We start from the raw sequence: 72,089 nt of genomic DNA, 5'->3' as shown, positions 1-72,089 counted from the left end.
CAGCCTAGAGATTGCCATTTTTTGCCACCATCAAGTTATACGCTAACATATATAGAACATCTCCACGGCACCTTCATATTGACCCATTTTATATGCCATGAGAGGCTTACAAATAGAGAATTCCAAGAAATGCCTGATTGTGATTGATATGATTGATACCTTCTAGAGGTCCCTCTATTTTCTTTGCAGATCCCTAGAATTATGAGGGGATCTCAACAAAGGGCCTTCTATCACAATGGCATCATATAGTAATATCATAGGCTATGCTATCTTCCCCTCATACATGTATACCACTTTTGAAGATATGATTGATACCAACTTCTTAATGTCCCTCTATTTTCTTTGCCTACAAAGAGTATCTACGCAACAGTAGGAGCCCTACAACAATAGATTTTAAGCCTCAGGATTAGGTAAGGGGAATGTTAACCCCATTTTGAGGTTAACCTGGCATCTCTCTGTTGTTACATAAGAGAGAGATTATAATAAGTGTCATGAAACACAACATTAATTATGATAATGGTTGGCAATGCCACAAAACTATGTATCTTGTAATCACATAGTTCATCTTCTTTTAAGTTTTAGGTGCCCAAGTGGAACAAGGGCCAGTTGTATAAATAACAACACTCTCATAATGCAAGACACAATCCCCCTTTGTGCTAATTGAGTCTAATCTTATCTCTTTACTCTCTTGTATCTATGGTGTAAGAGGGAGAGTGCTTCATTCTTAGTGCATGTTCCTCTTTATGCTTGTGTTTATTATGAGTGTGAGAGTAGAGAGGAGTGAGTGTCCTTGTGTGACAATAGAGGCAACCTCATAGGTGAAAATTGAGGTGGATGCAAAGAAGTGAGCATCCTTGTGTGAGAAGAGAGGGAACCTCATGGTGATAGTTGAGGAGAATGCAAAGGCATGGATCTAGCTACCACTAGCATAGCTTGGAGTCTTCAAAGATATGAGCTTAGCGGTGGGGACACGAGGAAGTTCTACATGACATGTTGAGGTAACCATTATCCATTACATTAGGAGAGGGATACTACAGTGTGTACTATGTGGCCTCATTCGACCTACTAGTAATTGTCCCTTTGGAGTCCTAGTACTTCTAGTCTAGAAAAGAACAAAACATATCGTATGTGCATCAACTATAGAGCGTTGAATAAGATATCTATTAAAAATTGGTATCTTATTCCTCGTGTTAATGATTTGTTAGATATGCTTCATGGTGCATGTGTGTGTAGTAAGATTTATTTAATTCTAGATATTGTCAATCTCATACATATACTTCTTATGTTTATGAGATTTCATATTTTGCACTCAAATAGGTCACAATGAAATTCTTGTTGTGCCTTTTTGTGTTACCAATGCACTTACTACATTTAGTAGAATGATGAATGAAGTTTTCTTGAAACAATAACATTTTGTTATTGTTTTTGGGAAGCCCTAGTGCCATAGAAAGAATTCAGGGAACAACCCAATGTCGTGGGCCTTTTCGCAACTGCACTTCAGAGCACAAACAACTCAACTAGGAAACCAATTTACCATAGCCTAGTATGCACTCGCACCCAAAGGCTCCACTCCACCACTGCCACCATTTGTCACACTCCAATGCAAGATCAATCCACCTCACAACTCAATCTCACATACTCACTCTCTCACACACATGAAAGAATAATACGGTGGCCATTTCCACCATAGAGGTCTTCGAAAAGGGTTGATATATCCTCCTTCTTAATGTAGATTCTATCCTCCTAATATGTCAATAAGATACAAGGTTTTATGTTGGATGCATGTTGGTGTTCGAAATGTCAGAGGTTGTGTATGATCTCCAAGGCAACATGGTATAACTAGTAAGGTGTTCAAGTGGAAAATAATTGAACATTAAGCACAATTCAAAAACCTAATTAAGAAGTGCGGAAATTTTTATTATGAGTGGCCATTTTTTTCTAGTTAATACAAGGGTAATATTAAGGTTGTTCCAAATTCTATCTAAACCAAAATTGAGCAAAGAATTTGCCTTGGTTTATGACCCTAGTCTCTAAATACTATCACTTTTATGAAACCATCTCTAGATATCATTTAGCCTTATAATTGAACTACTAAGTGATGTTCTTACAAGTTTTCATCTCTCAACCAGGGTGAAGGGAAAAACTTGGGCGAGGCTGTGGAAAAGTGGATCGAAGAAATGGAAGAATACTTTGATGTCACTAGATACAATGAGAAAAGTAAAGTGGCTCTTGCAAGGTTGAAGATAGTAGAAATAGCCAAAGTAGCATGGAGAAACCACTATGAGACAAATCATTTAGATTGGAACACCCAGACATGGAACGATCTCAAGACATACCTAAGGAAGAGATTCTGTCCTCCCAGCTTCTTGGAAACTACGATGAATGAATTCTTGGAGCTAACCCAGGGGAGCAGAACCATGAAGGAGAATCACCGTGTTCGCTCTCCTCCTCAAATACTCGCCACCTCTGGGATGAAAAACAGTTGATGGCTAGGTTCATTTAGGGAATGAAAGAACCTTTGGATACCCTGGTAAAGAATGCCAAGCCAGTTTCCATGGCTGAAGCAATACGGATGGTAAAGGACTTTGCCAAGGCCTTTGTTGTTAACGTCTCACCAAAGCCAGCTCCCTCGTCCTTCAAAATGTTCCTAACACCGGGAAGTACTTCCAACCTTCCACCTACTAAAAGACACTAAGCTTCTAATCATAACCACGAGATAGGAAGCTTCAGAATGGAAGGAGGGCTTTTCCTTGAAGCTCTTTTTTTGGAACTCCGACACTTTCCAAGATGCAGAAGGAAGATCTTTGAAGTGAAAACAAGTGTTTCGGTTATCAAGGTTCTGGGCAACAGCTCAAGGATTACCCAACTCCTTCTATGTCATTGGGACAGGGAAGCCAAGGTCCCAAAATTTAGAGACCGACTCCTTCGCAATCAATCCAATCAGGGTCCCCCTCGCCCAAAATCAAGGCAACCCCAGAAGAGTGCCAGTTGAGCCTGCATCCTCAATGCAAAGTAGTCTCAAAACTCCCTCCCAAAATTGGGGAAACCAAAGACAGAGAGTTCCACCTCAGATTGCAGTAGCTAGAGCTGCCACAATAGCTAAGGAAGTGGAGGAAGAAAAAGGATAGATTTATGCCGCCATTGAACATCAAGGACAGAATCATCAGTTCTCAGTTCTCTAGACTCCAGTAGAGTACAAGGGTAAGCATTTAAAGCTTTTGATTGATTCAGGCACACAAACTTTTATTTACCCAGGATATCTACGTAAGTTAGTCCTAAATCAAAAATCAGGGAAACCTATGCAAGTGGAATTGGCTAATGGAAAGATTCTCTTCACACACCTTGAGACAACCGTATTAAGTTTAATCTAGATAGGAACATAGCAGACTGCCAGTTCAAAGTCTTACACTTGGGAATCTACGATGGAATCCTTGGAATGGATTGGCTCCATAAGAATCAGGTTGACATTCACTGTCACACAAGGGAACAATCTCTTTCCTTGACCTTCAGGGAAATAAAGTTCAAGGAACTGGAATTTCCGGATCCCCAGTGCTACAATTAGTCAAAGCTTCTAAATTGCTAAAGGGACTCAGAAAGAGGCAAGATGTCTATGTCATTAAAATGAATCCAGTAGATAAAAAAATTAAGGCTAAGGAACCAGAGTGGTTAAGTGAGTATGTTGATGTGTTCCCAGAGAAGAGTTGACTGATATGCCTCCGACTCCTAAAGTAGGTCATGAGATAGAGCTAACCCCTTGCGAAGCTCAACCAATAGCCTAATGTTCATACAAAATGCTAGTTCCAAAAGCCATAGAACTTAAGGAGAAGTTAAGACAACTGCTAGAGAGAGCAAGGATTCATAAGACCCATTGTTTCACCTTGGGGTGCACTTGTTCTCTTTCAAAAAAGTAAAGATGGAACGTTAAGGCTCTGTATTGATTACAGAGGATTAAATCAATTAACAATAAAAAATAAGTATCCTATACTTAAGATTGATGAACTTTTGGATCGGTTAAGTGGAACCCAAATGTTCACAAAGATAGATCTCAAATCTATATATTACCAGATCAGAATCAAGGAACAAGATATCCCAAAGACAGCTTTTAATACTCATTATGGGAATTATGAATTCAGAGTCATGCCGTTCACATTAACTAATTCCCCAGCGACGTTTAATCACCTCATGTAGGATATTCTCAGAGAATACTTGGATAATTTTGTTCTTGTCTTCTTTGATGACATCATGGTATACTCTAAGAATGCAACAGATCATGAAGATCGTGTGTGTAAGGTCTTGGAGTTCCTAAGGAAGCACCACCTCTTTGCAAAAAAGAGTAAGTGTACTTTCTCTGTTGACCATGTAGAATACTTGGGATTTATAGTATCTAAAGATGGGATTTCTCCTGACCCCACAAAAGTCCAAGCAGTCATAGATTTGGCTAGAGCCCAAGATGGTAAAAGAAGTCAGAGGATTCTTAGGATAAACCGGGTGGTATCGAATCTTTATACCCATATATGCTCAGATAGCATCCCCTTTGACTAACCTTCTCAAGAAAAGTACCCTATTTCAATGGACTGCTATGTGTCAGAGTGCTTTTGATAAGCTGAAGATAGCCTTAGTGACCAACCCTGTCCGTAAGTTGCCAGATTTTTCCTTACCCTTTGAAGTAGTTATAGATGCCAGTGGTTTTGCCCTAGGAGGTGCTCGTATCCTGGAAGGTCATGCAATAGCCTATGAATCCAGAAAGCTCAAAATGCATGAGAAAAATCATACTGTCCATGACTTGGAGTTACTCTCAATAGTTTATGCTCTGAAGTTGTGGAGACATTATCTCTTGGGACAGAGATTCACCTGATGATAGATCATCAAAGTTTGAAGTGGATCTTCACCCAAAAGTATCTCAACATGCATCAAAGAAGATGGATGCAGACCCTGTAGGAATTCGATTTTGAGATTAAGTACCGGCTAGGGAAAGAAAATATGGTAGCATATATGCTCAGTAGGAAAGCCTCCTTGCTTGCAATAACATAGAGGATGATGATGTGCTTAGTGACACTGAGTCCAGCCCAATGTATGAGTTATGGATATTCCATGATGACATGTTGAATGATTTAAATATTTTTTTTTAGGGTTCACAAGAAGCAACAATGGACGTTCACAAGAAGCAACAATGGACGTTCTCAATAATACAAGTACAATTTTCCAAGATTGACTTCCTAACCATACAACTAACTAGGTGTATTCTAAACCCATCCTTAAATGTTGTTATTGTTGTCAATTTCAACCTTTTTAATACATTTTCCATTCAATGTTTATGTTTGTGCTTGCTTTCATCATCGGTGGTTGACTAGTCTATCTTTATTCTAGTTATTAAACCATTAAAGATTTTGTCCTAGTTCAATCTTTACTTGGATCGACATTAAAGTATACTAGGTACTCCACCTTCTTTAGTGTTCCCTCTTTAGTAAGATTAAATCCTTCTAAAAGAATTTTGAAAGTGGAAATAGTATTTTTTTTAAAAGAAGCAAAAACAACAAACAAACCCAAAAAAGGTGCAAGCCATGTGAGATCTTTGTAGGACTTTTGGCTCTTAGTTGAGATCTGTGAAGGGCTTTGCAAACATCAGGATCAAGCTCTTCCTCATCTATGAGAGGATCTGGCTGTCTGCCACGATTCGCACACGTCTCATGATTCTACCAAAATGATACATCGTTAAATTTCTATTTGACTTCGTCATTGAGATCCTAAGACTTAAGAAGTTCAAAAATGATTACTTTAAACAGGATAATTGATCTTATTAAAGATCTACGACATACTTTCGAGGAAACAGATCTTATTTCTTCAAACTCAATATCTGATAGTCAAATCACTTAGATAACTAGAAATTTTTCACAAAACATTCTTTATTTATATAAGGTTTGCAATATATACATAGATCAACATGGCTCCAGAAAATCAAAGCCTCAATGGTATACGCATGAGACGGCGATACTAGGCTATAGACATGCCACGATACAATTTTGTTCCTTTACCACTAAAGGTGCTACAATCTTACTTCTCTGGGATAAAATAGCTAAGAAGTCTGAAAAGTTGACAAGTAATCTCGAGGTGTGGGGGGGGTGATACTACAGGATAACACCGCGAACCACCATTAGCCTAAAATCTCGAGGTGTGGGGGGGTGATACTACAGGATAACACCGCGAACCACCATTAGCCTCAACAGGACCATGATGGTGGCTAAAGAGATGTTCTTCCTCAGCATCTGGCACTGGTTGAAAGAGGCATGGATATATTGCCTTGTATACCATTTATGGTGTCGTCTCTCAGCTGGGTCTGGAAAATATAACTCCTCGAAATGATTAGCGAGTCTTGCTCTGCTCGTTTGAGTTGTATAGCAGAGGAGAGGATATGCTCAAAAGCAAAAGCAGTCATATCCTGAGTTTGAGTAAGATCCAGGATACGAGATAAACATGAGACGTCCATCTATAAAATCCAATTCATTAATTAAAAGTATTCATTAATGAAGCTTAATCTGAATGAGAATGCAACATGAAAATGCATCTTTCTAAGTTTTTATTTTAGATTTATGATAAAATTCATTTTTCCTTCTTTAGCTTTCAACAAAGCTCTGATACTAGTTTGTGAGACCCCTGTATTAAAAGACTAAGGTCATCTAAAAGAGTAGGAGAAGGGTGTGTGTGTGAATGGACTTATGGTCCACTAGCTCACCTATTTAAGGGCAAAGCTAGAAGGCATTTTGTATGGTGCAAAGGCCAAGGTGTACGCATAAGCAACTTAATAAACAAGTTCATTTCTTGTATTTTTGGGTCTCTCTCCTCCACATGTTCTTGATCTACATAAGCACCATGAATTTCAACATGGTATCTAGAGCTAGGCAACTTGCAAGGTGTAGACTAGGTCAAAAAAGTGTTTTTTGAGGGCATCTCATCTACCCCTAGCCAGTGGAGGCCTTCTAGTTGCTTGTGGAGGCCGTATCTTGGTGTGATTTCAACTAGGAAGATGAAGATTACCTCTGAGCGCTCAATGTTGTACAGCCAATTATTGGATTACATCTCTCTCAGCCGTGCCATTGCGTTCTAAGTAGGCCGGTGCACGATTTCTGCAGTGCTAGATTTCGTACACTTGTGCGCCTTCTGTGGGTAAGATTAAGCCACATACAGGCTTTTGAAGCCCATAGCCTCAAGACTCTACAGTCAAGAGATGAGCCTCAATGGCTACTCGCGACGTGCGTGCAAGAAGCAGAAAACTAGGGCAGCCCTGTGAGGAATCCATGGAAGCTTCAATAAAAGCTTCAAAAGTGTTTTTTTACACTAATCTTTGCTTAATTGATCTTAATCACTTAAGTGCTTCTTGAAAGTGATTTTTATCTAGATCTTTCGAAGTTGTTGGCATACACCATGAGGTGTTCATAAGTCTCATTCATCAAACTTCTTCAAGCTTCATCAAGTGTTCAACATTCCCAAGTGTGCTTATTAGGACTAAAAGTGTTGCTAAACACTATTGATGGGTGTAGCCATCAACAAAGGGGAGCCTCTCGACATTACGGAGTGTTTCTAAACCCTAAGAGTGTTCTTAAACACTAATGGTGAATCTAATCACCAATGCAAGTGTCATTAGACACTAAAATTGTGCTCTTAAGCACTAACAGTGTTGCTAAACACTAATGGTGATCTTAATCACCAAAGAAAGTGTTCTTTGACACCATCAGAATTAGTAGTTGGGCACAAACCCTAAGTGCTAAACCATAATCTTCACCATCTTAATCTCCTTTTTTATGCAACATCCTTGGCTTGATTAAGAGTTGTTGCACTCTCATAAGCCTTTCTCTTTCTACTTAAGCCAAAACATCATAAATTTTCTGGTTTTCTTCTTCATAAATCAGCCCATTACTCTCTTGTAATCTTCCTTAAATACCCAATGTCAAAGGAAAACACCCAAATTAAGAAGTTCTCAGGAGAGGGCTTCCACACTTGGCAAGTTCTTGTCAAGTACAAGATGATGTCCAAAGGTTTTTGGCCATTCATCTCCGGCACACTAAGGTTATTGATCGAACTAAGGTTGAAGATATTGAAGATGATGAGAGGGAACAAGCCATCATCATGCTTCATCTTGATGAGGCTCTTATTCACCATGTGGACCGGATTCTGATTGCAAAGGAGAAATGGGATGAGCTTGACAAGCTCTATGGAGCTCGTGGTAAGAATTCCAAGATCTCACTTAAAATTGAATTTTTTTAGCTTGGAGATCAAAGAGGGAGATGGCATTGGAGCCTTTATCTCTCATTTGAAGGGCCTTATGGCTCAGCTTGCATCAGTGAATGCGAGAATGGATGAAGATGACGTAGTGGGGCTATTTTGCTAAAAGTAGTCAAGAAGATGTACCCCACCTTAGTCACCACCCTTAAGAACATACCTAATCCCACCCTTGAAGGAGTCATTCAATCTTGTCTTGATGAAGAAAAGAGGCCAAAGGGAGGAGCTGAATCTTCAAATGCATCAACTCCATTGAATATCAAACAAGCTTTATCACATCAACAAGTGAGCAAAGTAAGGTGTGTCCATTGCAAAAAGGTGGGTCATTTGGCAAATAATTGTTGGATCAAATATCCCAACAAGGTGAAATGTAACAAGTGTAAACAAACGGGGCATATCACTTGTAAATGTCCTAACAAAGAGTCAGAGGAAAACTTTGCATCAGCCTCTAACTCCACTGAGAAATTGATTTAAATCTCAATGTAACAACACCTATATTCCTAAACTTGTACGGCTAATGTTATAAAGGAAACCTATGTCCAATACCACCTATTCCAATTTATTCATAGTTGGTATTGAGGGGGGGTATTAAAAGACTAAGGTCATGTAAAAGAGTAGGAGAAGGGTGTGTGTGTGAATGGACTAATGGTCCACTAGCTCACCTATTTAAAGGCAAAGCTAGAAGGCATCTTGTATGGTGCAAAGGCCAAGTTTTATGCATAAGCAACTTAATAAACAAGTTAATTTCTTGTTATTTTGGGTCTCTCTCCTCCACATCTTCTTGATCTAGCATAAGCACCACGAATTTCAACACCCTGCCCTCTCCGCGCGGCCTTCTCTAGGGCGCCAGCAAAACAGAAGTACTAGCCTCTTGCATAGGGCAGGGCTTTGCACTCGGGGCCTCACCCACGAATGTCCGAACAAGAGACTAATCCGGCGGTTCCTACTAGGAACCCAAGACCGGAAAATCTTCCCTTGCTCAGAAAGCACGAGCGATTTCGCTAGGAAAATCTTCTAACAAAAAATTTATCTAAGGAGTCAAGGCCTTAACTGTTGAAATATACAAGTGAATAGGGTGTGTGCGGGAACAAGCTCTTAGCTAGAGGCTATAAAAGAAATTTTGTAAATGTGAGAGAACCTGTGAAAAGGTGAGAAGAATCTACTGGGAGAGAATAAAGGGTAGCATGAGGAGATTTAGCAGGTGTGGAGATATTCTGGGAGAGGTGGAGAGAATCAAGCAAAAGAGGTGGAGAGAATCAAGCAAAAGAGGTGGAGTGAATCAAGGAGAAATCAGTGGGATTAGATGCTTGGATGTAAACTCTATAAATTGAGGCATTGGCCTAATGAGAATTTGCTGGTTTTTGATTATCCATGCCTACATTAAGCTATTAGATTACTCACTAATCACTTTGTTAATTATTATCCATGCCTACATTAAGCTATTAGTTAATTACTCACTAATCACATCTTAATTATTATCTAATCACTTTGTTAATGATGTTGATCCTAGCTTTTGATCCACCATAGCTCATCACATTGCTGTAATTTTAACATGGTATTAGAGCCTAGCCTAGAATCCATCAATTTGTGAGCCCATTATCTTGCTAATCACTTAACTAATTAGGATTAGTAGAAAATTAATATTTTCACCTCTTTTTCAACTAGCCCTCTGTACCCCCAGCTGGTGGAGGAGCTCTATCTCCTTACATACATCAAATTATCCCAAATGCTTCTAGCCCAACATAGCTAACTCAGTTGTGCTCCAGCCCATTCAAGAAATACCTCAAACCGCCAGTGCAAGCTCCCGATTTTTGCAAATTTTACAACGTCATTTTTCTGAAGAAAAAGTGAGATTTTTTCTTCATCAGTTGCAATGGCTCTAATTCCTCTTGGCCCCAGGGGTTTTCAATCATGCTCTACAAGCTAGTGAAGTCAGAATTCGATTTGATCAAGTCTACAGTGAAATCCAAGCTCTTCATCAAATCTGCAAGGCAGGTGACTTTGGTAAAACAGAGATTAAGCATTCAATGTTTGGTCAAATCTTGTGTTTCTTGGCTTAATCCTCTACTAGACTAATTGCTATTGATGGCCTTGAAAGCATTTGAGCTCATTTGAACTCTAAGGCCTCAGATTAGGGCTCCCCGCATACTCTGTTTTTTTGGCACACAAAATAGAGGATTAATTTGCTAATCAGTATATTAATTAGTGCTAATCACTATATTTTGGTGCAATTGAGGGTTTAAATTAACCACCATTAGGTATCTGATATACACATCCCTATAACTTTAGATTACAATTCGGAGATGGTTTGATACTCCAACCATTCCGTACAAACAGGTTACCCTTGATTTAATGTAATTTTTGGTGATTTTTATGCTGATAAATCTATTCTTAAACACCAGATTGAGTTGTAAAAGAGTAGACACTGCCCTTGAATCTTGAAATTAGATTAAGAGGTAAGACCCCCTTCACATCATCATGAGTATAGCACAAGAGAGCCAAATTTAATGGGGAACAGTTTTACACATGGCGGGCAGACAAAAAGTATCTGCTCATGAGGAAAAATCTCTGGGGGCTAGTTGAGGGAAGAGATGAATGCCCAGAGGTGAGAGGGGAAAATGAGTGGAAGAGCAGGAATGAAAAAGCATTGGGACTTATCGCACTCAATTTAAATGATGAAATGATTCATCACATCACAGGGATACAATGGGAAAAAGATGCATGGGATGAACTCAATAAATTATTTGGCACACAAGCTAAAAATTCAAAGATAAATCTGTTAATGCAATTCTTCTACAACTTGGATATGAAGGAAAGTGAACCTTTAATCACAGACTTGAATAGATATAAAAGCATTAAGCAACAACTCAGCTATTAGCAAAAAGGTAGAAGAAAGATGATGAGGCACTAGCAATGCTTCTGAAGAGTGTGGACAAAGATGAATATGAAAACATTGTAGCAACACTAAAGAATGTACCTGAATTGAAGCTACATGAAATAGAAGGAGCTTTACTAGATAGAGCAAGAGAGCAGAGGCAAAGAGAAGAAATGGCTCGACTCAACAGTAGGAGAAGAAAAAGCATTCTTCACCCGAGGAGGATTCTCTCGAGGACGAGGACGAGTGTTGAAGGCATAGTTCTCTTAGGATGAATGTTGCTAAGTTGGATATGTAGTAAGTCGGATATGTAGTAAGTTGGATATGTGCTAAGTCGGATATGTGCTTAGTCAGATATTTAGTAAGTCGGATATATGTGCTAAGTCAGAATTATAAGGTGGTAGGAATGTGTGATGAATTTCTTGGAATCTTGGAAGTTACGATATGTAACGGTTATTCAAGAATAACGTTTTGGGAAAAGAGTAACATTTTTTGAGTAAGGTAGAAAAGAAGGGGAAGCAATGTAATGCAGAGAAGGGAAGAATGAAGCAGATTTCTGTGTGTTTTATCTCTTGTGTGACCTTGCTCTATCGAAGTTCTGTCTGTGCATTACGTTTTTGCTATGTCTGAATTTTTGTTTTCGCCTAATCAACATGCTTCTTGTGGAGAAAGTGTGTCTGTTTGTTGTATTCGTGTTTGTGTTGATGAACCCTAACACAATTGGCAATCCTGCTGTGTTCACGGTGGTTTCAACCACAATGGTTGATTAGGATGGAGCCTACAATAGGAGCATGCAAAGCAAGTGAGCAGATTCAGGTACTGCTGCTGCAGATTTAGGTGCTATTTCGAAATCAAATTCAGGAGGCAAAATCAGATTCAATTTAAGCCATTCCAAAAATCAGAGTTCCACCCTCTGAACGTGCTGCAGACTGCTTTGAACCTGTTGCAAACTTTTTGCTGTGTGTGAGGTTAATTTTTACAATTTTAATTTTGTGCATGTTCGTTTTATTTTCTGTTCTTAGCTTAGTTTAGTTTTCTGCATCTTTACTTTTGTGCATTTTAGTTCTCTGTTAAACCTGCACCTGTAGAGAAACCAAAATTTGTACACACACATGAAGACTGAACATTTCGAATTCGCTGCAAATCTCACAACTGCACACGCATTGAGTTCACTGCACATGCACTTCAAAAAAGGAAAAAAAATAATAATAATAAAAGAAGGTGGGTGTGTGTGAACAGCGCACTGTGCGGAGAGACCCACACACCGCACCATAAAGACCGCCACTGCACCGGATAAGGGGGTGCAAAAAAAAAAATCATTTTCTGCCTCGCCGCAAAAAATTGGGAGGTTATCTACTTTTCGAGAGGAGTTAGAAAACACCCATCGTCGAAATTTTGGTCCCGGAACCATTTTCCCATAGTGAGTCAATATGGGAAACTGATAAATTTTAGGCGATTTTCAATCTAAAAAATACGCTGTTTTTTTGGCCTAATGTGTTCGAGGGGGTTCAAAATGGGTTCTGGCAAAGTTTGAGCCAACTTGAAAATTTTTGGATTTTTTAAGGAAAAAAAACCTTAAAATTTGACCTTATGCACTTGCGGTCGGGACGTCATATAGACACTGCCATAGGGTCTAAGGCACCTACGTAGGAAAGTGGGACCCAATCGGTAAGAAATTTGGCAGATATTGCTGAAACCTTTTCCGAATCCCAATCTGATACCCTTTCCAGGACAACTAGCTCATTGTCTATGGACAATCTAGGGCCATCAAATAGTCATCCCTTAGCCCCAAATAGGACACCCACGAGATCTTTTAATCCATTTGAAGCCGACATCATGGGGTTACCACTCAATGTGAGACTTCAATATGTCTACACAAATGCTCAAGGAGCTGAGATCTTTAGGGATCCACAACAACGGTATCTCCTTAAGATTGCAGACTTTTTCTCAGAACTTGATAGAGCACCTCTAGCCAATGACCAGGGTAACATGTACATGGGTGGAGATGGTGGTCGCTACGAAGTCACCTATCATCCAGAGAATGTAGACAAATTAGGAGAGCTCTCTAAGAGTGAGTTCCTAGATTTATCAAAGCCTTCCGGAGCAAGGGAGTCTAGAGATGATTGGCTCATTGAGCCGGACATGCCTGGACCATCCAATGCCCAGTCCTCAAAGCCATCCATAGATGATTTACTTTTTGTAGATCTAAATTTGGAAAGGGACAGGAAAGGCAAGAGCAAAATGGATCAGATGGCTGAGAACCAATGGGAGTTTGTACGATAAATTCCAGTGACAAAGGTCTTTCAGGATGACCCACTTCAAGAGGTCTATAAGGACTCTTTAGAAGGATATTATGCCACAACTAGATTGCCAGAGCTAGAACTTCCTCTAGCACTTGTGGTGGTAGTCGAGAAGCTTGTAGGATACAAGAACCGAATCATTGATAAATGGGCCAATGAATATTGAACCTTAGATTGGAAGGAGATTCGTGAGCTCACGTGGAGAGGACAACCATTATTCATGGAAGTGTTCTCAACTAATACAGCTAAACCAGGAGAGACAGCTTTCTTGGAGAAATTATTGCTCCTCCCCTACGAGAGTTCACTAGAGAGGGATCCTCGACATCAAAGTGGACCACTGCAAGTAGCCCAACTCTAGCACCAAGATATTATCCTACACCAAAAGTGCGACCACAGATCACACCACAACAACATTTCTCTCACTATGACAATCGGAGGGTAGGGGAGCCAACTCGGCCTCCCATAAATGCACCTCCTGAAATGCGGGTGACAAGATCTTTGGAGAGGGTTGGTGAGGCAGGTAATAGGGGACCCACACCAATTTGGGATGCATATGGACCACCTTACCAAAGAGAGGAACCACTGAGAGTGAGAGGCCGTAGGCCCGATGATGAGTATTCAAGATGAGTAAGGCCATCAACTCTTCAGAAACTGGTAAAGAAGTACGAAGGGTCGGGAGATCCATATGACCATGTAGCAGCATTTAGGCAAGCAATTCAAGCTGAGCAAGTGACTGACAAGCATACACAAATTGAAGGATTTGGGCTCACTCTTGAGGGAAAGGCCCTTGCTTGGTTTCAGGCACTAGAGGCTTTAGACAAATCTTCTTTACGAGTTTTGGAAGAGAGATTCATTGCTGCTTTTTTCTTGATTGGGGATTCAGCATGACACAGTGGCAAACATCTACTCTTTCAAGCAAGGCGAGACTGAGAGTGTTAGAGACTGTGTAAATAGGATGAAGCAGTACATTAATCATTGCCCAGAAGATGAGAAGCCCACCCAGAAGAGTCGATTAATTTCTCTCTTCTTAAAAGGACTCAAAAATTCAACATTGCACACACATCTCTATGCAAAGAAGCATACAAATTTCAATGAGTGTTGCCATGATGCTATGGATTTCACAAATAACTTTAAATTCCAAGATGGTACTGGACCTGAGGTGCAACCTAGAGATCAGTGGGGTGATGACCAAAGTTCAGGGTCTAGCGCACTAGTAAATCCGGACCAGATAGCTAATCTAGTACTAAGGAGATTGGGACAAACCTATCGCCCACCCATGCAGCCACAACAACAGCAGAGCAGAGCGAATGAGGAGTGTACTACCTACAAGTCCTCATCTTTGTGGAGCATGTGGCGGTAACCATAAACCAAAGAATGTAATACCTTTTCTCCTCTAGTCACAAACCAACCCACAAAGAAGTGATGCCAGGCCTGTGCTTGGAATTATACCCACACCACACAAGAATGTACTCGCATTGCAAGAATGAGACAGAAGCGTGAGTAGCAAAGGGGTGCAGTGGCTCCACAAATGCATCAACAGTATACTAATTTTGAACGTAAGCCACCGATGGCACAAGAGCAAGCACGACCTGTACTTGGAGCTCAACCTCCTACTCCTGTGAGGTTTGTTGACTACGACAATTCAAATATGTGTAGAGACTTGGTAAACCCAAGCTATGTGGAGGAGGAATATGCTTCATATTCATCCAAAGGAAATCTCTTTGAAAGTCCCGCATATCCAAGCCAAGCACAACCGAGGGAACAAAATTCTTTGATGTTGCTAGGCGGCTACCAACCTAGGACTTCAGGCCCCTCAGGTCAATGGCAGCAAAGGAAAGTAGAAGCCAAACTAATGGGCCCCTATTATGAGTGTAGAGGACCCCATTGGGCTCGTGATTTTCCACATCACCGAAGGCAAGCAGCTCGATCCAATACAAAAGTACCATAGTTTCCACCAATTGAAAGATATTGTCTAGGGTGTTGTGTAGAACACTTTCCAAAGGATTGTTTGCTGAAACCACATGAGGAAGGCACCTCTCAACAAAAGGTCTCACTCAACTTTGTAGAGACAGTTCCATCGCCACCTTCATCAGAGAATGAGGATGTCCTGCCACCACTTAGAGTCATGACTAGATCACAGACACGAAATGCCGAAATGCAGACTGATGAGACACCTCGAACTAGGGATGCAAAGGCAAATCTAGTGGACAAGACCCTACATTCCAATAGAAAAAGGACCACTAGGAGGAAAAAGAACCGCAACAAGCAAACTAAGAGTGCATCCACTAGTTCTCAAGAAGTCTATAAACAAAACATGAAGGATCAAGCTTTTACATCCCAAGAAGTGCATGAGAAACATCAACCTCAACGTAGGCCTAGTGCTAAACAAGATGAGGCTAGTACAAGCGAGGATAGTTCTAGGGGTTTTGTTTTTGAAGGTAAGGTGAACGAGACTCCAGATGCCATCATTGATACTCATAGAAGTCACATTGCAGCTTTATCTGAGCTACCCAAGAAGCTTCAAGAATACCCAAACCCTTGTGAGTGAGGAGAAGATCAATCTAGCTGTACATCAGCAACTCATTAGGGAAGCTCAATCAATACTTGAGGGCCCACCTCCACCTATCCCTCGGGGCCCAACCTCTCTTAAGCCAACATTAGAAACCATACCAGAAGTGTCATCAAGTTGGGAAATGAAAAGTGAGCTGATCTCACAAGCTCATATAGCGAGAAGTCTACACCAATTGACACCCCATTGAAACAAGGCATTCTGCCACCACCTAGTCTTGCCTTCCCATGCAATGATGAAGTTATTGATGCTAACGAGGACATGGCAAATGAGATGTGGTAGCAGTTCATGAGAAAGTTAATGAGAATATGTCTTCTATTATTTCACCTCCATTCTGTGAAGTGGATTTTACTAGGGACATAGAAAACAACTTTAGATGCCCAAGCATGCAGGAGGAAGTTCAAACAATTGTTTCTCCTAGAAGTAAGCATACAATGAAAACCTTACCATCTTATTTGGGAGAATATGAGAACTGTTCTCAAACCTTGAGGATACCCTCCATGCATAGAAGGTTGACAAAGGAGATGGATATGGGTATCGTGCAAGCTATTTTGTCAGCACCACTAGTGGCTTGTACCTTACCTTTGCTTGATTTGATAAAGCTTCGACCAGAGTTGTGGAATGATATTGCCACATGTTTGTTAGAGCAGGTATTGCTACAAAAGGGTCACCATCAATGTACTATACACCCTGAGACAAAGCATGTTATGCCAGTTCCTATCAACAAAGTAGGAAAATTTTGTGAGGACCATCAGGGAAATGCTACCCTCCCATTAGAAGTGCAATACTTGATAGTGGTGCAGGAGTGGGCATTGTGACAAGGTCCATTTGGGAAAAGTGGGGCAAACCAGCTATTAGGAGTACAAGGATGCACTTGCAGCTGGAAGCTTAGAACATCCCATTGGGCTGCTAGAGAACATATTGGCTACCACATGTGGGATTGAATATGAGCACACATTTGCAGTAGTGGATTTTGGAAAGCATCCAAACTATGAAGTGATATTGGGTAGACCATTCATGCGACAATTTCAAATGATTCAAGATTGGGGATACAATTATTTGTACCTCTGACATGATTCTATCATCACAAGGGTCAACCTAAAGAATCACTCATATCGTGATGTAACGCGGTCTCCAATAGATGAGTTTGATTCTGCTTCATCTGAGGGCTCAAGAGTTACATTGTCAGATGGGCGAGAAGATCTATGGATATGTGGAGCCTCATGTAAGGATTTCAACACTGAAAGACTTAAGGGTAATCGAAGTGTATCAGATGAGGCATACATTCCACAACCCTTCCCTGAGCACTTAATTGATCCCCTAGAATGGAGTCATGTTGATAAGGAAGATGGATGGGACTCTGATTTTGATGATGATGTGATAATCCCCGAGGAAGAGTTAGGAAAGGCACCCCTACTCTTGAGAGGAAAGGGAGGTCCAAATAGAGATCCCTCGAAGCTGACCCAAACGTAAATGCTGTAAGAGCCATAAGAGAATCCGTAAACAAGATGAGAGGGAACGACGTGAGAGAATACAAAAAGAAAACGAGGAGTTTAAGAATGAACACTCTCGACCACCACCTCACTTCTCAGGAAAGAATGGATATCTATACTATGTCTAAGCACAAGATAGTATCAAAGACCAAGTAAAACGATCAGATGGGTTCCAACCAGGAGAAAAGCTAAAAACTGTTAGCAAAAACCGTAAAAAAATCAAAGAGACCAAAACAAAAACTCAAGTCTCAAATCGATTCAAAAGAGAGTGTCGGAAGTGCAAAGATAATGGTTGAACAAAAAACTCTGATGCAAGATTGCAAAAGAGAGCTCAAAACCGCATGGTCTTCAATTTAGTGATGACTCAAGTGGACAAGAACAAGGTCTCAATGTTTCCCCCAACTTCACACAGTACACTCTTCAAGATCGGAAGATTGTTCTTCAACAGCCCATGCGACAAAAGCCAAGCATGCGAGGGTCAGACTTGTCCTTAGATGAGGAGAAATTATTAATTCAAACAATAAAGAAGTATCGCGATGTTTTTGCTTGGAGTCATAAAGACCTCAAAGGAGTTGATCCAAGCATATGTCAGCATACAACTCCATTGCGAGAGGATGCAAAGCCTTCCAAGCAACGTCCTTATACTTACAAATGAGAATTTTGCACGAAAGATAAAAGAAGAAATAGACAAGCTCTTAGAGGCAAAATTTATCTATATGAGATTGAACACACTGAATGGGTCTCCCCTATTGTAGTGGTGCCCAAGAAAAATGGAAAACTTCGAGTATGTGTAAACCTCAAGAAGGTAAATGCAGCTACTGTACATGATCATTACCCACTTCCAATCACGGATCATGTTTTGGAACGAGTTACAGGAAAAAAGGCATATAGTTTCTTGGATGGATTCTCCGGTTACAATCAAGTGTCAATTGATCCGAAGGATCAACACAAGATAGCCTTTGCTACTGAAGATGGCGTCTTTACCTATCGTGTTATGCCATTTGGTCTAACAAATACACCTGCAACCTTTTAGCGATTAATGAGTCATGTATTCAAGGAGTACCTTAGGCTATTTCTTGAGATCTTCATGGATGATTTATGTGTTCACTCACAAGAGCGTGATGATCATATAGAACACCTCAGACTTGTGTTTTAAAAGTGTCAAGTTTATCGTATATGCTTGAATCCTGAGTGACAAGTGCAAATTCATGGTAAGAAGGGAAAATTTTGAGCCATATTGTTTCTCGCAATGGGATTTCAACAGATATGGATAAAATTGATGTCATTGTCTCATTACCTCGGCCTATCAATCCTAAAGGGGTACAAGAGTGTTGCGGCTTATACCTAACCCTGACCAATATGAGGAGATCTTGGAGTGGGCACATGAGGGTATTGGTGGAATCCATGCACATCAGCTACTACTTGTGTGCGACGTATAACTCAGGATGGCGCCCAAAATGATTTAGCATCTCCATCATCCAAGTGCCGTACGCAAATGGATCGGATGAAGAACTTGGATCCATGAAGAATCTGTAAAAATAAAAGTATATACATGATTGCATCAAAGCACAAATGCAAGCTAGCACAAATGCACAGTCGCATGTATACACCCATCCAAAAATGCATGTATATGCGTGTGAACGTCTGTGCAAACAGGATACACGCAGACATACACGCGTTCCTACACGCGGCCTGCGTAAAATTTTTTTGAAAGCGACCGACCTCCAACAAATCGTCCTTATATAAAACAAGCCCACTGTCACAATCGTTCACAAAAGTACTACCAGAGAAGGACGGAGACAATAAAGAGACAATAGCATAAACAAATGGAAGGAAAGAGACATGACAAAGGACAAACTGACTCACCCCTGAAAAAGTGAGTCTTCTTTTTGGCTGGTTTCCTTCACCCGTGTGTGTGCTCCTTGTCTGCTCCTTGCACTTAGGTTTAGTGCTCTGTTGGAAGAGGCGGGGACGAAGGAGAGGAAATCTTAGTTTGAAAATATTTATTTGGAGAAGGCGGGTTATTTTAGGTATAGACAGGTCATCTCGCATGTAATAGCGCGTGTATTTTCGTGTGTATAATAAATCAGCTGCGTTTATACATCCCACACATGTACTCCATTACCTCTTTCCCCCTCGCATCCATCACTACCCCGCCCCTATCCGTCACATCATAGCAAATCACTCCCTCCACCTCTCTCACCTCCTCCTCATCCTCACTGTCTCCTCTAACTCTTCTCCCTCTATCTCCTCTCTCACCGCGTGCCCTACTACCTCCCCCACCAAAGCACTCGCCGTATCCTCCACTCCCACTCTTCCTACTATGGCATTCGCTCTCCTCTGTACTGCGGGTGGAGTCACGACTGGGGGATTGTCTACGTGACTATGACTGTGAGGGAGTACGTGATGGTGGCTGTGAGCCCTGACATGACAGTGCCTGGGAGGGTGTGCGGCGTGAGTGTGTCTGGGACAGGGTATGTCTCCTCGGTGGGCATGGAAGAGGAGAAGCTGCATGCCGTCTCGTCGGACTTGTAGGCATAGACGGCAGTGGAGTGACATGGATACTCGGGGGCGGGGTATAGATACCATGCAATCCAGGAGGGGGATGGACATACATGTACTCTGTAAGCTCAACTGGACCAGGATGGCACCCAAAATGATTTAGCATCTCCATCATCCAAGTGCCGTACACAAATGGATCGGATGAAGAACCTGGATCCATGAAGAATCTACAAAAATAAAAGTATATACATGATTGCATCAAAGCACAAATGCAAGCTAGCACAAATGCACAGTCGCGTGTATACACCCGTCCAAAAATGCGTGTATATGCACGTGAACGTCTGTGCAAACAAGATACACACAGACATACACACGTTCCTACACGCGGCCTGCACAAAAAAAATTTGAAAGCGACCGACCTCCGACAAATCGTCCTTATAAAAAAACAAGCCCACTATCACAATCGTTCACAAAAGTACTACCAGAGAAGGACGGAGACAATCGCATAAAGAAAAGAGACAATAGCATAAACAAATGGAAGGAAAGAGACAAGACAAAGGACAAATTGACTCACCTCTAAAAAAGTGAGTCTTCTTTTTGGCTGGTTTCTTTCACCCGTGTGTGCTCCTTGTCTGCTCCTTGCACTTAGGTTTAGTGCTCTGTTGGAAGAGGCGGCGAAGAAGGAGAGGAAATCTTAGTTTGAAAATGTTTATTTGGAGAAGGCGGGATATTTTAGGTATAGACAGGTCGTCGTGTGTAACAGCGCGTGTATTTTTGCGTGTATGATAAATCAGTCGTGTTTATACATGCGATTTTAAGGATGTAGCCATGTTTATACACGTGATTTTCAGGATGTAGCCGTGTTTATACACGCAATTTTAAGGATGTAAATGCGCTGATACACGTAATTTTAAGGATATAGACGCGCTGTTACACGCGATTTATAGAAATTTTTATACTTTCATTAAAAACTGATTATGATTTTGTGTTTGCTCTTTTGTACATAGGATGTCATCAACCTCCTCAAGCAGTTCTGGTGAGGATGAGACAATGCGTCATCGTAATCGCGATGTGTGGTTGGGAAAAAGGATCAAAAGTGTATGTGTAATCGATGTCAAGGATGCATTGTACGAGCGCGTCGAATTCGAGAATCTTTTCTTGATATTCGAGAATCTTTTCAGGTTTTTGAGTATGCCAATCTTCTCTTAAATTTTAATCACACTCAAACTTTTAAGTATCGTCAAATATCTCAAAACCTTCAAGCACAATACTTTGGAGAAAGATCGGAACCTTTCCCCCTTTTAAAGAAAGCCTCTACCTCGTCCCCTCTACCTGCACTTGTGTAAAAGGCATGTTGCTCCGAAAGCTTTTGTTTTGTGAAGATTGGTCTTCACCCAAACTCTTTTCTTTAATGATCAGCATTGACACCAAATTTGTAAAGTTGGGAATGTTCTCCCAATTCTAAATAGACATCTTGAATGCCTTGTATTGTGGCTCGAGACCACATAGACATACTTGCACCTTATCTTCATCATCATCAATAGAAACACCAATAGATGCAAGGGATTCCACAATGCCCTTGATATTCAAGGCATAATCATTCACATACATGTTTTTCTTTTCCACAATATGAAGCTCATTCTTCAACAACTGAATCTTTTGTGCTTAGTGTTAGTTTCATATACAACTTCACCAAGGTATTTGATGCCTCCTTGGGTGACTTATCATCTTGTATATGCCTAATCATGGTGTCTTGTATGCTAATAAAAAGCCAATACATGAATTTACTTGCTCCTTGATTTCAATCCTTGTATTCTTTTACAATTGCAATAGTTGGATTAATCTTAGGTATCTTTGGTGCCTTGACATGTATGTGATTTCTAGCAAAGGGGAGGGCTACCCGATTATACTAGGAAGGCCTTGACTCATAGCCATGAATGCAGATCAAAGGTGGGGAACATGAATGTTGGTGCTAAATCCATATGGATCTAAGGGGTCTCCTAGCCAGAAAATCACCTATGATATGTGCAAGGGTAAAGAAGTGGATTTGAGATATGGACCACGGTAGATGAATAGAGTAGTGAATACTCAACCCACTCAGACTAAGGAAGAAACATTTAACACTAAAAATGATAGTTCATTTCATGTTATGAGCCTTACTTTTCAAAATAGGGAAGTTAAATAGGAGCTAGGGACACTACAATCGATAGATGCAAGAGCTGAAGAGAAATTGAAACAAATGCTGGCATTAGACCTATCACCCAGAAGAGAAAGAGGCCTGAATCAGCATGCTTAAAAGGTATCCCAATCTTTTCACCACACTAGTTATTCACAAATCATAGCAATAAGGGATAATGACTTAAAGGGAGAGGAAAAGCCGATGGTTCAAAAGTTAAGAAGGTTAGGTGTGGTGTAAAAAGATTCCTTGATAACATAATAAGTTGTTGAAGGCTAGATTCATTTATCCAGTGAAGAACTCTAAATGGGTATCCCCTATGGTGGTGACTCCCAAAAAGAATGGAAAGTGGCGGGTTTGTGTTGACTACAAGCCCCTCAATGCATCCACAAAAAGAGACCATTTCCTTTTACCATTCTAGGATGAATTTTGAATGAGGTAGTTGGCCATGAAAGATATATTGTTTGTGATGGATACTCAAGATATTTCCATATCAAAATAGCAGAGGAGGACCAAAGGAAGACCACATTTATCACCCCTTGGGGCTGTTTTTCTTATAGAGTTATGCCATTTGGTCTCATGAATGCACCTGCCACATTACAGAGGTTCATGAATTATGTTTTCCAACAATTTTTTTGGGTCATCCATAAGAGTTTTCATAGATGAATTTTGCATATATATCAAGAGTTTTTACATTGCCAAAAGGTGGAAGAAGGCTTAAAAACATTGTCCCAGCAGCTCGGTGGACAGTTGAATCCAAAGAAATGCCACATTACCGAGGCTAAGGTAAGGCTCTTTGGCCACTTGGTTTCTTCACAAGGTATTGAGGCTAATCCATCAAAAGTGCAAGGTCTCTTAGCACTCCCATCAAATACAAAGCATCTAGTCACATTTCTTCAAAAGGTGAGGTACCTTGCTAGATTTATTCACTTGTTTGCACAAATAGTTTCACCATTTCAAAGACTCACTTAAGAGAGTACTTTTACATGGGATGATAAGAGTGAGGAAGTATTTAATGAGGTAAAAATCATGCTTAGTTCTTTACCAATCTTCATGCCACCCTAGTGGGATTTAGTTTTCTATGTTTGTCCAAGTGTTGGCTCTCACGCAATTGGTGTAGTACTAATGCAAAAGGATCCAAAGATAGCTTTTATGCATTCAGTTTACTTTGCAAGCAAGGTGTTGATAGAGGTTAAGATTATTTCTCTAAATGTTGAGAAAATGATGTTGGCTCTCATGTTTGCAGTAACGAAGTGTAGGTCTTACCTTTTTCATAAACCCTTTGTTGTTTTAACAATTGAGAACACATTTCCTTATGTGGTTCAACACATGAACATCTCACCAAAGATTGCAAAGTGGATCTTGGAATTACAAGATTTTGAGTACACATTTTTGGTGGAGGATAGTACCCAAGCAAGCTTAGCACATGTGTTGACATACCGCTATCATGAGATGAAGGTGGCCCCAAGACAAAGGAAAGAGACAAAAGATCCAAAGGTAGAGAAAACTTTTACTAATGTATTCACATTGTATTTTGATTATGCTTACAGGAGGAAGGAGGAAGACCGACTCTAGGGAGCATGTTTCATCATTCTAAGCCCCAAGCAAGAGGTGGTCCTTTAGGAAGGTAAAATTCTATTTGATGTCCATTCAAACAATAAAGCTGAGTTTAGGGCAAAAAATTACAAGGCTAGTTGGAGATGCCATGCTGCTAGCAAAATAGATTCAGGGTGTTTGGGCATGTAAGAATTCCAACCTCTTGAGTTGGTTGAGGCAAATCAAAAGTCTAATGAAGGAATTTGAAATGATTAAAATTGAGCATGTGTCTAGAAGCAAAAATAGGGGTGCAGACGCATTGGCAAATCAATAGATGGATGTTACGATTGGAGCAAAAATTTTCCAAGAACCAAAGTTTCGAGGCCGGGAACACTTAAAAGCGGTCATCTAGTTCTTGATTTCAGGAGAACCTATAGTAGGAAATCTCACTAAGGTACAAAAACACAGGTTAGTGCGGAAAGCTTTGTCTTATCAGCCTGATAGGGGAAGATTTATATCACAAAGGTAAGGATTTAGTGATGAGAAGGGTTCCATCATCCAATGAATTTGTCACATTCTCCAATCCTGCCATGATGGAGTATGTAGCAGTCATTTTGCACAAGAAATCACAAGTAGAAAGATTATATTGGCAGGTTACACTTGGCCTAGCCTACACAGGGATGTTCAACATTGGTGCATGGCTTGTAAAGCTTACCAACTTGTAGGAGATAAGAGGTCCTACAAGAGGCTCTTAAGAGCCATGAAATCTCATTTTCTCTTATGGTCCATTTGAGAAATGGGAAATCGATGCCATTGGTCCCCTACTAAGACTGTCAAGGAAGGTTTACATTATTGTGGATATCGATTACATGACCAGATGGGCAGAAGCAGTTAACATTAGGAGAATAACATCTAAAGATGTTGGTAAGTTTGTGTTTGATAATATTAATTTCAAGTTTGGAATAACATTGGAGCTGGTATCATATCTATTGGGAAATGTGGTGCCTAGATGCACAAAGGGGGGGGTGTGAATAGTCTCTTAAGAAGAGAAAGAAAGTTGAGATATTGTGTGATGAGGTGGCATCACTTGAATACACATGTTGTACATGTAAGAATTTGGCTATATAAAGAGCCTCAAGTAATGAGACGTGCAAGAATTCCACCCTATCCAAGTCATGATCATCTTGTTTCACACTAACCCTCCAATTATCTTTCTCATTATTAGCAACACTCACACACCCTAATCTATGGCTCACATCACCTTCTATCTACCACCAAAGCTCTCATCTTGCACTAGTGTGAGCTTCCAAAGCATGGTTTTCAAGTTGGTATCAGAGCTTTTCTTGATCCTAGAACATCTTTCATCATTCCCCCAACCATTCCTTGAGTCTATCATCCACGAATCCCTTCTTAATCACAAGCTTATCCTCTCAAGCTTTCATTGCAACTCCACCTCATGCTAGTTTTCTGGGTCCTGTAGTAGGTGCTATAGCCTACCATTGCTGTAGGATTTGAAAGGGGGATTCTTAACCACTCAAGCTTCAAAATCTCAAAGACAACTTGAGGGAAAAGAGGCAAATCGGCCATTTTGTCAAGAAGCCGTCACCACGTATTTTGTGCCTTTTTGCCTTGTTCGGGTAGTATACAACAATTTGCTCTAATTCCTCAGACACATAGGTGCGCCTTGTACAAGCCCACCAAAGCACACTTCAAAGGATGAACATTGCTACCTGTGCCATTCTATTTATTAGAGGCTAGTTGGAGTCCAACATTTTTTAAGTTTAAAAGAGTTATTCTCATCAATTTTGATTTTATGCATAGAAAGATGCACAAAGAAATCTATTTTTAGTTCAAAAGAGTTATTTTCGTCAATTTTGATTTTATGCATAGGAAGATGCATAAAAGATTGATTTTTAATTCAAAAGTGTCATTCTCATTTAAAATGAATTTATGCATAGGAAGATGCATAAAAGATTGATTTTTAACTTGTATTCTATAAATAGATATGAGAATGTGAAACGAATCAAATAGATGAAAATGAATGAGGAATAGATAGAGATGTATGTATGTGAAAGAATGGAAGTAGTTATATGTATGTGAAAGAAATGTTGTAGATGTGGAATGTGGATATATGGATGTATGGATGTGAATGTGAATATGTGAATGTGGATGTGTGTGAATGTGAATGTGGATGTGTGAATGGGGACATGGATGTAGATATGGAATGTGGATGTGGATGTATGTGAATGTGAATGAGGATGTGGAATGTGGATATGGAAGTATGGATGTGAATGTGAATGTGGATGTGGATGTATGAATGTGGATGTGGATGTGGACGTAGATATGGAATGTGGATGTGGATGTATGTGAATGTGAATGAGGATGTGGAATGTGGATATGGAAATATGGATATGAATGTGAATGTGGATGTAGATGTATGAATGTGGATGTGGATGTGGATGTATGAATGTGGATGTGAAAATGGATGTATGGATGTAGATGTGAATGTGGATGTATGAATGTGGATGTGTGTGTGGAATAAGGAATGCAAATATGAATGTGAATGGATATGAAGTCGATATGAGCGAATGGATGAGATGAGATGTCATGTGAATCAGAATGTGAATGAATAATAAAAGATTTGAACGAATGAGATATAATGAGATATAATGAGAAATGGATGTGATGAGACGTAATGTAAGTTAAGAAAGATAGGAATGGATGTTATGTGAAGTGAATGAATCCGATGTGATGGGATGGAAAATGATGTATCTGGTCAAGAATGGATACACATATGATTTGGAATTGGATTAAGTAATATGGATTGAGGTGGAACAATTTGGAAAGATGTGAGTTCATTATAGAAACTGTATTTGTGAACTGTTTGTAAATGATTGTTTTATGTCAAGAATGCTGGGGAAGCATTTTGACTATCTTGTGAATGTGGTCGTGAAGACCTACCTGATAAAGTTGCAACTGCTGTGACGGAGAGTCAATGGAGGACATCTCGCGTAGCAAGGTTAGCCGAGGTCTTGACCAACCTCGGTTCGATTTAAATGGTGAGCTTCCGGTACGGTGGATGAGGGACCAAGGAAGCGGCCTATGAGTGAAGCGCTAGGTGACTTGCGAAGGATCCTAGAGGGTGCTGACCATACGGTGCTCGGGCTCTGGGTTGCCGAAGGTACCCACACGTGCGTCGTGGAAGATATTGGAACAAGGAGTAAGAGTTGTTTTATGAAACCGGGCATGGATCTGGTTGATTGACCTTGCTGGTCCTCAACGGATGAGTCCATGGCTCTTTTAGATGGATCTGTTGGTTGATCTTGCTGCTCTTCAACGGAGATTCCATCTTGATTTTTTTTAGTGATTATATTGCCAGGTACTATGGTCTAGGAACTATTGAAAAGGCCCCTGAGAGTGGACAGGTGGTGAGCGTTCTGGTTGCCAATGATACCATAGATACTCCAATGAAGGAATGATTGAAAATAAGGATTCAACCAGAGAATTTGAGGATTGGGAATGGATGGGGTTAAATCAAGACTCAATTTTTGTTTAGTTCGATAGATGAAGTAAATCCCAGACAAAAATTGTTCTATGGAAAAAGGATCAACGGCTGTGCCTCTTGATGAGGAAAAATGCGTCGGTCTGACTATGGAACTTACGAGCTCGGTCAGATCAGTTCAGCTAAGTAAGGCTTTTCACTACGTTAGGGAAAAGTTATCCTGGTGGAATCGCCCGTGCTTTCTGGGCAAGAGAAGTTTTTCCGAGTTTGGTTTGGAAGAATCGAGGAATTAGTCACCTGTCTGGATATCCATGGGCGAGGCCCCGAGTGTGGGACCCCGCCTCACGCAAGATGTGCTACTTCCGCTGCTGCTAGCACCCCGAATCCGTTGCACGGTGGGAACAGGGATTTCACACTTGTTATCACTTTCTTGGAAGTTCTCTAATTACAAAAACAACCATAGAGACAATAACACCAATTACAAGGAAATTATCCTCCCAAAACCTTTCTATCAAGGCTCTAGTGGTTTCGTCTAGTAGGTGATCATGCCTAGCTACGTGACCACCACTACTCGCACAAAGCACCAACCTCATTGGCATCTAAAATTTTGCCGTCTACTAGAGCCAACTCTAAGTGCATGTGATGTACTATGGAAAGGATGTAGGATGTGGCACTCACCTTACCCTTCATTTAGGAGCTAAATATGGCCACCACAATAGCCCATATCGGCCAAAGCATCTACACAGTTTCTCTTCTTAATAATTGCATAGGAACGACAAATGCTTTATAGCACCACCATGCAAGTTCTCCTCTATTTTTGACCTTGAATGTCAGAAAAGTATCCTGCACTCAGGCACGTTGGGATGATTGATCAAAGCATCAAGCATGCATGCCTATGATGAAGGCTTTAGGGTCTTTGAGATAGGATTGAAAGATTGCATAGGCATGACGATGCACCCTCAACTTTGATAGTTCTTTATTATCCACACTATGGGCACCTACTAGAGGAAGTGGGTGGGTTCTTGTGTAAGAGAAGTGGGTGGGTTCTTGTGTAAGAGAAGGGGGGGTTCTTGAGGAGGAGGAAGGGGACTGGTTCATGTGGCTTATCTAAACTAAAGGATGGTATTGGAGAAGAGGGGGGAGGGAGAGGAAGAGGAGGGGAAAGGCAAGTGTTGCTTATTTAGATGTACTCTCATCAGCTATCCTTTTCCTCTCCACTATTTCTTTCTCTCACGAGCTTTCATTTTCCTCTCCTTCTCTTGAGCTTGGTGGATAGGGGAAGTCTAGTCCTATCACATTTTCAACTCCTATGACTTTGAGAACCCATTCTCAAGGAACCTAAGAAGAGAAAGCCTTATGAGGGCTCAATGATGTTATAATACTAGAGATGTGTGCTTATATAAGAAAATTAGCTTATTCACTTCGCATCTCATTGGATTTCCTATCTATATAGTATATGATTTATTGGATAATAAAGATAAACCTATGGGTAAAAATAAATCTATTATCCAATTTAAAAAATCTACTATTAAAAAATTACTATCTATAAATCTAAATATTTATCATATCTAAATATGTTTTTTAAAAAATTTATCTTTTAAAGTGGATAATAGATTTATTTTAAATCTATTATCCACTTTCAAAGATATATTATTAAAAATATTTTAAAAATCTAAATATTTTTTAAAGATTTGTTTTTCTTCAATAATATAACTACCTTATCCAGTTAAAAATAAATATTAATGAATCTAAATATTTATCATATCTAAATATATTTTAAAAGATAACTTTTTATCTTTTCTTTGATAATATACCCACATGTTCTACCATTATGTATTTTTTTAATTTCATGCACATAATAGTATTTTTATGAAATATTAAACTTAAAAAAACTTTTTTAAATAAAATAGCATGGAATTTGAAAAAAAAATACTATTTTCATAATTTAAAAAATCATAATCATTTAAAATTAGTTATTTTTAAATTTTTTATATTTACAAGTTATATATTTCATTCTTTAAAGTTTTATACTTTTATCCTCTTTCTATGTACGTTTCTCATGTATGATGTTATCTTCAAAAGATTAAATTAATTAAAAATTAGAAATTAAAATCAAATTAATATTTAAAAATTCAATGGGAGGGGAATGGCATGCATGCATGTAACGTGCCATGTGGCACCATTATGGTTGATATGGCTATACTCCCTATGTCTACATGTGTTGAAATGTGGAGGGAAGATGTGTGACATGGAATTCCATGATGTGGCATGCCATGTCACCAACAAGTGTAAGGTGGCATGCAAAAGTGACAAAAAGATGTGGCATTAATGATGACTAGGATGATAAGGTGGAAAGTCAACTAGGTTCACCATGTTGACATGGAGGGTGGAGGTGGCATGGTGATTATGTGGATCCTCTCCAAGTTGATGTGGACACAAAAAAGTGGCATGTATATATAAGATTTGTATCGACCCAAGGCTAGATAAGACCTTGGACTTTCTACGGGAGGTCTTGGGTTCAAATCCTCTTGGTGGGGACATCTTATACTAAGGGTGTGTTTGCGTGTAGGTGGGCACGTAGGCAGCCATCCGCACTCCATAGGCCGTCATCGTTTGATCGTCATGTGGTGCTTGCTTCTACCTTCCTCTTTGACGATCCTATGATGACAATAGTGTGCAATGCTTTCCCTTCAAACTCATGCTCTAGATCAGGGACGATGATTGCCATGGACATTAAAGATCGTGACTCGATTTACGACGTCCAGTTCTACCAAAGCTGTGCAGGGTATTCACTCCAATCAGCTGAGTGACTAACTTGTGGGGTTTGTGCCGCGACTTGTCCACTGCCTATAAAGTGGCCAATATTTGGAAAGGGTGCTACCCCCTTGTTGTACTTGGGTGTGTGTGGTTAGTATGGTGTGTGTGTAGCTAGGTGAAATCCTCATGTGCGACTAGGAATGGAATAACATCTCATGAAAAAAAACCTAACCAGGATTGGTTTTAGATTTGAAGAGGGGAGAGTGGAAAAAATATGGGAATTTTCTCTTAGGAGGATTGAAAATGAACCTTTCCGTATTCAAATTAAGCCATTTCTTTAAATAAATTCAAGCTAACGAGTATAGGTACCCTTAGACATTTTAGATCAAAAAATTGATTTTTTATTTTCTAGCATTTAATTACAATTGATTTAATGGGCCTCTAATAGTCAAAACAAACTATATAAATTAAATCTACAAACATCCAACTAATAAATCTATAATTTTACCTTAGATCCACATTCTACTAATCTTTCTCAATCCAATGATCACTAGATCTATACAAATTGAGCATTTTAAATGGTAGATATGGTGGGAGGACAAAAAAGTATGTTTTTTTAACAATTCTGATGCCTTTTAAATAATATAGAAAAAAGAAAAATACATTAAAAAATAATTGCTCTATGTTATGTGAATTTGTGATATTATGCAAAGTGGGGACATCATATGAGTAATGATGTAAAAGTTGTAGGGGATTTACTCTCATTGAGTCTACTTGTCTAAACCTAGGATAGGGCCTATACGCACATTTCATACCCAAACAAAAGGGGCTTTGCAATTCACTAATAATTAACACCTCTCCCCGCTACTTTGATGTCTCATCGCGCGATATCTAGTGGCTTTGTTAAATTAAAGAAAACCTTCAATATCTCATAGTCTTCTTTTGGTACCTCAAATGCAATAAGAATAAAATTCAGCACACCACCACATTCTCTACCTATCATATTGTAATTGTAGAACTTAAAAATTGCAAACTATACCTTAGATACATCCACACAAAGTTATTGTTTGCATTCAAGTTGAATATTACCTCCTTTGAGCTTGATATGTGCGTGTGACACAAATGCATACTAGGCTCACCAATGAACTCTAAGATCTTTCCATTTCACAATTTTCATGCTTGTGATACATGATAGAGTTTTGGGAGAGGAAAAACCATTTTTCCTCTTTAACATGGTCTTAAATCCTTTATCCAAATACTTGTAGATCATAGCATATGATTGTGAATTATCTCTATTTTATCACATATACCTTGAGCACATCATTAGGTGTGAAAGCCTTACTCACTATATCCTCATAGACTAATTCAAATTTTGAAGATTAGAGTGCAGACTTTACCATATCTTCTGTGAGAACTCTTGCAATTGTGCTATCCACTTCATCATTTGGACTTGTGAACATTTATTTGATATTCTTGCATGCTCTGATTTGATGCTTCCATTGTAGACCCCTAATGACTAGCCTATCAATTAAATTTAGCTCATTCATATGCTCACATGACCTCACTACAATCCCCTTCTCCAACATGGTTTGAATAGTCTATTAATCTTCTCCAATCTCTGCACATAATGAGACAACTAAACATTTTCTACTTGCATGGAATGCATTGCATCATCCTGTAAACAATCACTCTTTTTCTTTCTCAATTAATGTATTTGAGAGTTGCACAACTCTTGCTTCCTTGTTCAATAGTAGTCATTGAGCAGATGTATACACACTATGTTCTTTGTTGGCAAGTCTGTTTGTGTATCCTAACAAACCAGCAGGAACCTCACATACATACTTAATGAAAGATGTTAACCCTAAAAATTGAGGAGGACTTTGAATAAGAGGATCAAGTGGATATATTGATCCCTCCACAATTTTTTTTTAAAAAAAATCTACATCTTTATGTTGTTGCATGATTGATTGATTGCTACATCATACTTTGATTTGTCCTCTTGTATAAAGGTACATATTCAACATCTAATTAAAAGTGTATGTCTCTTTTTTAATTTCTTCGTGCATCCCATGTATAAAATTTATTGATTAATAAATTATAAACTTAAATAATTACATCATTTTTTAATCTACATCTCTATGTTAAGTTGCATGACTGATTGCTTCATCATACTTTGATTTTTCCTCTTATATAAAGGTGCATATTCAATATCTAATTGAAAGTGTATGTCTCTTTTTTTATTTCTTCTTGTATCCTATGTAAAAAACTTATTGATTAATAATGACAAACTAAACAAGTCAAATTACTTCACGTTCAATAAATTATTTAAGAATTAAACCATAATAGCAAAACGTAACATTTTTATGTACTGTTTTAAATCATAACAATAGAGTAGATTATAACACTAAAACTAAATTTTAAATTTTAGAAAAGAATAGTTATTAAAATAACATTTTAAACCATAACATTAAGCACAAGAAGTAAATCATAACAATAAATCATCTTAGTAATATAACATAACATTAAGCATAACATTAATCATATCAATAAACTAGAATATAACATTAAATATAAATATAAAGCCATCACATTAAACCTTAATAGAAAACCAAATTAAAGTAGACAAAATAATAAGTATAATAGAAACCAAACATACAGAGCCTTCTTCTCCTTTGAAATTGTAGCAGAATGGATCTCTATGAATAAAAAGATGAATGAAGGGACATATGAATTTTAAGTTCCAACTAAATGGCCCAAAAAAATCAACATACTCTTCATCCTTAATCTTGGTCTCTGCAGCATTACCTTGTCAACTATAGTGTCATGATTGAGAAGATCAAGTGCCATTAATGTGAAAATGGAGGGAAAGGAAGAGATGAACAAAAAAAGAGAGGCTAGCTATATAAATGGAAGGCCACACACAGAGATCCAAATTTTCCCTGTACAAAGGAGAGAAATTGAAAAAAGTGAAAAAAATGCTTATAATACTACAAAAGAGTATAATACTACAAAAGAGTATCCTAAAGATGTGGATAGCTCAGAAATCTTATAGCTAAAATCTATAAACTCTAAATTATTGAATAAAAATTAGAATAAATGCACATTAATACTCTTTAGGCTGCAAACTAGGTGTGGATAATAAGAAATTTCAAAATATGAAGCCTACATGTATGTAGATATTAGAAAATTTTTAATTGAAATGTAAGAACACTACTACACAATGCCTATGTTCCAACAATGTCTTTTGATGCCTGTCGTGGTGTCAGAATAAGTGTCTATCTATAAAAGGGTCTTTATTGACGTCGCAAATAATGTCGGAAATAACTTCGCTACTATAACATTGGAAATAATGTTGCTATATACGTTGCAATAAAAGTTGGAAACTTAATTTTTTATTTTTTACGTTGTTTGTATTATTACCAATATATATGTTTCTTTTTCACTTTTAGTATATTAAAATACTTGTAAAATTAAATGAAACTAATAAATACATTACCATCAAATCATAACATGTGAGAACATTTGCATATTTACAAAATCAAAGTTGATCATTATCAACCCTCTCATCTTCAAAAAGATCATTAGCTCCAAAAATATCTATTTCAAGGAAAATCCCTCCATCTTCAAATCGTGTGGGAATAGACAATGCATCTATGTTGGCCTTTACATCTTCTAGCTCTAGCTCTAGTTCCTCATTTGTTGATGGCTCTTCATCAAGAGCACCGTCTACAGTGTCTGAAACATTTCCTGTGTCTGATTGTTCGATTTCTATACCTTCGTCTAGCCCTTGCTCTTGCTGTACTTCGACATGTAGTGGAACTTGATCTTGCTAGCCCATACCAATCTCTGCTTTATCTCCGTATATTTCCATGTTTTCATATATTTGTTTATTACATGGTGCCACTTGGGTTACAAACCACCATCTTAGATCTCTTGGGTCCTCCTTAAAGATTATTTGCTCACAATGCTCTGGTAGAACAAATGTGTCTTTTTGGTCTGTCTATATCTTTGTGGAGTCCACTTGAACTAATCCGGATTTGTCTCTTCGTACGGATGCATGTGCTCCTCTTGTGACTACCTTGAACCACTTAACATCAAAGATAAACATATGAAACTTTCTAAAGCCCCTTGATGATATCTTGGATGGTTCCAAAGTAATCGAGCATGTTCACATCCGTATTTGAATCACTTGCACTAGTCCTGCTTTCCTGATGAAATTTGCTTTAACACCACAATAGAATGTTGTTCTCTTCTTATCGATCCGCTCCACTTGAAAATGGCATCCATGTGACCACAGTGCTGCAAATTTTTGATACTAAAAGAAAATAACACATCGTTAGATTATGGAGAACTTGTAAACAATATTTGGAAAACATGTAAACATATCGAGGCCTAGAATTAATGAAATCACCTACACAGTAGTTAAAACCGTATGCAAGCTCCTCTTCCTCATCCGTAATAACTTCATTACGAAGTTTTTCTTCTTGTAAGGTTTGTTGGAGCCATCTACTTGATGGAAAGTCTAGAAGTATAGCAAGAGATGAAGGGTATGGTTGGTGAGCCCCGTAGTCCTACTCCTTCGAAAACTTCGAAAAGCTTGATGACCTCGATTCCTTTTGTTCTTGGCCTCTCCATACCGCTCGATCCACTTTTGCATACTCTTTGAGTTTAAGATGCAAAATTTATTGATCTTATCTTGTAAGGCTACATCCATGCTTCTCTTAATCCCTTGTCCTTGTGGCTGTTCTCCAACTACCCTATCATCTTCTTCCGTTGACCACAATTTAGGCATTTCAGGGTCTACAGTACTAAGAAACTCTGTGATGTACACGAGGGATTCTTGCACAAGCCATCCCATTGCCATACTTCCCTCTGGGCGAGCTCTTTGACGAACAAACCATTTTAGTCTTCATGAACCTCTCCAAAAAAAGAACATCCAACATGAAAAATATATTGATCTTATCTCGTAAGGCCACATCCATGCTTCTCTCAATCCCTTGTCCTTGTGGCTGTTCTCCAACTACCCTATCATCCTCTTCCATTGACCACAGTTTAGGCATTTCAGGGTCTACGGTACTAAGAAACTCTGTGATGTACACAAGGGATTCTTGCACAAGCCATCCCATTGCCATACTTCCTTCTAGGCAAGATCTTTGATGACAAACCCTTTTAGCATCTTCATGAACCTCTCCAAAAATAACATCTAACGTGAACGGATGACCCCTGCCATAGCCACCTCATCCACAACATGAACTAGGAGATGCATTTGTATGGTTTAAATGTTGGTCGGGAGAAACTTCTCCACTAATGTAATTGCTTCTATGGCATTTAAGCAAGCTACTTCTAAAGTGTCTTTTCTTATCTCCTTCAATGAAATCCAACAGACCACGGTGCCAATCTTGTATATTGTATCCCTTATGTTGTCGCCGGTGAGGCAACCTTTTATGGCCACAGAGGTAAGACAAATTGCAAGAACTTGTGCCAATCATGTAATTTTAAGTCGGAGAGCTTATTATCCTTTGTAAACGCCCCCTTTAGGAAATGCATACATCCAATTGAAGTACGAAACTCTAAAATGCACTTCTTAACTTGATCTTTATCTTCTTTTGTCAATACCCAAGGAGCATTAGGTAATAGCAACTTACCATCACTTCTGGTTCGGGGCCATAAGTGTCACATACGACACTTATTTGTAAATCCTCCCTTTGGCCCTTGCTCTCTCTGTGACCCCATTAATAGTCTTCCAAAGCACTACGGCTATATTTTTAAAAATATGCATAGGATCAAGCAAATGGTTAATTAGAAGACCTTCCCAATATGGTAGTCAGTAGAATATGGACAGCCGTCCAGGGGGTGGAGACCCTTTGTTGTCCTCCCATTCTCTCTTCCAATCGCTTGCCTTTAGTGTAGAAGGAGGTCGACCCAAATAGCCCTCACGTAGCTCATGGTACTTTGGTAGATACTTCTTGTGACCCTCATACACCATCTTTATCAAGCCTCTTGAATGACGAGAATCTAGTCTAGGTCCACACAAAGTGCATGCATTGTATCTAAAGATCGATAGTCCTGTATTAAAACAAATAATATTACACAACCATCCATATATATATCAATAGCTATTACGTAATAACAAAATAGCTTACCACTCCATTCTTCGTAGCCTGGCCAATCATGCATTATCCACATTAGTATTCCTCTCATAATGAGAAATCCCTTTGTCCAAACCTCTTTGACATGTCATGAACATCAATTCCTTCCCACCACAAACTTTGTAGCTTCTCTATAAACGGGGCTAAGTACACATCCATGTTGGCACGCGCATAACATCGTCCGTGGATCTAGTGGTTTGATGCCAAGAAATCATAGATTCCATGGATTTACACTTGAACATGGTTTGAATTTGTGGAATGATAGGGAAATGCCTAAGTACTTTTATAGGAACCCTTTCTCCTTGGACATCTTTTCTATATATGGATTCTCCACACTCTGGACATTGTGCAATGCCTACATGCATGCCGATAAAGAACACAATCATTTGGACAAGCGTGGACAAGCGTGGTAGGAATTGTAGTCCATACCAATGGATTATAATATGGATTTTGCACACGTACGGTCTGCAGGCATCTCATTGCCTTCTGGAAATATTTGATCTCTTAATGATGAGTCATATTCACAAATGATGATTTAAAAAAGGTAAAAGAAAGAGATTAAAAATGGAAAGGGTTATAAGTACTTACGTAAAAAGTTTTGATATGCTAGTATCGGACCATCCAAATATTGATTGTTTTTGCAAGTTTAGCATTGTGAGGCATGTACGCAAAATAGATATAAGTGCACTGTGATATACAGGCGTACGGGCTAGCCTACGCAATTCTTGCTCTTCTCTTGAGGCCTGCTCCGTATGTCGATGGACACCACCCATCTCCTATGTTGTTTCTCACTCGATATCCCCTGTGTCATGTAGGGCGTTTATCATGTCATCCATGTCTTGCTCCAAATAGGTCAGAGAGTCCACCATAGTTTCTTCTTCACCATGAGGCTGATTAGTACTTGCTTGTGTCGTTATCCATCTAGTACTTCGCTCGGGTTGAAGGTCCAAGTAATCGATCTATTGCTCATTTTGAGGACACACATTCGCAACACCAAGTAATGCATTTAGATGCTCAACTAGAAATATACCATTTTTATTTACATGGTCATTGCAAATTCTTTGTCGAGAGATTTGGTACTTGCACTGATTGCAAGGGCACAAGCATTTCTCCTCTACGTTCGGGTGTCCCCTCGTGTTTGTAGTGTTCACACCATCCATGACTGTAAATTTGTGTTTTTGGGAGAGGAGGAATGGCCCTTTATATATGAGGCCATAGTCTACTCGGCCAAAGTTTAAATTCTAATGGGAAATGTGTTGGGGTAGGAAATTTCAAAGTCTGTATACATTTTTACAATATAATAATCTTTCATTGTCAGAACATACGTCCGAATAATAGTCGGTATTAACATCGGTAATATCGTCCGATAATAGTCTGGACTCGTATTTGGACACATGTACCGACATTTTTAGCACCGTGTATACCAATGATTTTATCAACCTTTTTAGCAATGAAATCTCCGACGCGTATTCCGACACTGGAAAAAATAACAGAGTTGAAACGTGGACTCTATTTTACTCATTTTTGGCTTCCCTTCTTTTATGCGCAGTAGTGAGTAAATCTCTATCCCCCCCCTATTTGCATGTCCTCGCTCTCTCTCTCTCTCTCCTACATCCCTACACTCTCCTACTCTAGCATCTTGCTTCCTTCCTAATTTTTGGCAAATTAAATGTTCTAATCTCTTTTTTTTGTAGGTTTTTCCAACCCCCTTCCCCCTAGTGAGCTTTTGGTTTTCCTCTGTGTGTGTGTGTGTGTGTGTGTCTGTGTGTGTGTGTTGCGTCTCTGCACTCTCCTATGTTTCCATCTTTCTTACTTTCATGTTTTCTTATTTTTGTAGGTTTTTTTGTGTTCTAATTATTATTTTGATTTTGTGCTTTTAAAATAAAGTTGATTAGTGTGCTGATTAGTGTGTTGATTAGTTCTAATTATAACTTACATATCCACCATATCCATGCACATATGCAGATGGAGGACCATACATATAGCCCAAAAATCACCCCCGACATTACTCCCCAACCAACTGTCCCACCTACTCCAAGCATCATGAGCCCTGACCAATTTCGGGCTTTCATTGCACAAGCCACCCCCGAGCAAGCAGACATGGCTAGAGCCTATTTTAGCCATGGTGAGCTGGGTGCGCAGGCCCATCATCAACCACCACCACTGTTACACCTACACCCATACCATCCCCTACTCAAACCCCCCCACCCTCGGGCCATTCCTCCAACTGCAATCGTGGTACGCGTCATAGGGGTAGTGGTGGTTTTGGCGACGGTAGTGCCACAAATGCGTTTACCCCTCCACGAGGGCATCCACCCATACAGAGTGTGGCTGACACTCCCATCTCATTGCATCGATCTAGTCGACATTTTGGTAGTAGCCCTCTCCCTAATGCAGATCAGCATTTTTACACGGTGCGGGAAGGGAAGGTGGTACTTGATGATGTTGGTCAGGAGATGCGTAATCATGTGAGGGAACTATGCAAAATAGTATTTGCCCATGACAATTTAACCAAATTCCTCCACCTTCCATCAGAGAAGAAAACAAGGATTTGCAATCAACTCAAGAGCAAGTAGCGGAGGAAGTACCCAACAAGTGGATCTATGATCTCATGAGATATTGTATGAAACATAGGAGGTCCGATGTCACCCAAGCGGGCGGTGAAAACGGGGGGAGAAAAGCCTTGGTTCATTGACCAAGAGACATGGGATAAGGAGGTGAGGAAGTACGCTGAAAATCCTCAACGATACTTGCAGTAGAGCAGGAGGGAGTACGGAAAAGAGACTAGAGAGCGTGGGGAGCTCGCACCTCGGGAGTGGTGGATGGGACTCGTTTTATGAGTACTTTCTAAGTATCCATGCTTTTTGTAGCCTCTCGTTTGTATGCCAACTAGTGTATAGTAGATTGTTTTTATTTATGTTTTGTTTTCATGTATGCAGGAGAGGGTGGTTGGATGCCAGGCTACTGATAAATTGGAGGAGTGATATGCATTCAAGCATGGCACTTATTCCTTGCTTGAGTGCATTAAGCATGACGGCAAAAATATAGATTGGAACACTATGGTTTCGGTAAGTACGTCGTACCATATGCCAGTTTCAGGTTTTTGGTAAGTTTGTATATACTAATTGTTTTTGTAGAGAGCGATACCTCAGCCTCCTTGTTGACGGGAGCTCGCAGATTGGACACCTTTTAGCTAGCGTAGTTTTAGAATTGTATAGATCTTTTTGGTTTTGGAATTGTACAAATATTTTTTGCATTCCTTTTGGGCATATATAGGTCACTCGCATATGCGGCGATTTTTTAAAGTGGTTTACGTCGGAAAAAATGTCGATATTTTACTGTCCTATAGTAGTGGAAGAGCTCAATTCTACCAAATTTGTTGGAATTTAAAAAGGAAGTGTTAGATAGTTATTAAGATGTCACATGAACCAACCTATACATTTTAAGTTCAAAGAGAAAAATACCTTTTGGGATTTTTAAATTTGGAGGAGAACTAATCTCAGCCTTAGAAAAGGACAATGTTAGAATTAAAAAATGGGTGATTCTATTATAAAATAGCCAAAAAGTGATTCTAAAAGAAGAAAGAGAGTGAAAAAAATTATAATTCTTTTTGTACTTTTCCTTGATTCATGGAAGAGAGAGAAGGCCCCTTTTAGAGTCTAATTTTTTGCTAGTGCAAAAGCTTCCATAGCCATAGCTTCAGGTAATATGTTTTTCAACGTAGTATCAAAGCATCTCTTTCTCCCTTTAAGCTTCTTTAAATCCCTCCATAGCTTAGCTCTTAACTCTTATTAGCCAAACCCAACCATATTATCACTAATTTCATCTTTAAGCTCACTAATCAACCTTATCCTTTGATTTCCCTTGTGGCCATAACTTATAGAGATGATTTCTATTCCATCTCTTAACCATTAGCTAAGCCCTCTTAGCCACTTGCTTTACACTTCTTATAGGCGACTAAGCTCACGGGAGGATTTTGCTAGTTTTACAATCTACGCTGTGAATTTTCGGGTGCGACTAGTCTTTTGAAGCATTCGTTGCCTACACGTCGAATCTCTTCAATCCCTTTTAGGTGTGCCTATAGCATGGTATAAGGAGCCTCAAGTCTTGAGCCATTTCATCCATGGGTGTGAGCACAAGTGGCAAAAAACCCATCACTTGAGTCAGCATAGATCTACACAATTTTAAGGTTGTTCAGCTAAGTCCTTTTACAAAGGACACTTGTCCTCATCAAGAACAACAATATTGTGCAAAAATCCTCTTTAATGATTGCACACACATGCCCAATTTTATCCTTAGCTCTTCTAATCACTATAATTAAGAGATAATCAATAAATTAATAGTAAGTTAATAATAATTAGTAGAAATTATTGAGCTTATCACTCACTCATTTGGGCTGGTTTACAATTAGGGGACCATCATTTTCACTTTAAATCACTCCTAAAGCCTTGCATTACACATATCTCATTTGTATTACAAAGACACTACCTAAGCTAAAGCTAGATAAGACCACCTCAAAATGGCAATAAACATAATAAGTCATGTTGAGAGGTTCATTGGGGAAGGGTTTCACACTTGGGCACATAAATTAAATACCTCTTAATGCAAAAACTCTAAGGGAGATGATTAAGGAAGAAGCACCTAATAACAAAACTGATGAGTGGGTAGAGAAAGATGAGTAAGCATTGTCACTCATCGGGTCACATTTGGGGTCTAATCTCATTCACCACATTGATCACAAGGATAATGCCAAAGATGCATGTGAAGAGTTAAACTAGATGTCTAGACCTAAAGCAACAAATCAAAAATTCATCTTAAAATAGTTTTCTATGGGCTACAAACGAATTTCAGTGAGTCACTACCATAATTTGTTAGCAAGATGAAAAGCATAATGACACAACTAGATAGCATAGATGCCAAGATAGGAGATAAAGATGCATTAGACACTATCTTAAAAAACATGCCAAAAGAGTACAATGCATTGTTAACTACATTAAATGTTTTTCCAGAAACAACCTTTAAATGATGTGTCTCCTCTCTTCTTGAAGAAGAAAAGTAGCAAATTAAGGAAGCACAACTATGTAACATGCACTCTTCAACAAAACTACCAAGAAATGCTTTCACTATGGAAGGATGGGGCATTACCAAAGCGAATGCGGCCTCAAGCACAAGACAAAGTGTGACCATTGTAAGAAGGTGGGACACAAAGAAGATGAGTGCAGATTCAAGAACCAAGAAGCCAACTACATGGAGAGCAAAGATGAGATTCCTAATGACAGACTCTTCCACCCAAGAGCTACATCAATAAATCTCACTACCCAAGCCTTTTTTTCAAGAACCAAGAAGCCAGCTACATGGAGTCTTTATAAACAAAGAGGAGATTCCCAATGACAGCTCTTCTAAGAGCTATATCAATAAATTTCACTACCCAAGTCTATTTTTTAACCTACATGTAAAAAGGGGTCATCAAATGAGAAGACACACATCTCATCTCATTTATGTTATTTCCACCACACCTTACCGCCTTAAGTAGCCTCATGAGGTTCACCTAAAAATTATGTAAGTATATCACGTGAGTTTAAACGAAGGGGTTTTTTAATTTAAAAATTTAAGGTAAATTTACATAAATACATTTATAGAAGGGGTTTTTAATTGATTTTGGAAAAAAAAACCCGTAAGTCCATAAAGAAAAAGGGGTCATTTTATTCATAAAAAATTTTCAGGTAATGGGAATTTTAAAATACCCCTTGAACACATGTGATACATAGGGTTTCTTAGTAGTGTACCCCCTAAGTAAGTAGCAATGTTGGCACTAAAGGGGGTGATGACATGCTGTAACCAAACCTTACCACCTAAGAGTAGCATATCAAGCACCCATGGGGGATATTGAAGTTGTAAACTTCACATCCAACCACCTTGCAGTAGCCAAGAATATGGCACCAGAGGGGTTGTTGAGAAATATGGTGCCATGGAGCACAAGAAAGGTAGGGAGTGAGTGTAAGCCTAATAAGCTGCCATATAAACAAGCAAAGATTATCCCACATAAGCTAACAAAACCAAGATATATCCACCTCATATAGAAGGGGTCACTTTCAAGCAAGCTCTCAAGTCTTATATTATGAGTACAAGTCTCAATCTTGTAAGCTAAATGAACGTGAGTCTAAAGCTTAATTAGTTTATTTTGTCATCATTACGTGTGTACTTAGACGACATCGACCTTAGCTTAGGGTTTTGCATCATCTCTTTATCCCACAAGCTTCCATGATAGCCATAGCTTGAAGTACTATATTTTTCAACAAGGAGGCCATAATAAGTAAGAGGTCTAATTCTCAGAGGATGTCATCTTCCACATACACATAGATGCATCAACTTATGAGATATGATGCATATTAACTCAACTTGGCGAACATAGACTTTCCTATTTGTTACACCATAGACGACTTAATGAACTAGAGAAGAATTATACAACCACAAAGAGGGCTCAGGGGGTTCACTATATGTAAACTCTCTATATCACGTGCGTTCAAGGCCTAATTAAAAAACCCCTATCTATAAAATTTTTATGAATAAAACATACCCTTTTTCTATTCAATTTATAAATACTCCCTTTAAATGGTACCCTTCTGAATGTAAAAAATGTGTAAAAAAGGGATTAAAAAAACCCCTTCTCTTGAACCCATGTGCTACGCTTACATATTTATGAGTGACCCGCCCAAGAAAGAGGGAGAGCTTAACGATAGTTTATGTCGTAAAGAAGTTTTGCCATTATCTTTTAGTGTTTTATTTTTAATAGACCATTAGGCTTTGCTTTACCTTGTGAGCAAAATGTGCTACATGGCAACTTATGATATGGTTATTACTTATTCTTGAATTTAATTTCATGATATCTGTTTTCAAAGCTATAATCACATGTCAAGAATTTTCAATGGAGAGGTGTCAATTCATGTCTCATGTTATAGCTAACCACATGTCAAGAATTTTTAATGACAATGGGGGTCAAGGATGATCTTCCGAATGCATCTTTATTTCAAATAATCTTATTGCCAAGGTGGAGTTACAAGATTGCCAATTACTTGAGCAAAGGACTCCCCTTAGATGAGACCATGTTCATAAGAGGAAAATGCTAGTTGTGAAGGTAGCATAGCCCTATACCAACTCATTTTAGGATAACTCTACAAGATAGGAAAAGATGATGTTTGAAGACTCTGTGTATACAAAGATGAGTATGTTGATATTCTTGAATGTTCAAGCTCATATAGGAGTCACTAGTCGGGGGAGATATCACAACAAGAAAATTTCTCTATGTAGGACTAATGCATCTTTATTTCAAATAATCTTATTGCCAAGGTGGAGTTACAAGATTGCCAATTACTTGAGCAAAGAACTCCCCTTAGATGAGACCATGTTCATAAGAGGAAAATGCTAGTTATGAAGGTAGCATAGCCCTATACCAACTCATTTTAGGATAACTCTACAAGATAGGAAAAGATGATGTTTGAAGACTCTGTGTATACAAAGATGAGTATGTTGATATTCTTGAATGTTCAAGCTCATATAGGAGTCACTAGTCGGGGGAGATATCACAACAAGAAAATTTCTCTATGTAGGACTAATGCATCTTTATTTCAAATAATCTTATTGCCAAGGTGGAGTTACAAGATTGCCAATTACTTGAGCAAAGGACTCCCCTTAGATGAGACCATGTTCATAAGAGGAAAATGCTAGTTGTGAAGGTAGCATAGCCCTATACCAACTCATTTTAGGATAACTCTACAAGATAGGAAAAGATGATGTTTGAAGACTCTGTGTATACAAAGATGAGTATGTTGATATTCTTGAATGTTCAAGCTCATATAGGAGTCACTAGTCAGGGGAGATATCACAACAAGAAAATTTCTCTATGTAGGACTATGGTGGGACCGACCCTCTTCACTGATGTAATGGAACACATAAAATGTTGTGATGAGTCCTAATGCTTCACCATCCCATAATAAAAGGATAGGATGCCTACAACCAATCATGTCTGTTGGACCTTTTTCCAAATGGGGCATCAATTTCATAGGAACAATTAGTCGAGCTACTAAAAACACTCAAATCTGATACATTATCATGGGCCACTGACAATGTGACCAACAAGTGGGCTAAGGCTAAGGCCATAGTAAAAGTTGATGTGGGAACCACTACTGCCAAGTTTATTGATGGATACATATCACTAGATTTGGATGTGCTCTTGAGCTAATTTGCAACCAAGGGACTAACTTCTTAAGTGCCATGGTGAAGTTTCTTTTAGAAGAACTAATGGAAGTATTCCCCACAAATGAACGGATAGGATGAAAGGACAAATGAGGTCCTATACACATGCACCGTAAGTCTTATCCACAAATGAATGGACATGTTGAAAGCACAAATAAGGTCCTATCCATTGTCGAGATAGGAGTTTAATATTCTCAAACAATTGAGCTCACGTTTGCAGGAGCATAAAGAAAGGCTCTCATCCAAAGACTGCATCGACCAGGCTTGACTTCATCTGGAGAAGGGATTCGGCTGGCCATAGCCATCTCCGTCTATGGCCGTCGTCTGCATTTCATAGGTACATCCGTCAACACCTTCTACTGTGCTACAGGCGCAACGTCTTGATGCAGAGACGAGATAAATAATCCTGCATGTAACCTAATCAAAATCAATCCCACTTCTTAATGATCTGCGTAGGGCAAATAGCTGCCAGCAATCGTTATTTAGGGTTGAGATTCGATGGCTGGGATGGCGTTAACGTGGAGTTTGTTGTTGATGATGATGACCATCAACATGAAGCTCTGTTTATGCAGCAAGGCCTCCAGCGCAAGAGCTCTTTTCATTCTGGGTGATTCAACTGTTGATGTGGGCAATAACAATGGCCTGGACACCCCGACTCCCTTCAAAGCCAATTACCCACCATATGGCCGGCGTTTCTTCGGAAAACCTACAGGAAGATTCAGCGAAGGACGCGTAATAGTCGATTTCATCGGTACCTGGCCATTTAATCTCTTTTCTAATTCAACCCCTTAATCCTTTTCTGCCACTTACGACTTTGTTAACATCAAATTACAATATTGGACTTACTTCAATCTATAATGTCATAATCGCAGCGGAGTATGCCGGCCTCCCATTCATCCCTCCTTATGCAGACAGAGAAGCTGATTTCTCACACGGAGCCAACTTTGCCTCCGGAGGTGCTGGCATACTCAGCGAAACTAATCAGGGAATGGTAATTAGTGATAATCTTACTTGGCTGTGATTACTGCATCTTCTATACTGCCAGCCTAATTAGGTTTTGAGATTACAAGATTATCTAGATAGTCTGACTTGTAGTGCATCTTATATACTGCCAGCCTAATTAGGTTTTGAGATTACAAGATTATCTAGATAATCTGACTTGTCTGTGATTACTGCATCTTCTATACTGGCAGCCTAATTAGGTTTTGAGATTAGTGATAATCTAGACAATCTGACTTGGCTGTGATTACTGCAGCTTATGTACTGCCAGCCTAATTAGGTTTTGAGATTACAAGATTATCTAGATAATTTGACTTGGCTGTGATTACTGCATCTAATATACTGCCAGCCTAGTTAGGTTTTGAGATTACAAGATTATCTAGATAAACAATGCGTCTTGCAGTTATATCGTTTATGTGCTGGCCCTAGGTTATCGATCTCAAGACGCAGCTAGCTCAGTTCGTGGAGTTTCACAAGGTGCAGAGTGAGACGATGGCTTCCTTAGAGGAAGCAGAGCGTTTCTTTGGCGAGGCAGTCTATTTAATCAGCATCGGAAGCAACGACTACATGGGGGGGTATCTTGCAAACCCGGCCATGCAGGAAACGTTCAAGCCCGAACAGTACGTTGCGATGAATGTGGGAAACCTGACGGAAGCCATCTCGGTATAAGACCCCCTCTCTCTCTCTCCCTCTCTCTCTCTCATTAGTTTACATCTTGGGAGATAATAGCAACTTAATTAGCGTGTGCATTCACCGAACCATCTTAGATTTTCCACCTTATTCAACTTAATTAGAGTCGGTATAAGACCCCCTTTTCTCTCTCTCTCTCTCTCTCCCTCTCTCTCTCTCTCTCTCTCCCTCTCTCTCTCTCATTAGTTTACATCTTGGGAGATAATAGCAACTTAATTAGCGTGTGCATTAACCAAACCATCTTAGATTTTCCACCCTATTCAACTTAATTAGAGTCGGTATAAGACCCCCTGTTCTCTCTCTCTCTCTCTCTCATTGGTTTACATCTTGGGAGATAATAGCAACTTAATTAGCGTGTGCATTAACCAAACCATCTTAGATTTTCCACCCTATTCAACTTAATTAGAGACAATAGCAACTCAATTAGTGTGTGTCTCCACACCTTACACTTCATATTTACGCATAATTTTAATCGGATGTTCTTTGTGCTTTAGATCCTTTACTCAAAAGGAGCAAGGAAGGTGGCCTACCTAGGACTTGGGCCTCTTGGGTGCTTGCCTGGAATTCGGATGCTTTCTCAAGAGGGTTGTCTCGCATCGGGTTCTGCAATCGCTCAAGCACATAATGAAGGTTTATCGATTGCATTTAAATACATCCAATCCCAATTGCCTGGACTCACAGTCGTTTATGCAAATTTCTTTGACTTCTTGACACAACGGATTGAGGACCCAACTAGCCATGGTAAGTAGAATAATGTCAGACATTGTAAAACTTGTTTTGTTTTTGGTACATTCTATATAGCCACCCCATAGGGCCTTACTATTTTCACATATTTCCATGGAAAAATGTATAGAAAGAGGCTTATTTAAACCAGCTTTCCTCCTCAAGGAGTAACTACTTCATATTGGGCTTATTTTCACACTTGAATCTTTTGACTAAATGGTACTTGCAGGATTCAAGGAAGAAAAAAAGGCATGTTGTGGTTCAGGTAGATATGGTGGTGTGTTCACTTGTGGTGAAATGGACAAGGATCAGAAGGATTCTTATGAGGTGTGTAGCTATGCTAATGAGTCGGTGTGGTGGGACTCCTTCCATCCAAGTGAGCTTATTCATGAGCAATTTGCCAAACTAATGTGGAGTGGATCAAGTAAAGATATTACACCCTTCAATGTTCATGATCTCTTCCAAACTTCTTCCTCCTCACTTTGCTCCCACTATCAAGAAGGCTTTTTTGCAACTACCTTTCAAACCTCACCCTTGTAAACAATCTCATTTTTAGGAAACATCAATATCATGCATAGTTTTTCCTTTCTTTCCTCATGTTTACTGCTTGAGTATAGTTCTCATATACCTTTACCTATCAGCAACCCATCTTAGCGATGCTATACAAAAGAAAAATGTCTACATGCTTTGAAGTTATGGTCACCATTCCAATAATATTTATCAATGCTGGAAATGTGTCTCAAATATAACACAATATAAGATAGTATATATACATCTAATAAGGTTTTCTATTTTGAAAAGAGTGGAAAGTTCTTTCTAAATACAAACACCACTTTCCCTATCTTCTTTCTTTTGTGAGCATTTAAATACAAACACCACTTTCCCTATCTTCTTTCTTTTGTGAGCATTTAAGACTTTATGTTATGAAATGATATGCAAGCAATACATTAAAAACATTCTCGTAGGTTTAATAGGGTATTGGTTATAGTTTACATGATCTTTTAAAGAGAATATATCAATCAACAAACCTGGGCCCTCCCCCTAGTAAGAGTATAGCATATAAGGAAAATGTAGCATACTAGGAAACATGACTAGTGTCAAATAATATATTTACCTTCTTAAAAATAATGTCCAACCTAAACCAAACAAGGTGTTTGGTAGAGTAACAAAATATTAAAAAGGTGTCAAATTCTATATATTTACTTTCTTAAAAATAACTTCCAACCTAAACCAAACAAGGTGTTTGATGGAGTAACAAAAAATTAAAAAGGTGTCAAATAATATATTTACTTTCTTAAAAGTAATTGCCAACCTAAACCAAACAAGGTGTTTGGTAGAGTAACAAAATATTAAAAACAACAAATGTAGCAAGAAGGCTACCTAAGAGGTATTAGCAATGCTATTCAAAAGAGGCTAGTGAGACTCCTTATATACGAGTGAGCTTATCCATGAACAATTTGCATAAGTTCATAAAGTAGGTGTGGAGTGACATAATTACAAATATTACTCCTTTTAATGTACATAATCTCTTCCAAACTTCTCCCCTTCACTTTTCTTTCCCATGATTAGTACTAATTCTTTGCATCATTCTTTATTAACTATGCCGTCTTTAGAATATGTCATCGCTATTGAAAAATTTGTTATTGCCTCATTCTTACTTGAAAGAGAACAATTGGGTATGTATATAACAATTTCTTTGTTATAACCCCTGTTGTTAAAAGATGATAGCTACTTGGGAAGTCCTTCCAAATTTTGATACATTGGACATGGTATAACAAATAGCAAATTAACTACACAAATATGGTCAATTTTTTTACTTGAGAAAAAGCTATGAAATTCAACATAAGGGGTAACTTGGAAGTTCGCACCCTCAAGGTTTGGAGGAAGGGTTGTTGGAAGATAGAGAATCTCCTCATGCTATTAAGGAAGATAAGTCCTTCCTGCACTTTGAATCTTTTTGAGGTGTGCAATGAAGAGAACTTTACTGTTGACAATAATCTAGTCAAGTCCCATATCTTCTAGTATTAAAGGAGGTAGTAAGAAATATCCTATGAAGAAGACAAGATTAATGATTTCATACTAGGTGCTCACTATGGTGTATAAGGATTTTCTTGGCTTCTTATATATTAAGGTGGAAAAAATGCACTTGTGATCATGTAGTAATGCTATCATTTGTTTATTTTAATTTTTTTGTAAGTATAGATAACTGAATATTTTAATATGCTCAAAATAGCCAAGGTGCAGGACTTGTTGGCCATTGGAGGCTTCAAGGTTCACTGTAGGAGTCGCAATGAAAATGCCTTAGGGATTATCCCAAAGTACAATAGGTTTGGGAGAGAACCCTTAGCCTATTCATGACGGTGATGAGGTCCATGCCGTGTTCTATAACCTCGAGAACAATAGCTTGGGTGACTCTTTTCTGTAAGGAGACAGCATCGGGGCAGGCCCTCCAACCTTCTCATTACAGGATTGATATAGTCCCCACTTTTGGTTGGCTTGACAGAGCCTCATGCACCAATCCAAGGTGCAAGATCATTAATAGCATAGCTCCATGGCATACATATGGTAGGCCCATTGCAATAAGGCCATTGAGAGTACTCTCACCCTTCCAGAGTTGAGTCCATCTATTTCATTTACATTGACATATGCATACCCTCCTCGGTTAGTGGTGGGGGGGAGCTTCAGGGTAGGTTAGATCACATGTATGGACCCTAGGAGGCCTTCGTGTGCACATGGAACATGGGTACCTCTATCACTAATTAGGCTAACAAGATTACTTTCATTATAGGCCATTGAAGTGTGGCTCTTTCCTCCCCACCTTGTATGAGTTAGTTTTCCCTCTAAGAACGGCCAGCCATTGAGGGAAACACCTCTTCCTACTCTGTTATTTGCCTCCAATGGGGGATTTGGGCATGTATGTTTAGCCCTCGGGCTATTATTTTTCAACTAATAGAAGGATATCTTTCTCGAGAAAAAAATTGGTCCTTGTAAAATTACCTAGTTTAGCTTTTATTTGGTGAGGTGGAGGTGGGGATTATTTATAAGTTTGTATTAAAAAGTAGTGGTCTACCATTTAGAAACTTGTAGAGAGGATCTACCAGTTTGATAATACCATGTCCATGTTGTATTATTACTCACTAAATTCTATTCAATAGTTATCTAAAGTAGATAATAAGCTGGTAGGGACCAAATTTTTAGTAGCTAGCTAGCTAACAGGAACTAAAAGGTATAAAGATAATTAAATGATATGAAGATAAGAAAATTGTATAAAGATAACCAAATGGTATGAGGATAAGCAACGATCTTGAAGGTTATGTCAGTTAGCTAGTAGTAACCAAATGAAATGAAGATAAGAAAATGGTATGAAGATAAGCAATGATCTTGAAGTTTGTGCCGAGTTCACAGATGAAGCTCCAAACTTTGTGAAGAAGATGTTGTTAACACCAATAATTTTCTCATCATAAGAAGATGAGGGAATTTCATAATCTATAATTACCTTTTCAATCCATGCCCAATCTACAATACCTTTCAATCCTTGCCCAATCCTTATGGCCAAGGTATGGCCCCTAAAAGGGTTCCCCATACATGGCTCCTAAAAGGGTTCCCCATACATGGCTCCTAAGCTTACCATGGAGTTAAACTTTAAACTCTTTATCTTTGAATCTTGAGACTAGACTTGGTGAAATTTTTCTCTCATACCCCAAAAGAGAAGTATTCATCTTACCTTTCCCATGTGAAGCGTGGGCTGAAACAAAAATTACCTCAAGGTATGTCTAGGACTCACACAACATTTACTAATTTCTGTTATTATTGGCCATTCTCAACCTAAAGATATGAAAGATCATGTCCATGGTATTTTCAGACATAATATATATAATTACATTTCCACATTACAAGAATCCCATGCATTATGAGTGGGTGTATAAGATAAAGCATAGCTATGATGGTTTGTATAATCAAGTACAAGGCAAGATCGGTTTGCCAAATGGTCTGCATAAACTTATATGGATATACTATAAAGAGACTTTTAGTCAAGTTTGCATTGTAAAGAGACTTTCAGTCGAGTTTGCATAGACTCATATGGATAGACTATGAAGAAACTCTTAGTCCGGTTTTTCCAAGATGGCAATTGGGGGATTTTGTTGCATCTCATGGTGGATGGTAGATTCACCAGATGAATGTGAAGAATTCATTTTTGAATGGGGATTTTTCATAAGAGGTTTATATGGTACAATTACATTATATGCATCCACATTGCATATACAAATTGTGCAGGTTAAATTAAGCTCTTTATGGTTTGAAAGAACCACCAAGAGCATTGTTTGACAAGATGATTAGTCAATATATTATCATTAATTCCTTTGAAATTGCCATTATGGATTACTCAATCTATGTGAGGAAGACAAATGGTGATATCTATATCTATGTAGATGACTTGATTATTATAGCCATGATGAAATTGTTGATGTATGACTTGATATCTATATCCATGTAGAGGACTTGATTGCTATAGCCATGATGAGATTGTTGATGGATGACTTCATATCTATATCTATGTAGACGACTTGATTGTTATAGCCATGATGAAATTGGTGATGTGAAAGGGCTCTTTTGAGAGCACATTTGGTATGAAATATTTTGGCGAATTGAGATTATTGTTTTCATAATATGAGTCAATAATTTATTACTATTAGCTTTAAAAATGCCATTATGGATTACTCAATCTTCTACAAATCGTGGGATTATGGTGATAGTCATCTATGTAGATGATTTAAATATTATTATGCTTGATTGTTATAGGTGATAGCCATGATGAAACTATTGATGTGAAAGGGCTCGTGAAGAAAGTTTAACATGAAACACTGCTCCACCCTCATCATTGTGTGGGTGATAGGTTGCTCCTTTTTTTATAAGTCCCCCCACTTATTGAGGAGGATTTTCTTGAAAGGTGGCCTCTATCACCTCCCAAAAGAACCACACTCACAAGACAAACACTAGATAATTTTTTATGTTTAGAAACCAATGCTCAAAACCAAGGGGAGGTGGACCCAAGCTTGCTTATTAGTGGTTGGAGAAAAAGTACATGGAGAGGAACATTTATGGGCTATACATTGGCATTGGAAAGAACCACATGGTGGAGAAAACACCCCCAAGGGCACTAGTACATGGATTGATAAAAGTAGAGAGTTATAGAGAGCTAGGATTAGGGAGTGAGCATTGTGAGAGGTCTAAGGACTTTATGATGCAATGGGTGTTGGGAAGAAGAAGGATATTGGGGAATCCCTTAGCAAAGATATAAGCGCTGTGAAAGTGGTTTGATGAAGAGGTTGTAATTGGACTAGGTCTTAGCTGTTGCTAGGTCCAAGTTTGTGGAGGAAGATCCCAAAGATATTACAATTTTCCATTTGAGCCAAGGTTTTCAAAGGTGATATTAAATAGGTATGGGGTGAAAACATTACAAAGTGGGGAGTGTGATTGTGGGTAAGAGTAGAAGTGAGGAAGAGATTTGAACAAGCTGTCCAAAAATTTTGTAAGCCATTGTTTTGGCTATAACTTTTTATGTATAGCGCGGATTGAGAAGCCTCAAAAATCAAAGTTGAAGTTCGTGACCCGTTTTACAAAAATATTTTCCACGATCTACAAAGTAGTTCATGAACTTTGCTTAGAGCGGAAGATGCTCAAAACTTCAAATCAAATTTGCCTACCCCAAAACAAAAGTCTTCCAAGAGGGCCCCTTCATTTTTGCATTCTTTATTTGGAAGATGCTTCCTTAGTCAGTCACCATAAAAGAATAAGGCATGTTAATGCACATGGTGTATGGAATTAGCACTTTAATGAAAGGTCAAAGTAGTCCCAACTTGTAAGAGCATGTCAACACTCCCTTGTATCCATCGTAAGCAAGACATGCATGCACCTCCCAACTATAATATTGGAAAATATTGACTTATTCACTCACTACATAAAAGATGCTTCCTTAGTCACTCACCATAAAAGAATAAGGCATGTAAATACACATGGTGTATGGACTTATTAGAACTTTAATGCAAGGTCAAAGTAGTCCCCACTTGTAAGAGCATGTTAGCACTCCCTTGTATCCATCTTAAGAGCAAGACATGCATGCACCTCCCAACAACTATAATATTGGAAAGTATTGACTTATTCACTCACTACATAATAATGCATATCAATACTATAAGGTATGTCTCCCATCCATTCTTGACTTTATTTGGCATGCACTTGGTTTGTCAAGAGTTAGGCAAATATTTTCCCTTAATAGGTTGAAACTTATTACTCTATATAAAACCACCCAACAATAGAAATTAAAATACTTAATGTACAAATATATACATATAATATATATATATATATATATATATAGATGTAGGAGGAACATTGTGATGTGTATTATAAATAACAAGGAAAAATGGAAAAAATATGTGATTTTTACATAAGTTATAAGGTCTAAAATAATACCCATAGTAATGACAAGGTGTGAAATAAAGGTTTCTATTAGAGGTATTTATACCTCTAAGTAGTAGATGAATCATTGATATTAGTGAGGATGTGGTAAAATCCCCAACATCAAAGCTGTTTTTCTTGGTGAGTTCCTCTACTTTTTGAAGTTCCTCTTAATGAATTGTCAAGGCCTCCATTGGTACTGGTTCGACTCTTTGAAAGTATGGCTTTAACCTCCAACCAATTGACCCTAGTTTTGTGTACTTTGCCAGATAAATCCTATAATTTATAGCTACCATTTGAAAAAAAAATCTTGATAATAAAAAGGCCTTCCCGCGTTTGAAAAAATTTGATTCCAAACCGATTAGCCAATCTACTGTCATATCTCAAGACATGTATACCTTCCTTTAAACCTTTTTCCCTGAGAGCCTCATTAAATTTGTCTCTCTTTTTGGTGGCCTTCTCCATGTAAAAGTCAATTGCTTGATCTCTATCAAACTCAAGCCTTTGGTAGGTCTCGTAGGTGCTCAAACTTCTCTTACATATCAACTTGGCTCCTCACCAAAACTTTGAGACTTGGAACCTCCACTTCTAGAGGCAATCACCAAAACTTTGAGACTTGGAACCTCCACTTCTAGAGGCAATAAGGCCTCTTGGCCACACACTAGATGAAAATGCTCTCCACCTACTTGGTGATTATCTTGCACAAAAACCCATTAAATTTCTCCACAAAGCCATTGCATTGATGATAATAGGGAGTGGAATACCTGTGTTTGATCTTCAGTCTATCTAGAAGCTCTTGAAGAACATCTGCACTAATTCCTGGTCCATGATACTTGAAAACCATGATTTGGAAGCTCACACTGGTGCAAGATGAGAGCTATGGTGAATAGAAGGTGATGTGAGCCATAGATTAGGGTGTGTGAGTGTTGCTAAATGATAAAGATAATGGAGGGTTAGTGTGAACCAAGATGGTCACGACTTGAATAGGGCGGAATGCTTACACTTCTCGTTACTTGAGGCTCTTAATATAGCCAAATGTTTACACAACATGTGGATTCAAGTGATGCCACCTCATCAGACAATATCTCAACTTTCTTCCTCCTCTTAAGAGCATCATGTGCACACACCCCCTTAGTACACAAACCTTCTGCATCTAGGCACCACATTTCTAACACCGCTCCTTGGTGCCATCTTGGACACTTAGTACACAAACCTTGTGCATCTAGGCACCAAATTTCCAACACCCCTCCTTGGTGCCATCTTGGACACTTGGGTGAGAGGTACACAACATATGCATCTAGGCCTAACCAGGCATCTTGTCCTTACACCACATAAACTAGGAGGTGAGATACATCGCTTTAAAAAAGTCTTTCAATGTCCTCCTTTGGATAGGAGGCCTCTACCACATTTGCTTGTTGAGGTTGATTCTTTGGATAGGAGGCCTCTACCACATTTGCTTGTTGAGGTTGATTCTTTGGATAGGAGGCCTCTACCACATTTGCTTGTTGAGGTTGATTCTTTGGATAGGAGGCCTCTACCACATTTGTTTGTTGAGGTTGATTCTTTGACCTCCGTGCGTCCTTGCTTCTTACACACGGTGCATTCAAGATTTGTTTTGTTCTTGAACTTGCATACGTTGAATGTGTGACCCAATTTTCCACAATGATTTCATCTAGTCTTAAAACCCCTTTACCAACATAGAGTGCCAAATTCTTTGATGAGGATGCTCCAATTTCATACTTGCTTTTCCTCTTTTGCTCATGTTCAAGAAATGAGGCTTGTACATCATTCAAGGTTAAGTTAGAGTTGTTAGATAATATTTCAACTATGTTGGTATACTCTTCTTTCCTTTCACAACTAGCAAGAAAGATAGCCTTAGCTTCATCATCATCAAGTACTTTAGCAATGGTAGCAAGTTGTTGTTTGATACTTTTATACTTGTTGATGTGGCTTCAAGTTGTTAGATCAAGAGTATTACATAGGTTGAGTTGATACAATTGCATGAGTAAGTGAACTTTGAAGTACTTTGCTTGTGTACCAAAAAGTTTGTTTAGCTCTTCCCATGCCTCCTTGGCCTTCTCAATCCCAGTGATATGATGAATTTCCTCATCATCTAATGCAAGTGCTATGAATCCCAAGGCTCGCTCATTTTTCTCATTCCATGTGGTTCCTAGGCTTACTTGATTAGCCCTTGAATTATTCCCCATAGAGTTTTCTTCATGAATGCATACACGATTTTTGACTGGCATGTGTGAAATGCCATCCCATTAAACTTGACTATTCCATCTTGGTCCATGGTGAGTAGGGGGTCTTACCAATGTCCTCCTAGCAGTGTCTACCCTTTACAAATAGGATGAAAATGATGGGTTTTGCATTCAAAGGTTATGGCTCATTACAAAGATGTGTACTAAGAATCTTGTACATGCATGATAAGTACAATGAGTGTGTTGGTTTTCATTGCAAGAAGTAGATCAATATGATTTAAAAGCAACCAGCCACCACTAGATACACTGAGTACTAGCCCCTTAGTGCTTACTCAAAGGTACATAGGAATTCATGATACTTATGGTTTTTTCAGGAAGAAGCATTAAGCCCAACTAGGTTTATGTTAGCCAAGCTAATGGATAAGCTAACCAAAACAAGTACTTAATGAGTCTTTTAGATTGGATCAAAGTACCTTGAGTTTTGGGATATGGTGGACTCCAACCATGCTCTGATAAAGTACCTTAAAATCCAATTTAGTAGGAATTACACTTTTAGAATAAAAGAATTTTTCTTATGCATAAAATCATTTATGATGAAAATCACACTTTTAATATAAAAATATCTTTTATGCATATGTTTATGCATACAATCATTTATGATGAAAATCACTCTTTTAATATAAAAAAATATCTTTTATACATATGATTATCCATACAATCATTTACGATGAAAATCACTCTTTTAATATAAAAGAATTTCTTTTATGCATATGATTATGCATACAATCATTTATGATGAAAATCACTCTTTTAATATAAAAGAATTTCTTTTATGCATAAAATCATTTATGATGAAAGTAACACTTTTATAATAAAAAAATAATCTTTTATGCATACTTTTATGCATGAAAATCAAATATAATAAAAGTAACACTTTTATAATAAAAAAATAATCTTTTATGCATACTTCTATGCATGAAAATAAAATATGATAAAAGTAACACTTTTATAATAAAAAAAACAATCTTTTATACATACTTCTATGCATGAAAATCAAATATGATAAAAGTAACACTTTTATAATAAAAAAATAATCTTTTATGTATACTTCTATGCATGAAAATCAAATATGATAAAAGTAACACTTTTATAATAAAAAAATAATCTTTTATGCATACTTTTATGCATAAAAATCAAATATGATAAAAGTAACACTTTTATAATAAAAAAATAATCTTTTATGCATACTTTTATGCATAAAAATCAATAATAATGAAAGTAATACTTTTATAATAATACTAAATTTCTTTTATACAAATAATCAAAATGCATCTTCTATGCATGAAAATGACACTTTAGAATATAGAAATCATAAGGATTACTCTTTTAGAATAATGAGAGATAATACTTATTTCCAAATTTTTTCGCCAGAACCTCCTTTGTATGGCTGACCATTTTTCAATTTTAAGTCTCTAAAATTAATTAGAAATGCATCAAGAGTATTTAAATCATTCTAAAGTAACATTTTTTTGCTTATGTAGTAAGAGAAACATTATGAAAAACTTGATTTTATTCATTAATCATTCACCAAGAATAAAGAATGGTTGGATTTACTAGAGAAGAGAGGGGAATGCCTTTTGCAATGAGGCATAACATCATTTGCAATGTAGAGAAGACAAAAATCATAAAAAATCATAAAAACCATAAAAGAATAGAAAAGAGAAGAATCTCCAACTTACATTGACAATTTAAGAGCTTTCCTTTGGCTTGATGGTTTGAGGGTTCTACTCTTGTTTGGAAACAAGAGTGGCCACCAATCTTTTGGAAGAGGGAAGGTCAAAAACTAATGAAGTAAAAATTCATTGTTTTTGGCACTTGGGAGAGACAGGGTAACAGTGCAAAAACACTATTGAGTTTCAACAAAGGGGAGGGCTTCTATTTATAGGAAAAAGTGATCCTCTAACCAAGAAAACTGATTCTAGAATTTTCCAGATCAGTTTGGTCAATTTTTGACCATTTTTAGGTCAATTTTGCTCACTTTTTGGATCTAGTTGAAACAGGAGAGAGGAGAGATAAAAATATCTCATTATTTGGGAGTTTAAAACTCATTCAAGCATGTGAAATAGGTTCCTCCTTCATGAGGAAAATTCCCCCATACTGAGGTGTCAAAAATGTATCATTTCACCTAAATATCTCTCTTTTTTAACTATTAACCTTGTCCTTAGTCAACTCTTCATCTTATGTGAGTATTTACTCATTTTTGGGGGATTTTTTTTTTATTCTTCTATTTATCTCCTCCCTACATTTGGATGAATCTTATTGGTCCATAGGAACCTTAATTTAAAATTTCAAAAAAATCTTCACCCCCAGGATAATGCCTCTTGAACAAATTATACTTAATTTCTAATGCACCTTCTGAAAATCTTTTTGAACTTCTGTTTTAGGGGAACTTATTTTAATAAGATGAGGTATTTTTCTATCCAAAAATATTTAAAATCTGAATATTCTCTTTCTAGAACATTTTCTCCCTCTAGGCCAAATTTGGTAGAAACAAGATCTTTTATATTTCTGAAGAGGGATTTGATTACGTGGGAAGATACTGGACATCCTGAGAGGCTGGGGGAGGAATCTTACAACAACCAAACAAACTATGGTAGAAGAGTGCAAACAAAATATGAAAAGAAGGTAATGAGAATGCAAAATTGTGACAATGATATTCCAAACGGCCAAAAGATCTACACATGATTTCATGATGATGACAATAATGAAGATGCACAACATTTGAAAGAACAAGGTGGCAATGTGAGTGAAGAGAAGTTAAAGAGAGGCCACCCCATTTTATGGTAATAATAGCCTAATTTGGAAATGCACAAACCAATGCATAATTGCAATGTGGACTGGGACACATGGCTAATATGTGCGTGACAAAAACAAAATATAATCTATATATAAATTATATAAAGATAATTTATAAATACTTATATATAAATATAATTTATATACCTATATATAAATATAATATAATTTATATATAAGTATAAATATATTTATACTTATATTTATATTTATATATAAATATAATTTATATTTATATATAAATATAATTTATATATAAATATAAATATAATATAATTTATATATTTATATATAAGTATATTCATTTCTTTCTATATAGGTTATAAATATAAGCCTTTATATTTGTATCTATATTTTTATTGGGTTCAACCCCTTTCCTGAGTTAAAGCAAAAATGCTTTCCTCATTTTGAGACCTAAAACTCCCTTTAAGTTCTTCTAGAGTTGGGCCTTTAGTTCTTCAATATCTTTCATGAGTTGGAGAAGAAGTTCTGTCCTCATCGTGATACTTGTGGCTCACTTTGAGTGCCTCTAATTCACTTTTCATCTAAGCCACTAGATCATCTAGTGGTGGTGTTGTAGAAGTTGGAGAGCCCACATCACGCTCAACTAGGGGCATGTATTTTCTAACTGGGAGGATTCTATATGTATACATGTGTGTGTGTGTGTGTGCATGCATGCGTGCATGTATGTGTGTGTGTGTGTGTATGCATGTATACACGTATATGTATGTATTTTTGCATGCATGCATGTATGTATGTTTGTGTGCATATGTATGTATATTTATATACGTTTATGTGTTTATATATTTATATATACCTTTAGCTTATATATACCTTTAGCTTATGTATATAAACACATAACCCGTGTAAAGTTAATCCTATCATCAAGCTTAAGCGATTGATACCATTGCTGGGATTTCTCTTCTAATTTAAGAGAGAATGTAATGACTTTAATTTGGTTGCTAATAATCCCACAAGTTTTGCACACTGCCTCAAATATCTCAAGGTGTTGTATGGCATCACCATCACCTGAGAATTTCTACATCAGTTTTGCCACATGATTTGGCTGCTTGACTGGTTGCCCTTTGTGGTGCTAGTGTGGTACCTAACTCCCTAGCAACCCTCTACCTATTTCTTCAACCATTATTGACACCTCAATAGGTGTTGTGACTCCCATGTGAGGGGTCACTCTGATTGGTTCCCTTAGTGGAGCCTCATGCACCACCCTTCCTATGGCTGCTTCACCCCTACCTTGGCCTCTGCGGCTTGAGCATGTCATTTTCCATGTATCCTTGGGTAAAGTGGTATTGGAATATCTCCCACATTTTTGTTAATATCATCATCAACAATAACTGCTTCTCCCAGGTTCCCTTCCTACAATAACATGCCTCTCATATACTCTTAAAACTTTGGGGACCTCATCACTCGTGTCTACTTTTGCCTTAGTGTAGGTTTTCTCTGTGCTTTCTCTTCAATCACAAATCATCATTGCTTGAGAGAGGTGCTACAAAAGGAGTCAAGTCTTCTTGAGACTCCCCCAAAATAGGTTCTAAAGGTGGCATGCCTTCCTTTGCCCAGTAGAATCTTTCTAGCAAGATCTCATGTGACCAAGTCTTCCTCATGCCTCAATCCACTTCCTCATGCCTCAATCCATTGAGGTTGGATAGCCCTTCCCCATGGATTTCCATGTCAAAGGTATGTCTCTCAGCCAACTCTCTGCAGGGTGAAAGCATGATAAGGTGAACTGAAAACCCATGTCCTAGTAGACAATGATTTACAACTAGTTGTGAAACACCTTCGCGGAAGAGTTAGAGAATTAAAACATGGTTGTTTAATCTTGTTTCACATTTATTATATCTAAAAGGAACTAGATAAATTGCTAAATACATCTTATGATGATATTAAATCCATTAAAATTGGTTGTCTTCAAGTGTGGTAGCAACCAATGCAACTGGTAGAAAGTGTATCGCCTTATCATGCTTTCACCCTATAGATGTCTAGGCTCACTTTCTCTTGTTAAAGCTTCTTGAGTTTCCTTAATATTTCTTTAATTTCTATGAAAGTAGGAAAATACATTTTGCCTATCCTTTGGGAGCCTATAGAGTCCCTTCTAATACTAGGAGTAAGTTGTGTACTCTAGGTTGAGGATTGCTCTCCCCTAGTAAACCAAAATCCTCCCCTAATTATTTCCCTCTACTCTCGGGTCTTCCAATGTCTATTTTCCTATCTAAGTGCGATGAGGCTATCCCTTGCCAACTTGTGCTTGGAAAGATTCTCTTCCCAAGCTCATAGGTGTATCCTAGGATTCCTCGGGCTAAACCCATGAACCCACCAAATAGTGTTACAGAAGAAGTGCCCTTCTCCCCGATCAATTCTTCATTAAGGGGGGTTTTCCACAAGGTAAGAAGTAAGGAACCTTTAATAATGCATGAGTATAGGGTAAAAGCATGATAAGGTGGTACACTTTCTACCGGTTGTATTGGTTACTACTGTGACACAAAGTTGGGGTTTGGACTTCGGTCACTTCTTAGAATCAAAACACACTTGTATGAAACCTCACAGCCTCCTCACCTCCCTTTCTCTCCCTAGGTTAATATAAAGATATAAACATCAAAGGTGAGATCATAATTAGGAAAGATGAAAGGCTCCTGAGAAGCAAGAATTTTTGCCAGTCTGGCAGCTCCAAACAAGAGGGCAATTCTTTGTTGGAAGAAAATCTTCCGACTCAGGATTATGTGAACAAAAACATACGGGGAATGTTGGTAAGGTTCATCCGTTCGAATTGGGTGATTTGGACGGAACATATTAAAGAAAAAGAATATAGAAATCACTTACAAGAGGATAAGACACATGGGATTTGCCTTTTGATAAGAGATTAAGAGGAATTAATCTCTATCAAGAAGAAATAATGGCCAAAAGTCTATAAAAATAGAGATACATAGAGAATTGCAATTTTAAATCCATATAGACTGTGCAAAAGAGGATTATATAGGTGCGTAGAGTTTGAAGAGAGCTTCGCGCCTATATAAAAACTTTCAAAAACAGGCAATTGAGCGAAACGTTATGAGCATTTTACTACAAGACTATGCCAAAATTCGCCTAAAAGTTAGCAACTTTCGGAGAAATTCTGATCATTACTGAAGTAAAGGATTAAGAAATTAGTTATATGAGTGGAAAGAGAATATAAAGAGATTCCTAGCCATATGATCAATTTTAGAAACCAATACCCGAGTGATGAGTAATTATCGGTTGAAATTTGGGTATTGGACCACAAAAACTGCACTTCCCTCTCTTTGTATGAAACCTCAATTTTCACATAGTCTCTTGCCTCTCATCTCCTTCATGATTCAAGCTAGAGGGTAAGGGTTAACATTGCTCAACGGACAATCGTAAAGATTTACCTGGTCCCCAAATTCTTTCCACATACTCATTACCGCTAAAACCATTGGTAGGTACCTCCAAAGGAGGGCGGCAATAAGGCAAAGGCTACCTTGAGAAGTCACAGGCCTGCCAAGATAATAACTCCTTATCCCACCTCATGAATCATCAAAGAGGTCCAAAATTGGGCTGAGCATGAGGAGCTAATGCTAAATGAGACATTCACATGTAAAGAGAGTGTTTAAATAAGGGTTTGAAGATAAGAGAATGGCAATGACACAAAATGCTCAATTTAGGAGGCTCATTCCTTGATTTGAAAGGGAGAGGAGGGCTCCTTTTATAGGTGGAGAGTCACCCTCTCTTCCATTGTTACAAATTACAACATAAAAATCTTCAATCCTTCAGTGATTTGAAAGGGAGAGGAGGGCTCCTTTTATAGGTGGAGAGTCACCCTCTCTTCCATTGTTACAAATTACAACATAAAAATCTTCAATCCTTCAGTGATATAAGGGTAGATGTCACCATCAATTGTCCTCTTAGGCTAAGTCTTCTATTATTAAATTGAAGACTTTTTGACTTTGAGAGTGTGATGAGATAATAGCCAAGTCTAAGTGGCATGTAGGTGGAGATTCCACTTACACATGGCAGAAGTCTCCTCTTCCATGTAGGCATTCTAGAAGAATCTTTCTCAATTATACACTTGCACAACTCCTCCACATGCCTTCCACACTCCGCAACTTGTAGCCTTATGGTGAATACCATATTAATAATACAATTAACTTCCTCAAGCCGCCATAGCCTAGGCGTGGAGAAGAAGAGAGGGTGGAAGTCGGTTCACCTCCCAACCATATAATGACGAGTTAGGGTTTCTCGTTGGGTTTTATACCAAAACCCTGGCCTGTGTCCACACCTCCTAGCCCGGCCGCCCATCTTACTTAAGAGCCGTGCTAACTTAGATGTGTACACACATCGACCAAACCCTAACGCCCATTAACCCCTGAACCCCGCTAGCACTAATAATACTCTCGAGACTCCGAAAGCTATTAACTTATGCTAGGGTCTTCCGTAGGACCATAGTCCTGACATTACTCCCCCCTTCGAAAAGAGTTTTCGTCCTCGAAAACAAAAGTGGGGAAACGTTTCCTCATCACACTAATGTTTTCCCAAGTGGAGCCTTCCTCTGGACGGTCCTTCCACTTGATAAGAGCTTGTTTTCGAACTTGGTGGTGAGTACGTAACATGTGGTAATCCAATACTCTTTCTGGTTCATGAGGCAGTATTGGGGTTCCACATATTCTACCAAGAAAGAATCATCCACCGGCCTTTCATGACCCATAAGGCGCTTCCTCAAACGGCTTACGTGAAAGATGGGATGAACCTTAGAATGTGCTGGTAACTCAAGTTTATAGGCTACTGGGCCCACCTTCTTGAGTATCTTAAACGGTCCACAAAATCGGGGCGACAATTTTGGTACGGGATCCGTTTTTAAACTGGTGGAGTTTTCTGGTACCTTCAGAAACACCCAATCACCTTCTTGAAAGTGAAGTGGCCTATGTTTCTGGTCCGCAAACTTCTTGTAACGATCTTGCACTTGACGAACATTTAATCGTGCAAGGCGCAACATATCCATATGGTCTTGGATAAAATCCTTAACCTGACTGATTTTCTCATTCGCCAGTCCCACCGACACTGGTGAACGTGGCTGAAAACCATACATCAACATGAAAGGGCTAAAGCCTGTCGAGACATGCTTTGCACTATTGTAAGCAAACTCAAGAATAGGCAAATAAGACTCCCAATCAGATTGTTTTTTGCTGACATATGCCCTAAGCATATCTTCCAGCACTTGATTAACCCGTTCAGTCTGACCATCTGTCTGCGGATGATCAGCTGTACTAAGATTCAACATAGTACCCAGCTTACTGAATACTGCTCGCCAAAAATGGCTATTAAACTTGCGATCGTGATCACTGACAATATTGGACGGTAAGCCATAAAGTCGGTAAACATTCTCCACGAAAAGACGTCCCAATTCTGGAGTTGTAACTGTTTTCTTAGTAGGCACAAATCGACAAAGCTTGGTTAATCGATCCACGATTACCCAAATAGCATCATGTCCACGATTCGTTGTGGGCAAGCCCATTATAAAATCCATAGAGATACTTTCCCACTTGCCGTCGGGAATCTCTAATGGATGCAGTAACCCGCCAGCTTTAAGACGTTCTGCTTTGTTCACTTGACACTTCTGACACTACAGAACATAGTCAGTAACATCCTTGTGAAGTCCAGACCAATAGAAATGCTTTCTTACGAGAGCATACGTTTTGCGAATGCCCGCATGACCTGCACTTGGACTATCATGACACTCAAAAAGAATTTGGCGCCTAGTGTCTAAGTCCAATGGAACACAAACTCTCCCCTTGTGGAGTAAGTATCCATCATCGATGGAAAAGTTTTTCCATCGCTGTAGTTCATCTTGTGATAAAGAAGAACCATGTGTGGAAGAACTGGGAACACTACCGTTTGAGTGAGAGGGACCCCTCATTTGAACATGATTCCACACCTTTGAGTATGTTGAATCCTGCTTGCATTTGCCTCGTAAAGATTCTAACAATTCGCTTTTCAACTCTGTGAATAGCAGCGAATTAATCTCCGGCATACGACTCAAAGCATCAGCTACAATATTGTAACGTCCTTTGCGATAGCGTAGCTTGCAATCATACTCCTGAAGGATCTCAGCCCATCTGGCCTTTCGACCCTGCAAATCTGTTTGGTTCATAAACCACTTTATGCTTTCGTGATCAAAAACAAGCTCGAATTGCGCACCATATAAGTAATGTCGCCATTTTCGTAAGGCATATATGATGGCAAAGAGCTCACGCTCGTAAGCTGAGTAGTTTTGTTGAGCACGATTGAGCTTCTTGCTCTCATAGGCAACAGGATGACCATCTTGAATGAGAACCGCACCCACTGCCTTAGCACTGGCATCCGTTTCAATCACAAATGGTTTTTGAGGATCCACAATTGCCAAGATGGGAGCTGTAGCCAAAGTAACTTTAAGCTTATCAAAGCTACGTTGTTGCTCCTCACGCCATTGAAAGGTAATTGCCGCACCTTTCAATTGATCAGTCATGGGAGCGGCAATCTTTGCGTAACCATTCACATATTTGCGATAAAATCCTGCCATTCCCAAGAAGATTTGAAGTTCTTCCTTACTTCGAGGTGTTGGCCATCGCATAATAGCATCAACCTTACTAGCATCCATAGCAATTCCGTCTGCAGAAATTACATGACAAAAGAATTGTATGCTATCCTTGAGAAATTCGCACTTACTTTCTTTCGCGTAAAGTGCATTCTCGCGTAGTAACTGAAAAACTTTTCGTAAGTGTTCCAAATGCTCTTCTAAAGTCGAGCTATAGACCAAAATGTCATCAAGAAAGACAATGACAAATTTGCCTAAGTACGGCCTTAGTACGCTATCCATAAGCGTCATAAACGTTGCCGGGGCATTAGTAAGCCCAAACGGCATAACCAAAAACTCATAGTGTCCAAAGCGAGTCCGGAACGCAGTCTTGGTTATATCATCAGCGTTAATACGCACTTGATGATATCCTGAACGTAAATCAATTTTAGAAAAATACTTCGCACCTTTGAGTTGATCAAACAACTCATATATCTTAGGTAGCGGGTATTTGTTCTTAATGGTTACCGCATTCAAGGAGCGATAATCCACACACATGCGCATGGATCCATCCTTTTTCTTCACCAAAAGAATGGGCGATGCCCATGGTGAAGCACTATGGCGAATGAAGCCCTTACTAAGGTAATCAGCAAGCTGATGTTCCACCTCAGCTGCTTCAGTCGCGCTAAGCCTGTACGACGGCTTACTAATTGGTTTGGTGCCCGGAACAACATCAATGCGATGAGGCAAAGCTCGTTCAGGTGGCAAACCCTCTGGTAATTCATTAGGAAAAATATCTTTAAATTCTTGTAACAGTTGTTGCAAAGACAAAGCATTAACTGGTTGCTTAAGATTATTTAAAGACAAAGCATTAACTGGTTGCATAAGATTATTTAAAGAGATTTTAGAAGAAGGTAAAGAGAAAGAAGGCATCGCTGAGGAAGATTCATTTGAAGAAGAAACATCATGCACATCAAACCCACTAGTTTGAGACACACAATAACAAAAATAGACTTCTTCTATTTGATTACTATGCTCCAAAAAAGAGAGTTCGGCATTACATATGAGTGGTGTTGGGGGTACATCACGTTCCCCAATAAGTAAAACATGCTTACCATTGGCCTCAAACGTAAACGTATTATGTTCATAACTCCTTTTGAGTGATGACCCTAACCCATACAACCACTCCCGTCCTAAGATGACATCCGCACACGAGACATATTCATCACTTGGAAGTCAAGAACCATAGTGTGTTCTTGCACAAACACAGGCACTTGCCGTACTAGAGTATCCCACACATCGTGATCATCCCCCTGAATGGTGGACACCACATAACGATGAGAACTCTTTGTCTCCGGCAACTTTAATTTCTTAACTAATGCATAGTTCAAGAAATTGTGCGTGGCACCATCATCAATGAGAATACGTACTCGATGACCATAAATGGAGCCATGCATACGGACCAAATCATGTGGTCCAATTGTCTCTTGCCACATAGATGCAGTGAGATTACACTCATGCATCTCGGCAGTGTGCGAAACCTCTACCGCAGAATACTTAGGATCAGCATCCAAGGGAAGTGTTTGCACCATGTGTACAGCCTTCTCCTTGACCTTATCCTTATTCTTGCGAGGCAACTGTGGACAATTTTTCTTCTCATGATCACGACCTAAGCAATGATAACATAGTTTCTCCTTCTTGGCCCGTTCATAGTCTTGTGGAGACAACGGACCACTTGACCCTTTAGACTTCTTTGTGTTTTCAGCAGAATTGCTGGCAAGTTTACGCTTATTAGCATTAAATTGCGAGCCATTGAATTTGGCCGGTCTATCCATGCCCTTCTTATCCATGGTGTCATCAAAGATAAGGGCACTTTGGATAGCCGCTTCCAAAGTTTTAGGATACTGGGTTTTAACCTTTGCCTGATATTCTTTATCAAGGCCTCTAACAAACCCATGAACCTTTTGAAAGTCGTCCAAACCATCTAGCTTGAGAATGACTTCACGGTATTTGGACACATACTGATTAAGTGTAAGACCTTCCATCTTGCACTTGTCCCAGGCTGTCCAACTCCGATCTTTCTCGTTTTGTGGTAAGAACTCCTTTTTAAAAGCTGCCGCAAACTCCTCCCAAGTCTTAGGGCGAGTTTCAATAGGTAGACTCATCCACCACTTGTAGGCTTTACCTTCAAGTGTGAGACTCGTCTCAGTGACCATAACAGCAGCGGGAGTGCGGCGTAAGCGATGCAAGTCCGTCCACTTGTGTAAAAATGTATGGACCGCATCCTTGTTACGATCGCGCTCCTCTCCCTTAAACACAGGCGGCTTCACGTTTTTCAACATAGCCCCTTCCTGCGTTGCAGATGGTGCAATAGATTCTACTATAGGATTTGGAACAAGAGGAGGCATAACTATCGGAATAGGCCCTCCACTTGCCGTCGATCCACTTGCAAAACGTGCCATAAATTCAGTAAAAAGTGTGCTCATGTTTGTGAGATTGGTATTGACATTTGTTATAGTGCGCTCAAGTGCAACTACCCTTGAAGTGAGACGCCCAAACTCTAACGTGTCTACCAAACCATAATCATCTATTGGACTCGCACCCCCTTCGGCATCGGTCATGTTGTCATCCCGATCAGGCGCAACGGCCTGTCGCGAATCACCCACACCACCACCCAAAGGGTGTGCCTCACTAACATCATGCATATCATTCTCAAAATCAAAGTGAACATGAGACGGTTCCGCTGAGGCCATGGTATGCACGTGCTTACAAATAGAGAACGGATTACCTTCAAAAGCGAACTCCAATTGAAGCGTCGTAGAAGAATTCCTCTTGTATGCACGGAAATCGAGAAGAAATCACCACTCGAGTCATCAATCAACACATGCATGCAAAAAAGTGTGTTGCATGTAGCATGTCATTGAAGATCCGTCCACCAAAAACTTCCAAACTTGGAGCATAGAAAACTCCTCTCACAAATTGAAAGAAGGAAAGTTGAAGGTGAAAAGGTCACTTTCCTTGTAGTTTGTGTCACTTTCCTTGTAGTTTGTGTCCTCCCTTGAAAGAATAAGTAGAGCTCTTTTGAAGAGAAGAACAACACAAGTGAAAAGGTGAAGTGGCTAGCACACTTGCCTTGGAGCTTGAGGTGGTGGGTTCAAAACCCCACTCCTTGGATGGTGAAGCCTCCCCCTTGTGCCACTCAAGTAAGGGAGAATTCTCGCGCGCTCGCCAACGGCGCGCCAACGATCACTCACCGATCACCTTCTAGGACTGCCGGTCTGCCTTGGTCGCCGCCTTGGGCGTCCGCTGTGGTGGCCGTACGGATGACGGGTAGGCGGCGGCGACGCTTGTTGTGGACTGTTCACGCAGGCGTGCGTACGCTGCGGCTGTGCTCGTGCAGGTCATCGTACGGGCAGCGGCTGCGCTCGTTTCTTTTGCTGTAGCATTGAGCTCTTTCTCGTGCAGGTCACGCAGGCCGCCCCGCTGGCTCTGATACCAGTGTAACGCCTCCGCTATACGGCTGCGTCTTCCTCAAGCCGCCATAGCCTAGGCGTGGAGAAGAAGAGAGGGTGGAAGTCGGTTCACCTCCCAACCATATAATGACGAGTTAGGGTTTCTCGTTGGGTTTTATACCAAAACCCTGGCCTGTGTCCACACCTCCTAGCCCGGCCGCCCATCTTACTTAAGAGCCGTGCTAACTTAGATGTGTACACACATCGACCAAACCCTAACGCCCATTAACCCCTGAACCCCGCTAGCACTAATAATACTCTCGAGACTCCGAAAAGCTATTAACTTATGCTAGGGTTCGACTTCCGTAGGACCATAGTCCTGACACCACATCACTAGCCTATCTACCATAGCAAAGTATTTATCAAGCATACTTGTGGCGTTTACAATGTGTGCACCCTAAATCAAGTAAAACCATTATATTTGAAGATGGAATGCTGTTATCAGGGTAGCCGCCAAGCCGTCGCATCACCACGCCGTTATTCCATTGTGGGCATTGTAATTTTCTTGGACAAGCTTCCACCTTATTACCATTGAGAAACCATCAAAATATGCACAAAATTAAAAATTAAAGATATCAATTTTTCATGTCACATTTTCCCCCCCAGTAGATCCTCCATGCTTGTCTTGGGGGTCTGCTGGCTATGGTGCTCGAGGGTAAAATATCTTTAGCCGGTACTCATTGGCACGTCCAGGAACCTCCTGGCCACTTGCATTCTCTAGAAGATAGGTGTTATTTTTGAAGTTTTGCTTTATCCTGAAGGGGCCTTCCCAGCGTCAAAGAAGCTTCTTATCTAGCCGTTTCTCCACACGGCCATCATACCTCATGACTAAGCTTCCTTGTTGCTTGAGTTTTGGCTTCTTCTTCTCCTTTGTGAGAGTGTCATGCCTTGCCTTGCACCGTTGTTGTGCAGCCTCCAAATTTTGAAGTGCGTGAAGTCGCCTCTCATCCAAGGTCTCCAATTGTACTAGGCGTTGGGCATGTGTTTCTTCTTCATTATTCAAGCATGCCCGAAGGCTTGTGATTTCCAATTCTATTGGCAAAATAGCCTCCATTCCATAAACTAACTGAAAAGGTGTGAAACCAAGAGAGAGTTTGTGAGTTGTCCTATAGGCCCATAGGACCTCTGGCAAATACACATCCCACTTTCTCTTCATAGTGTCCACTAGCTTAGACAAAGGTCCACAAAGCAGTCCATTAGTTTTTTCTACTAAACCATTACATTGGGGATAATAGGGAGTTGACATAGCATGCTTTATTTTTAATTTCTACACCAAAGCTTCAATCAAGTCATTCCTGACCTCCCCCCATCCGTAAGGATTTCTAATGGACACCCAAATTGGGCACATATGTATTCCTTGAGAAAGGATGCCACAGCCACTGCTTTATTATTGACCATGGCCTTTGCTTCTGCCCACCTTGTTGCATAATCTGTGGCCACCAATATGTAATACTTCCCATGTGAGGAACGAGGAAGTGGGCCCACAAAATCTAATCCCCACCTTTCAAATGGACCATATGCTAGGATAGGGTTTAAGGGTCCGAGAACCAATTGCTTATGCCCATATGCCTGGCATACTTCACAGCTTCTGCACCACTCATAGACTACCCTCCTAAGAATATTATCCTTACCTTGCTTGTAAAGAACATCCCCTAGAATTGTGTAAGGATGAGCTTTCCTGGTAAGCCTTTGCTTCTGTTGAGGATTCAATCTAGGAGGGAAGTATCCTCTATATCTAAATAGTGTTGAACATCTTGGAGCTCAGGCCAACCTGTATCCATTAATGCAAGAGTAGCTACTTTGAAAGAAGCCAAGGTTTTAGTAGCCAATTCATCAGCCTTTTGATTATCCTTCCTGTTAACATGCACAAATTTACAAAACTCAAAAGCTTCTTTTAACTCCATTGCCTTTTATACAATTCTTGGAGATTAGGACTCCTTGCCTTATATTCTCCTTTCATTTGTTGGATGACCAATTGTGAATCCCCTTTAACCTCTACCTATTTAATTCCATCTTTTATGCAATCTTCTAATCCCCAAATTAATGCATTGTACTCAGCCACATTATTTGATATAGCCTTTGGAAATTCCCTACCCTTGGCCCATACCTCTTTTCCTTCTGGATCAAATAAAACTATCCCCTCAGCCCCACATTACCTGGAAGGGCTAAACGCTCCATCAAAATGCATAGTGAAAGCAGCTGGTGGTGTCTCCAAATCTTCATATACTTCTTCCTTTGTTCCTGTTTCTTCTTTCTCTTCCTTCCTTTGAGCAAATATGCAAGAGAGGCCCTAGTGGTGTTTTCTGTAATAAAAGTGAAAGAGAATTTTGAAGCTCACAAATCCACTTTGCAAACTTTGATAATAGGATTGGGTATGCAAACCAAGAATTGTAAAGAAGGTTGAGAGGTGAGGAAGAAAAAAAGGTGAGGTAACAAGTATGACCTGAACTTCTTTACTGCTGCAAAAACAAGAGACAAACCACCTTTCTCCATTTCACCATACCTCTCCTTGGCATCAGTGAGTTGTCGGCTTGCATAATACAGTGGCTGCATATGCCCTTGCTCTCCCTTTTGTAAGAGTATAGCACCCACACTGAATGTGATGAGACACTTAGGTTCACATAAAAGTCCTCCCCCCACCTAGGAGGCTGCACAATTGGACTTTGACTCATGCATTCCTTGAGCAAACAAAAAGATTGAATTTGATCGGGCCCCCATTGGAAAGAAACATTCTTCTTTGTCAACAGATTTATAGGATACATCTTCTCAGAAAACATGTCAACAAAGCATTGGTAATACTTTGTTTTATCCAAAATCCTCCTTACCTCCCTTACATTGGTAGGTGGTGGGAGGGCCACAATTGCCTGGACCTTCTCACAGGATCCATCTCTATGCCTTCTTCTGAGATAACATGTCCCAAGAGAACCACCTTCCTTCGTGCCAAGCGACATTCTCCAAGATTAAGACACCCTTTTGCTTCATCAATACTTTGCAAGGCCAACCTCAACTTTTCCAAGTGATCCATGCGGCTTGAATAAATGCAAAAATCATCCAAAAAGACCCTTATAAACTTTTCCAAGTAAGGTGCAAATACCTGACCCATGAAGCGTTGAAAAGTTGCTCGTGAATTGGTCAAGCCAAATGGCATTACCCTATAGGCATACACTCCCCAAGGGGTGATAAATGAGGTTTTCCTTTGATCTTCTTCACAAATCCGGATTTGAAAGTATCCAAAGTATCCATCACACACTGAATACAACTCATGACCTGCAACTTGATCCAAAATCTCATCCTGAAAGGGTAGAGGATAATAATCCCTCTTTGTGCATGCATTTAGAGGGCGAAAGTCCACACACACACGTCATTTTCCACCCTTTTTGGGAGTGACTACAACTGGAAAAATCCACTCTGAATTCTCTATTGGAAAAATAAATCCAGCCTCAAGCAAATTAGTTACCTCATTCTTAAGCACCTCCGCTTGCACTACTCCCAAATGCCTTAGCCGCTGTACCACTGGCTTACTTTGGGGCTTGAGATCAATCTTGTGCTCTACTAGGGTAACTTGGCGTACTTGTGAGTACCTGTTTGCAAAAAGGTTAGGAAATCCATCCAACATTTTTAAGTAATTCTCCCTTTCAGTACTACCTGCTATGGACTCATCAAGAAGAAGCTCATTCTGTTGGTGAAGACTAGTGAGGTCC

At 39.1% G+C, this 72,089-nt stretch overlaps 1 protein-coding gene and 1 pseudogene across 1 annotated transcript; one reads left to right on the top strand and one right to left on the bottom strand.

Annotated features, from left to right (window-relative positions):
* Window positions 1-33,522: 33,522 nt before the first annotated feature.
* Window positions 33,523-38,235, bottom strand: LOC147615474 (uncharacterized; annotated as a pseudogene).
* Window positions 38,236-44,491: 6,256 nt separating this feature from the next.
* On the top strand, window positions 44,492-47,387 carry LOC147615473 (GDSL esterase/lipase 5-like). Its single transcript, XM_086779005.1, has 7 exons — window positions 44,492-44,498; window positions 44,594-44,723; window positions 44,959-45,137; window positions 45,259-45,377; window positions 45,815-46,048; window positions 46,570-46,816; window positions 47,028-47,387. Exons 1-7 carry the CDS (start codon window positions 44,492-44,494, stop codon window positions 47,336-47,338), a joined length of 1,227 nt encoding a protein of 408 aa, XP_086635131.1. The 3' UTR covers window positions 47,339-47,387.
* Window positions 47,388-72,089: the final 24,702 nt, after the last annotated feature.

This window comes from Cibotium barometz, chromosome 40 (genome assembly GCF_041138505.1).
Source record: "Cibotium barometz isolate CiBa-2024 chromosome 40, ASM4113850v1, whole genome shotgun sequence".
Taxonomy (NCBI): Eukaryota; Viridiplantae; Streptophyta; class Polypodiopsida; order Cyatheales; family Cibotiaceae; genus Cibotium; species Cibotium barometz.
The sequence above is the reverse complement of the archived record's forward strand: the minus strand, read 5'-3'. Positions and strand labels throughout refer to the sequence as shown.

Excerpts from the sequence above, each read along its gene's own strand:
- LOC147615473 (XM_086779005.1), top strand. Across the intron at positions 45,138-45,258 it reads CGTAATAGTCGATTTCATCG|CGGAGTATGCCGGCCTCCCA; the intron begins GTACCTGGCCAT and ends TCATAATCGCAG. Across the intron at positions 46,817-47,027 it reads TGAGGACCCAACTAGCCATG|GATTCAAGGAAGAAAAAAAG; the intron begins GTAAGTAGAATA and ends TGGTACTTGCAG.